Genomic DNA, 71,647 nt, shown 5'->3' on the forward strand with positions numbered 1-71,647 from the left:
TGACAACATACGGCATGTGGGTAGTAGCGTGTCTTAAGCTATTCAAAGTTATTGTGTTCAAGGAAAAATTTAGTGCAAGGTGTTAGGTGGCCAACTTTGCCTCTGCCTAGCACCTAGCTTGCCTAAATTTTGCCTCTGCCTAGGGCATTCTGTACGGACATGGTAGAATGGACTTGCCTAAATTTTCCTTGATTGTGTCGGTAAAGTCTACTTATTCTTTTGCCGAATAAAGTACCCTTGATCGTTATATTCTGATTTATTTTTCATGTAGAATTGCCTACCATTTTAGCTTACAGAAATTCTTTAGCTGCCATGTTCTAGGTTCTACCTTCAAACTAATAACAAGTTTACATTTGGCCGCACTAATTCAATTGTCTTTCATTTTGTGTTTACTGTATTGCATGTTCTTACATGCTGGATTGTTGATCTTCAAAGTCGCCCAGAACTTCCACATGTTGAAAGAAATAACTCAGCACTTGGGGGAAGAATCCCAATAGCATTTTTTTAGGTAGATAAAACACCCTGAACACCGGCTTCACCGGCTACGGCAGCGCAATGAGCGACCTGGCACGCATGGAAACACACAACGAGAGTAACTTTTATTTGTGAGAACCAGGGTTAGAGCCCTGGATGGTAGCCACCTTCCTAGGCTACGGCAGCGCAATGGGCGACCTGGTACGCACGGAGACACAAAATGAGAGTAATTTTTTTATTTGTGAGAACCAGGGCTCGAGCCCTGGATGGTAGCCGCCCTCCTAGTGGTTTTACCGTTGTGCTAGATGCACATTCTCTACTTCCGTATGTTGAAGGAACAATACGAATGCATGAGAACATTTGCTTGGTTTGATCAGTACATTTGTGCCTTGGATGCATAGTTAGGTGCTCATGATTCTGTCTTCCTTTGTATGGTCTCAACTCTCAACAAGTTGCATGAAAGCTGTTTTCAGTACCCTTGCACGTATCATGATCATTCATCTCTGCAACTTTGCTATTGGTTCCACCCTTATTTTATTTCATTACATCCAAAAGAATATCAAGCTTATTGCGTGAGATCCATGGTAGTTAGAACAAGTTTTGTCCATTATGATTTTATGATAATCTATTGACGATTCATATTCTTCCTGCAGTGCCCAAATGGCCACACAATTTGCTCCAGCTGTAAGCATAGGGTAGACAACCATTGCCCCACTTGCCGCCAGGAATTGGGAAATATCAGATGCTTGGCTCTCGAGAAGGTGGCCGAATCGATCCAGCTTCCATGCAAGTACCAAAGCCTGGGCTGCACCGAGATCCATCCTTACCAGAACAAACTTAAGCATGAGGAGATCTGCAGGTTCAGGCCATACAGCTGTCCATACGCAGGTTCAGAGTGCCTGATCGCAGGCGATGTTCCGATGCTCGTGTCTCATCTCATCAACGACCACAAGGTGGACTTGCACGAAGGCTGCACCTTTAACCACCGCTACGTGAAGTCCAACCCTTACGAAGTGGAAAACGCGACATGGATGCTCACTGTAAGTAATGATACATCTATGCATCTTAAATAAAATACAGAGATACATATGGTGTCATGTTAAACAAAATACAGAGATACATATGGTATCTGGCTGTGCCTATCTCCTGTCGTCTTCTTTGTAGCCTTCCGATCGATGTTTGGCTACGTTCAGTCTACTGTAGTGATATGCTCCCTGCCATTTTGCAGGTTTTCAAGTGTTTTGGGCAGCACTTCTGCCTCCACTTTGAGGCGTTCCTGCTGGGCATGTCCCCGGTGTACATGGCGTTCCTGCGGTTCATGGGGGAGGAGAGCGAGGCTCGGGGCTTCTGCTACAGCCTGGAGGTGGGCGGGAACGGGCGGAAGCTGACGTGGCAGGGCACGCCGCGGAGCATCCGGGACGGGCACAAGAAGGTGCGGGACAGCTTTGATGGGCTCATCATCCACCGCAACATGGCCCTCTTCTTCTCCAGCGGCACCCGGCAGGAGCTCAAGCTGCGGGTGACCGGCCGCATCTGGAAGGAGCAGTGACCGACGACGAGCCATGGCTCCTTCTCCTCCGGAGCGCGCCGCTGCAGCGAAGTGTACTAGAGATCGGCGGTTGTGGCTCCAGCATGTCTTGTCGGTGCGCCTGCCTCTGCGGTCGTTTTGTCCTCTCCGTGATTCCATTGTTTCGTTGTCGTGCTGGGAGACTGTCTGCTACTTGTGCTGCTACTTGGTGTACAAATGCTTGGTGCTGAAACAAGGACCACGGAAGGGAAAGGGTTCCCGAGAACGTACTACTACGTATGTTGTGAAATTTCTTGCAATTTGTCATACACAAATCCAGTGCATCTTGGCCTGGCATGGTGTTCCCGGTAGGCATGGCCCTGGTTCCCCTAAGAAAGGAGGGTGGTGGTCCACATTCTTTCGGTTGGACATTCCCATCGATAGTGAGGTAGGTGTCTATGATGACTTTGTTAATCTTAAGACCTGCTTTGCCGGTCCATCAGCATGCATCTATTCATATAGGTGGGTGTGTATGCCAATATGGTGCCGGGGACATGGCGTGACGGTGATGCCGCTACGGAGCTCTTGTCGCCTCAAGTGGTTCGTCGTTTTGTCCCCAACTCTCTTCCACCTTGATTCTGAGAGATGGAAACACAATCGGGTCCCAACCCGTTCGAAAATGGCAGCTTGATAGAATTAACTGATGACAATCAGTTAATAAGAAAGCCTCCGAAGCATGTCATTCAACAACCGACGCTTTGGCCGAGTGGTTAAGGCGTGTGCCTGCTAAGTACATGGGCTCTGCCCGCGAGAGTTCGAATCTCTCAGGCGTCGTATCCATTTTTTTGCTCCTTCTTTTATCTCTATCCCTCTCAAATGGCAGGCCCGTGGTTAATAAACTCAATCAATTACTTATTATTCTTCTCATTTTTGCTCTCTTCGAACAATATTTTGGGCTCCTGTCAAATGCAGTTTTATCAATTTGATGTTTTTATGAATTCGAATCACTCAGGCGTCATACTCATTTTCGTTCACATTTTTCTTCTTCTCCTTATACCTCTCCCTCCCGGATGGCACAATTTCAGGCTCGTGGTTAATAGCTCAATCAATTTATTTTATTTTTTTTCATTTTCACATTTTTGCTCTTCTAGAAAAATATTTCAGGCTCCTGATAAATGCAATAATATCGATTTGGTGCTTTTCCCTATAGATGATCAATCTTAGAAATCTATTACAGAAGCTGCGAGCTATCATGCAGACAAAGCATGCATTCAGCAAAGTCATAACTCATAACCAAACTGTTTCCTCTTTCTTTCATCATCAGTATGCAATCCAGAAAAGCACTCGTGTGCCCCCAACCGGCCCCCTTCTCAGGTATACACAAATACAAGATTACAACAATCCCATGCCAGGTGCTATTTATCGTTCACCCATCCGTTATACACCGCAAGTTCCTGCCAGACGAGCGCCATATGAACGGCCGCCACACACAGGTAGAACAGGCACACCGTGGGGCGTGTTCTTGCGAGATGAACAGATCAACGGATAGATGGATGGATGGCCGCTGCGTCAGGTGAGGATCGTCGGGCGGTCGAGGCAAGGTCACTGCACAAACAGAACATCAGTTTCAGACCTGAGGCAGTAATAATTTAGGCATGATCGACGGTAACACCAGACGACCAAGATTGTTGTTACTGTTATATGAAGGTAGAAAGTAAATGAGTCGATGCGGGCTGAGAATCAGGCAGGACCTTTTCCCTGTCTGTGAAGCTAGATAGAAGGTCCAGCAATTGAAGTAGCATGGCCGGTCTCCTGCAGCTGCTTCAGGGTGGACGCGAGCCAATCGAGCCCGTCGTAGAGGCCCTCTCCGCGGAGCGCACACGTCCCCTGTATGTGCCATATCCTGTTCTTGAGATCATGCAGGCCCAGCCCTTCAATGACCTCCTCCGGGCTCATTGAACCTTTCTATATGAATTGTGAACAAGGGAAACGTAGTCAGTCCAGGCGATCTCTAACCCCAATTTGTGTGCCGAAAGTAAGCATCCACACTTGTTCTCTAATAAGTACAAGATGAAAGGTTTTATTTTATTCTGTAGGCAATCAGCGCTAAATTTGGTACCAAACAAGGCATGCTGGTGGGACTTTTTTTTGTTTCCATACTTCCAGTCGGAAGGCAATTTCAGAAGAAAAAACATGTATGGCAACCCAATCAAATGATGTCATGAAACAGCTAGGCAATTACGCAGGAACAGTCAATTTAACTTACCAAGTCCTGTTTGTTTGCTAGTACCAAGATTATGCTGTTTGCCATCAAAGGGTCCTTGATAATGGTCTGAAAGTGTCCAAGGATTACAAGTTAGCATGATCTCACACTCTCAGCCAACATAATTTAAGGCGACCGGAAGTCTATAGTGACAGAGATAGTATAAAATATGTGACCTGGAATTCTTGTCTGGCATCTTCAATCCTTTCTCTGTCCAAAGAGTCCACAACATAGATCTACACCAAATCAACAGAAGAAACACATCATTAACATTGGCAGCAAAACATATGCATCTGATCCAAGGAAAAGTTCTAACTATCATGGAACTCCTGATTGAATCAGCTAAAGAGCTATCCTTCACAAGAAGACTAAAATGTTCTCTGTGTATGTTCTACACATCAATCTACTCATTTCACCCACCACAGCTACTCCCTCTGTTCCATAATGTAAGATACATTATGGGACAGAGGGAGTAATAAACAAGGAAAACAACCACCGCTTGCAGATTTTTCAAGAGATGCCACAACTATTTTTTTTGAAAGGCTGCACTTATAATAACCATATTGGGAACAACACGCGGAAGACAGCGAAAGCGAGGATTGAAAAAAATACATCGGTACTAAAGTAGGGCTAAAATGGCAAGATGACATGCTATATTTTAGTATGTCTCTAATTATTACCAGTGCATCAGAATTGCTGAGGTACATCCTCCATAATTGTCTGAGTTTTTCTTGTCCACCAACATCCCACACGGTAAATGCCACATTCTTGTACTGAACCTTCTCGACATTAAAACCTGGAGAGGAGAAATGGTATACCAGAGATAGACATAAGACCAATGAATGGAAGATATGAGGGCAGCAGTGAGGTCCAAATGTCAAGATGGTGCAGTTTATTGTCACAATCTATGGTGATAAGCTCCCAATTTTTTTCCTGCTTCCTAAAATTCAATTAAGTTATGTTGTTCCAAGTAACAAAATCTGGAAGACGAATATGTTAGCCACACCTATAACTAGGAAACTCGATTTCAACAACACTACACGATTCATTTTCCCTGTATAAAGTAAAATAAAAACAGAAAAACACTGAAGACTGGACATCTTGATGGCATGTAGTACAATAAAGTAGCACAACACTGAAGACTGGACAAGTGGACACTTAAAAACAGAAATTAAAATATGCTATATTAGTCTCCTACCTACTGTAGGCACAGTCTGAAGAACCTCCCCCAGGTGCAGCCTATACAAGATTGTTGTTTTGCCAGCTGAATCCAAACCAAGCATCACAACCTTCAAAAGTTTATTCACCATTAGCAGAGGAAAAAAAAAAGAGACAGTAATCAAAGGATGCACTTTACAAACTGATTTGCAGTGAGCAGGTGGAAGATTTGGTGGAATGCTTCGTAGTTCGGCTTAAATTGGAAGAATGGAAAAGCAATGTGGTAGATGTTTTACGTTTTAACTAGGCCACTAGCTAAGTTCACCAATACCGCGATCCTTCCTTTGCAGAATAAACTGGATCGGGAGTCAGCACACCCCTCCAACCCACTGCAACAAGCGCGCACTGCTAGAGTGCCATCCGAAACCATTTCGCGGCAGATGGGTCGGTGCAGGGAGAATCCAATCAGAGGAAGCACTCGATTCGTCAGACCCTGCGCCGTGCAGTTGAGAGCTCCACCCACCCTCGAGAAAGAAACCCCTAAATCCAGAATCCCAGGCCGCCCCACAGTCCGAAGGGCACGCCCAAGAACTCGGATCGGCGGTTTCACGGCCCTCGCCATGGGCCATCACAAAAGCTAGCACGCAGATTGGCGCACCGACTGGAACGCCTGTCGGGATGGGTTCCCGACTCAAGGGCGTGCGTGGCTGATTCGATTAAAGCGGGAACATACATCCGGAAGGTGATTGATTCCAAGAACTCCGCCGCAAAGAGGACGCCCCAAGAACCTACGAGATCGAGCGCCCTATGTGGCCCCCGAGCGCGGAGCAGATGGGGAGGGAGGGTGGGAGGGAGGGGGGATCGTGGTTTGGTTTCTTACCCTCATCTCCTTGGTGGAGAAGAAGGAGTCGAAGAGCCTGCGCAGCGCCTGCCCCATCTTCTTGCTTCCGCTTCCTGGTTCTCTCTCTCTCTCTCTCTCTCTCTCTCTCTCTCTCTGCAGTGGGTGGAGCGGATTCTTGGACAGCTGTTGCTCCGCGCGGGGGGAGGTCGGGTTGGTGTGGGAGCTTCGGGAGGAGGAGGAAGAGGAAGAAAGTAGATTAGGAACGGGATGGATGCTTGTCTTTGCTTTGCGCGGTGGTTCTGCTGCTGTTGCGGTGGAACATTCAAGCCCCGACTCCTCCTTCACGGCGAGGTTTTTTACTTGCGTGATGCCACCTCCAATCTTGGTACTAACTAACTGATGCCAAAACTAATCTTTCTTCGCCAGAAGGCCAAAGCGTGTGTTAAAGTTGTCCAAATGGCACCACGCGAGCAAAATTCGATGCCGTCTCTGGATCTCCGAAACAGCCTTTCGAGTACAATAAGATACAGTCAGCAGGCTGTAAGAATTAAAACTGTAATATTTTTACTGAGTTGGATGAGAGAGAAGGGAAGCGGGCTCTTCGTGAAGAGTCGGCTCTAGCACGTTCCTAGGTGCTTTGTGAGAATGAAAGGTGAGCCATATATGATAAAATTAGTACTCTTTTATAGCTAACTATTGCACAAGCTAGCTATAAGATGGGTTATAGCCAGCAGTTAGCTATATTATTAACCATGCTTTGAGTCAGGGAAACTTTGTTGACATGACGGCCGTGACCGTAAACTACAAGTGGCATTAGACAGGGGATCATACATGATGTCTTTGGTTATTTGCATCAGGTCCAATCAAATCCGTTAGGATAAAACAAAGGGGTGTTTGGCGAAATTACTAGTTAGAGTACATCTTTTAACGATTACTCTCACCTTCTTAGATCCCATGTTGATAGATTTTGACAAACTTTTTTTCACGAAAAAATGGGCGTTTTTTTCCTTTCTGAGGTGTGCTACTGCAACAAAAGACCTTCCAATGGCGTCAGAAATAAGCGTGTCGACGGCACCAGGAATCCTTCTGCTACGGCTACGCTTTAAGGGACTTCCTAGGCAAATATGCAAAGGATTTCCCCCGTGGCCTTGGAGCCTTGCGTTGGTGTTCCCTCGTAGCGGAAAGGGTGATGTAGCGCGGCGGTGGTAAGTATTTCCCTCGGTTTTGAGAACCAAGGTATCGATCCAGTGAAGGAGTATCACAAGTGCGTGCACAAACACAAAGAACCTGCTCCCAACGCTATGAAGGGGTTGTCAATCCTTATAGATTGTTCGCCAAGTGAGAACTGAAAGCAACAAAGTAACAAAGCAAAGTAAAAGCGAAAGTGAAAACGATAGATGTGAATAGACCCGGGGGCCGTAGTGTTTTCTAGTGGCTTCTCTCATGAAAGCAAGTAGACGGTGGGTGAACAAATTACTGTCGAGCAATTGATAGAACCGCGCAAAGTCGTGACATCATCTATGGCAATGATTATATCTATAGGCATCACGTCCAAAACAAGTAGACCGATACTTTCTACATCTACTACTATTACTCCACACGTCGACCGCTATCCAGCATGCATCTAGTGTATTAAGTCCAAAAGAATAGAGTAACGCCTTAAGCAAGATGACATGATGTAGATGAACAATCTCATATCTATGACAGAGCCCACCTTGTTACCCTTGATGGCAACTACACGATGTGTGCCTTGCTGCCCCTACTGTTAATGGGAAAGGTCACCACACGGTAAGAACCCAAAACCAAGCACTTCTCCCATTGCAAGAATCATAGATCTAGTTGGCCAGAAAAAACCCAAGACTCAGGGAGACTTACAAGGATATCAAATCATGCATATAAGAAATCAGCAAAGACTCAAATATATATCATAGATAATCTGATCACAAATCCACAATTCATCGGATCTCAACAAACACACCGCCAAAGAAGATTACATCGGATAGATCTTCATGAAGATCATGGAGAACTTTGTATTGAAGATCCAAGAGAGAGAAGAAGCCATCTAGCTACTAACTACGGACCCGTAGGTCTGAAGTGAACTACTCACGAGTCATTGGAGGGGCGATGATGTTGATGTACAAGCCCTCCAACTCCAAAGTCCCCTCCGGCAGGGCACCGGGAAGGGTCTCGAGATGAGATCTCGCGGAAACGGAAGCTTGCGGCGGCGGAAAAGTATTTTCTGGATCCCTTGATTTTTTTTCTGATTTTTAGGGAATATATAGGCGCAAGATCTAGGTCAGGGGGCGCCAGGGAGGCCACAAGCCTGCCCACCGCCGCCCCTGGTGGCGGAATGGGGGCTTGTGGGCTCCCTGTAGCCCTCCTGGCTTGGCCCACAAGCCCCCTGATCTTCTTTCGTTCGGGAAAAAATCATTTTGGGGATTTTATTCCGTTTGGACTCCGTTCCAAAATCAGATCTGAAAAGAGCCAAAAACACAGAAAAAACAGGAACTGACACTTGGCACCGGATTAATAAGTTAGTCCCGAAAAAGATATAAAAGGTACATAAAACATCCAAAGATGACAAGATAATAGCATGAAACCATCAGAAATTATAGATACGTTTGAGACGTATCAAGCATCCCCAAGCTTAACTCCTGCTCGTCTTCGAGTAGGGAAGTGATAAAGAATGAATTTTTTATGCTTTCATGCTACCTAGCATAGATGTCCTTTGTAACTCCTCTTATGTGACGTGAATGTTCAGATCCATTAGATTCAAAACAATAGTTTGCTATTGACGTGAAAACAATAATAATTCAAGCAAACTAGCAAGGTAATCATGAACTTTCAAAATAACAAGGCCAAAATAAAGTTATCCCTACAAAAACATATAGTCTGGCTATGCTCTATCATCATTGCACAACGAATTTAAATCATGCACAACCCCGATATTTGTCAAGTACTTGTTTCACACCTTTACTTTCTCAAACCTTTTCAACTCTCACGCAATACATAAGTGTGAGCCATGGTTTTAGCACTATAGATGATGTGGAGTGTGGTGGAGGTTGCAAGACAAAAAAGGAGAAGATAATCACATTAACTAGGCATATCAATGAGCTGTGGAGATGCTCATCAATAGATATCAATGTGAATGAGTAGGGATTGCCATATAAATGATGCACTAGAGCTAAGAGTATGTGAAAGCTCTTAAAGAAAACTAGTGGGTGTGCATCCAACTTGCTTGCTCACGAAGACCTAAGGCAATTTTGAGGAAGCCTATCATTGGAATATACAAGCCAAGTTATATAATGAAAATTTCCCACTAGCTATATGGTGGTGACAAAACGAGAGACTCTCAATCATGAACATCGTGGTGCTTAATATGAACAAGTGTGGAAAATTGGTAACATTGTCCCTTCTCTCTTTTTCTCTCATATTTTTTTATTATTTTTTTGGTGGGATCTTTGGCCTCTTTTATTTCCTCACATGGGACGATGCTCCATCAATGATGATCATCACACTTTCAACTCAAAACTTAGAGCAACGATGACTCTATATGGAATGCCTTCGGTAGTGTACCGTGGCAATGATCTAGCATGGCATAGACATTAATGGAAACATCATGCTAGCTATCTTACGGTCATGCAATGACAATGTAGACGTGGTAGTACATGTCATGGTGGTAGTTGCACGGCAATATATCTCGGAATGACTTTGAAAAGGCCATAGCAGGTAGGTATGGTGGTTATTTTGAGGGAGGCTAATGGTGGGTTTTGTGCACCGGCGAAAGTTGCACGGCACGAAAGAAGATAGTGATGGTGGAAGGTGAAAGTGCATCTAAACCATGGACTCAACATTAGTCATGAAGAACTTATATACTTGTTGCAAAAGTTTTATTAGTAATCGAAACAAAGCATTCAACGCATACTCCTAGGGGAAGAGTTGGTAGGTTTAAACCATCGCGTGATCCCGACCGCCACGCAAAGGATCACAATCAATAGACTAATCATGCTTAGATTTCATCACATAGCGGTTCACCATACGTGCATGCTACGGGAATCGCTAACTTCAACACAAGTATTTCTAGATCCACAACACCTTACTAGCATAACTTCAATATTACCACAACCATATCTCAAAACTAATTGAGAGGAATCAAACTTCTCTTACTATTCAATGCACATGAAGGTGGAAGTTTTCGTATCCCTTTGGATAACTACCCCTTTTGCGACTACTTTCAAAGCATAGATCAACCACCAAGCCACGCACCGCTGCGCTCTAAAAGATATAAGTGAAGCACACAGAGAAAAAGTATCTAGCTCAAAAGGTATAAGTGAAGCACATGTGAGCTGAATTGTCTACCAAAAGATATAAGTGAAGCTCGACAAAATCACGGTGAGTGCATGTCTCTCTCTCTAGGTGTGCATCAAGGATGATTGTGACACAACAAAAATAAAAGACTCCTACGATACAAGACGCTCCAAGCAAAAACACATAACATGTGGTGAATAAAAATATAGCCCCAAGTAACGTTACTGATGGATTGAAGACGAGAGAGGGGATGCCTTCCCGGGGCATCCCCAAGCTTAGGCTTTTACGACATCCTTGAATCTCTTGGGGTGCCTTGGGCATCCCCAAGCTTGAGCTCTTTCCACTCTTTATCTCTTTGTCCATAAGAACTTCACCCAAAACTTGAAAACTTCACAACACGAAACTTAAACAGAAACTCGTGATAACATTAGTATGAGAAAGCAAACCACCACTTCCTTAGGTACTGTAGCAAACTTGAGTTCTACTTATGCTGATGTTGGGTTACTGTATTTTCAATCTTCATGGCTAATACCCCCCGATACTATCCATAGTTTCATTAAAATAAGCAAGCAACACAACAAAAACAGAATCTGTTAACAACAGACCAGTCTGTAGCAATCTGTATATTTCGTATGCTTATGGTACTTCACAAATTCTGACAAATTACGACCTTCTGAATAATTTGCGTAGCAATCAGTAGCAAAAAGAATCAACTCAAAATCTCTTACAGAAAAAAAATGAAAATTCTTTTCGTGAGCAGAAAGTTTCTGTCTTTTCCAGCATGACCAAACGATCATCCCCAAGACTAATCATAACGGTTTTGCTTGGCACAAACGCAAAAATAAACACAAAAAACACAATCATAACAGAATTATGAAAGTGTGAAAAACACAAAACAGAAAGAAAAAGGATAGATTCGTTGGGTTGCCTCCCAACAAGCGCTATTGTTTAACGCCCTTAGCTAGGCATAAGGTAAACACATCTAAGTCTAACATACTTCCTATGCATAGGCATTTTATAGGAAAACAAATTGGCAAGACAACCAATAGTTGCCATATGCAAGGAATGAGAAAGAGACAAGAGCAATCTCAACATAACGAGAGGTAATTTGGTAACATGAAAGTTTCTACCATAATATTTTCCTCTCTCATAGCAATTACATGTGGGATCATATTCGAATTCAACAATGTAACTATCACATAGGATATTCTTTTCATGATCCACATGCATGCAAAGTTGACGCTCTTCAAAAATAGTGGGATTATCATCAACTGAAGTAATGACTTCTCCAAACCCACTTTCAATAATATTGCAAATATCATATTCATCATGAGCCTTAAACAAATTTTCAAGATCATAAGAAAAATTATCGCCCCACTCATGATCATTGCAACAAGTAGTGGACATAGCAAAACTAGCATCCCCAAGCTTAGGGTTTTGCATATTTTTAGCATGATTGTCACTAATAGGATTTTGTAGTGAAACCATTGCAATCATGCTTTTCATTCAAGGAGCCCTCGTGAATCACTTCATAAGTTTCTTCATCACGATTTTTAGTTTTACGCATCTCAAGCAAAACTCCATAAAGAAAGTCTAGTGCACTCAATTCACTAGCAATTCGTTCCACATACGTGGGTCTCTTAAACATATTAGCAAGTGGATGAGGATCCATATCACTAGATTTTCAGCAAGCGAAGATGCAAGCATATTGAAGGCACATAGCACACAAGCGAACAAAGAGCAAGCGAGAAAAAAAGGGCGAACGAAAAAGGCAAATGAAAATGGCAAATGTGAAGTGGGGAAGAGGAAAACGAGAGGCAACTGGCAAAAAAGTAAATGCAAGAGATGAGTTTGAGAGACCTACTTGATAGATCTCTCCTTCCCCGGCAAGGGCGCCAGAAATACTTCTGCTACTGCAACAAAAGACCTTCCAATGGCGCCAGAAATAAGCATGTCGACGGCACCAAGAATCCTTCTGCTACGGCTACGCCTTAAGGGACTTCCTAGGCAAATATGCAAAGGATTTCCCCCGTGGCCTTGGAGCCTTGCGTTGGTGTTCCCTCAAAGCAGAAAGGGTGATGTAGCGCAGCAGTGGTAAGTATTTCCCTCAGTTTTGAGAACCAAGGTATCGATCCAGTGAAGGAGTATCACAAGTGCATGCACAAACACAAGGAACCTACTCCCAACGCTATGAAGGGGTTGTCAATCCCTTATAGATTGTTCGCCAAGTGGGGACTGAAAGCAACAAAGTAACAAAGCAAAGTAAAAGCGAAAGTGGAAACGATAGATGTGAATAGACCCGGGGGCCGTAGTGTTTACTAGTGGCTTCTCTCATGAAAGCAAGTAGACGGTGGGTGAACAAATTACTGTCGAGCAATTGATAGAACCGCGCAAAGTCGTGACGTCATCTATGGCAATGATTGTATCTATAGGCATCACGTCCAAAACAAGTAGACCGATACTTTCTACATCTACTACTATTACTCCACACGTCGACCGCTATCCAGCATGCATCTAGTGTATTAAGTCCAAAAGAATAGAGTAACGCCTTAAGCAAGATGACATGATGTAGATGAACAATCTCATATCTATGACAGAGCCCACCTTGTTACCCTTGATGGCAACTACACGATGTGTGCCTTGCTGCCCCTACTGTTAATGGGAAAGGTCACCACACGGTAAGAACCCAAAACCAAGCACTTCTACCATTGCAAGAATCATAGATCTAGTTGGCCAGAAAAAACCCAAGACTCAGGGAGACTTACAAGGATATCAAATCATGCATATAAGAAATCAGCAAAGACTCAAATATATATCATAGATAATCTGATCACAAATCCACAATTCATCGGATCTCGACAAATACACCGTCAAAGAAGATTACATCGGATAGATCTCCATGAATATCATGGAGAACTTTGTATTGAAGATCCAAGAGAGAGAAGAAGCCATCTAGCTACTAACTACGGACCCGTAGGTCTGAAGTGAACTACTCATGAGTCATTGGAGGGGCGATGATGTTGATGTAGAAGCTCTCCAACTCCAAAGTCCCCTTCGGCAGGGCACCGGGAAGGGTCTCCAGATGAGATCTCGCGAAAACGGAAGCTTGCGGCGGCGAAAAAGTATTTTCGTGGATCCCTTGATTTTTTTTTCTGATTTTTAGGGAATATATAGGTGCAAGATCTAGGTCAGGGGCACCAGGGAGGCCACAAGCATGCCCACCGCCGCCCCCCTAGTGGCGGAATGGGGGCTTGTTGGCTCCCTGTAGCCCTCCTGACTTGGCCCACAAGCCCCCTGATCTTCTTTCATTCGGGAAAAAAATCATTTCGGGGATTTTATTCCGTTTGGACTCCGTTCCTAAATCAAATCTGAAAAGAGCCAAAACACAGAAAAAACAGGAACTGGCACTTGGCACTGAATTAATAAGTTAGTCCCAAAAAAGTTATAAAAGGTACATAAAACATCCAAAGATGACAAGATAACAACATGAAACCATCAAAAATTATAGATACGTTTGAGACGTATCAAGGTGCACGGTCGTGCCTCTTGCGGTAGCAAAATCATGCCTCTTGCGGAAGCAAAACCATGCCTCTTGCAAAAAAAAGAGAGTGTAAAAAATGAGTTTTTTCCTTTCGGAGAGACACGTCTATGACTCTCGCGATAGCAAAACCATGCCTCTCGCGAAAGCAAAACCGTGCCTCTCGCGAAAAAAAGCAGAAAAGCATTTTTTTTACTTTTCGAGAGGCACAAACGTGCCTCTCGCGAAAAAAGAGAGAGCAGAAAACGTGTTTTTTTCCTTTCCCGAGAGGCACGGCCGTGCCTCTCGCGATAGCAAAACAGTGCCTCTCGCGGAAGCAAAAACGTGCCTCTCGGAAAAGAGAGATGAGAAAATACATTTTTTCTCTTTCTGAGAGGCACGACCATGCGAGAAAACCCCAAAAAACCACTCTAAAAGCCAAAAACACGTGCGAAAAAAAAAACGAAGGGAACGCACAGAGCCCGACACGTGGCGGCGGCTGAAAACTCGTCAAGTGGCGGCGCGCGGAAGGGATCGCTGGGAGGCTCCCGAAGGAGCGCTCGCTAACTAGTTGCTCCCGGTGTTTGGTTGTGTGGGCCGCATCAGAATCTTGACCTGCAGAAACCTTAAATCACTCCTCATCTAGGCCCGTTAAGAACATCTAAATCGGCCGTTTCCAGCGAGGTAGGCTCGAGCGATGCAGGGGAGGGGAGCGCTTTGCTGACCTCCTGCGAGAAAGGAGGGTGGCGGGATCTCGCGCACGCCTTCGAAAAATTGGCGGGACAATTTCGCGTCACCGCCTGCCAAATCGGTCGCCCTATATAGCCAAGGTCACTGCAACGATAAAACTCCCGACACCATCCCCCCTCTTGAGCTTTACCTCCGACGCAGTTCCACATCGACGACGAGGCAAGCAGCGCAACTGCTCCGGCGACCGGGTGACGGCGGCGGCGAATCGACATCCTCTCTTCTCCGACGTGTCCAATGCCTCCTTCACTCCTCCTCCGATGTTGTCACTGAGTTCAGTCACCCCCTCTCTACTAGTTCTAGCTAAATCTAAGCATGTGGTAGGATTAGATCTTCCGATCTGTGTGACTGTGATGTTCTAGTAACTAGTTGTGATGGATTTAAAGCATGATATGAGTTGTTTCTCGGCAAGGATTGATAGCTAATCGTCATGGAAGGATTGTTACTATGCTTTGATGTGTGGTATGCTAGTGTACAAGTCTTGAAATTCATCCATGTGTCCATGTTTACTATCTCTCCTTCCTTTGTGAGTCGCCTCCGCGAGATCTAGCATGGCCTGAGCCCGGATCTTCACCTCCGGCTTCGCCGACCGGAGAAGAGATGGGAAGGTGCTTTGTGCGCTGTTATATATAGTAGATGTAGTAGAGTTGGTCGGAGTTTTCAGTCTCGCGTTATGCCGATGAGGAGCATCCTGTCGGCAAGTGCGAGCATCGGTTGGCGACTAGCGGCGACGGTCTCGTGGGTGGCGGTGGTTGTTGGGGAATGTTGCATGCAAGGTTCTCAGAATCATGATACTGTTGTACGATTCTACGACTTTACGACCCAAACTAACCCCTTTGATTCTACGATTTTGATTCATAGGATCTATGTTTTTACGATTCTGATAGTGAAGATTCTACGATTTGCGATCCTATCATTGGATCTCCGATCCGATTCAGAATCACGATTCTGACAACCTTGGTTGCATGGGAAACAAAAAATTTCCTACGCACACGTAATACCTATCCATGGTGATGATCATCTACAAGAGGGGAGAGTGAATCTACATACCCTTGTAGGTCGCTAAGAGGAAGCGTATATAATGCGGTTGATATAGTGGAACATCTTCGTGATCCAAATCGTATCCCGTCCCGTGATCTCACCACGATCCATCCTGATCTAGTGTCGAACACACGCCACCTCGGCGTTCAACACACGTACAGCTCGATGACGATCACCGCCTTCCTAATCTAGCAAGAGGGGCGGAGAGGGAGATGAGTTCTCCAGCACGGCAACGTGGTGGTGGTGGTGGCGAACTAATCCAACAGGGCTTCGCCTAAGCACCGCCGAACTATACTAGAGGAGGAACTAAGATCTAGAGGAAGAGGGAACATGTGGCTGATTTCTGTGTGTCTAAAAACCCTCAATACCTCTAGTATATACAGGAGGAGGGAGGGAGGAGGCTGCTCCCTAGGGATGGCCCTTTGCTTTGGCCGCAAGGAGGAGAGGTGGAGTCCTTCTCCAATCCTAGTAGGATTAGGAATCATCCTTCCCACTTGGAAACTCTTTCCACCTTTTGGCTTTTTGCCTTATTCCTCCACTCAAATCGCATGGGAATTTAGAGGAGGCCTTGGCCATCCCACCAGGGGATGATCTGCCTCCTTTCACAGCCCATGAATCCCTTGGGTCGTCACACCCCTTCCGGTGGTCCCCCGGTACCCTCCCGGCACTCCCAGTACACTACCAATGAACTCAAAACTTTTTCGGAGACCAAAATAGGACTTCATATATATCAATCTTTACCTCCGGACCATTCCGGAGCTTCTCGTGACGTCCAGGATCTCATCCGGGACTCTGAACAACCTTCGCTCACCAACACCTATAACTCAACTATATCGAAACGTTACTGAATCTTAAGTGTGCAGACCCTGCAGGTTCGAGAACTATATAGACATGACCAAGACACCTCTACGGTCAATAACCAATAGCGGGACCTCGATGCCCATATTGGTTCCTACATATTCTACGAAGATCTTTATCGGTTGAACCTCTATGTCAAGGATTCAAATAATCTCGTATGATGTTCCCTTTGTCCTTCGGTATGTGATACGTCTCCAACGTATGTATAATTTTTGATTGTTCCATGCCGTCATTTTATATCATTTTTTGGTACTAACCTATTGACATAGTCCCAGTGACAGTTGTTGTTTTCTGCATGTTTTTTACATCGCACGAAATCAATACCAAACGGAGTCCAAACGAAGCGAAACTTTTATGATTTTTTTGGGCCAGAAGACATCCAGTGGGCCAGGAACGCACCTGAGGGAGCTCCGATGGGAGCACAACGCACCAGGGCGCGCCTGGCGGCCTAGGCGCGCCCCGGTGGGTTGTGCCCTCCTCGTTGGCCTCACGCACCGCCTCTTTGCTCTATAAATACCCCCAATATTCCAGAAACCCTAAAGAGGGGGACGGAAATCAATTCCAGACGCCGCAGAGTCCAGAAACACCAGATCCAATCTAGACACCATCACGGAGGGGTTCATCATGTCCATTGGTGCCTCTCGGATGATGCATGAGTAGTTCTTTGTAGACCTACGGGGCCGTAGTTAGTAGCTAGATTGCTTCCTCTCTCTCTCTCTCTCTCTCTCTCTCTCTCTCTCTTGGTTATCAATACAATGGTCTCTTCGAGATCCATATGATGTAAGCCTTTTTGCATGTGTTTGTTGGGATCCAATGAACTTTGAGTTTATGATCAGATCTATGTTTTTATCCATGAAAGTTATTTGAGTCTTCTTTGATCTCTTATATGCGTGATTGATTATAGCCTCATATTTCCTTCCGATATTTGGGTTTTGTTTGACCAATTTGATCTATTTATCTTGCAATGGGAAGAGGTGCTTTGTGATGGGTTAGATCTTACGTTGCTTGATCCCAGTGAGAGAAAGGGAAACGACACGTCTGTATCGTTGCTATTAAGGATAACAAGATGAGGTCTATTTATACATAAATAGATACTGTCTACATAATGTCGTTCTTATTGCATTACTCCGTTTTTCCATGTACTTAATACACTAGTGCTTCTTATGGTCAAAGGGTGACCGTTCAATTCCTCCCACTCTAAGTGCTTCAGGGGAGGCAGTTCAATTTTAATATCAAAGTTCATGGTGTGGTTGTGCTGTTGGAAGGCTTTGGCACCCCAAGTGGTTTGTCCCTGATGATGACAAGGTTTCATCCCGGAAGAAGCTGCAGAGGACCTGATTGCAATTTTGCTTTCCAGTCTGGGTTAATACTTGTTAAAAAATGATAGGTATTCAAGGAGTATATAATAAAAAGTTTCATCTAGCGCATAAAAGACAAATTGTGGGTTAATGATATTGATGTAGTAATTTGAAAGGGCGTGAGTACATGGTTGTTGGTTAGTAGAAATATCGATAGTGAAAGGATGTTAACTCGATCTTCATCTAAATATTGGTTATGGCATGGTGATGATGTGTGAGCATTTGTATTCCGTGTTGAAATCCTTGTGTTGTTTAGGTCGGGGGCGTGCGATGGTTAAGTCCTACCAACCTCCTCCCTAAGGGCGTGCAAGTAGTACTTTGCTTTGAGGGAGCTAATAAGGCTTTGCAATAAGTATATGCGTCTTTTATGACTAATGTGAATCCATGGATGTATGCACACTCACCTTTCCATACTTGCTAGCTTCTTCGATACCGTGTGATGTCTACTACACAACTTTATTCTTGTAGACTATGTTGGGCCTCCAATCGTAGAGTTTTGTAGGACACTAGCAATTTTTCCTCAAGTGGATGATCTAAGATTATGCCCCAACTTCATCGCATAACTAGAGACTATACATGCATGCTTCGGGAATCACAAACCTTAACATCAATATTCTTACTAATCCACAATCATCCACTAGTGCACCCACATATTACTATTTTAATATCGCAAAAACTATTGTAGGGAATCAAACATACCATATTCAGTGATCTACGTGTTTTATGTAGGATTTTGTGACCAACCATGTAAATGACCAATTCATGTTGACTTTCTAAATAGGTACAAAATACCATGCTCTAATACATATAAGTGAAGCGAAAGAGCAAAATACCAAACTCTAATACATATAAGTGAAACAAAACACACACAAAAAACAGGAACTGACACTGGGCGCTAAATAAGTAGGTTAGTCCCAAAAATAATATAAAATGTTGCCAAAAGTATATGAAAGTTGTAGAACATTGGCATCAAACAATCAAAAATTATAGATACGACAAAGACGTACCATGGTGCTATCGTACGTCCATGTTGATGGAGACTTCAACCCACAACGACGGGTAACAACTACGCGAGTCCAGGGAAGGCTCCACCCATGAAATGTCTGTTGGGGAACGTCGCATGGGAAACAAAAATTTTCCTACGCGCACGAAGACCTATCATGGTGATGTCCATCTACGAGAGGGGATGAGTGATCTACGTACCCTTGTAGATCGTACAGCAGAAGCGTTAGAGAACGCGGTTGATGTAGTGGAACGTCCTCACGTCCCTCGATCCATCCTGCGAACAATCCCGCGATCAGTCCCACGATCTACTACCGAACGGACGGCACCTCCGCGTTCAGCACACGTACAGCTCGACGATGATCTCGGCCTTCTTGATCCAGCAAGAGAGACGGAGAGGTAGAAGAGTTCTCCGGCAGCGTGATGGCGCTCCGGAGGTTGGTGATGACCTTGTCTCGGCAGGGCTCCGCCCGAGCTCCGCAGAAACACGATCTAGAGGAAAAACCGTGGAGGTACGTGGTCGGGCTGCCGTGGAAAAGTCGTCTCAAATCAGCCCTAAAACCTCCGTATATATAGGTGGGAGGGAGGGGGCCTTGCCTTGGGGTCCAAGGACCCTCAAGGGGTCGGCCGAGCCAAGGGGGAGGACTCTCCCCCCCCAAACCGAGTTGGACTAGGTTTGGTGGGAGGGAGTCCCCCTCCCTTCCCACCTCCTCACTTTTTTTTCTTTTTCCTTTGATTTCTTATCCTTGGCGCATAGGCCCCTTTTGGGCTGTCCCACCAGCCCACTAAGGGCTGGTGCGCCACCCTTATGGCCTATGGGCTTCCCCGGGGTGGGTTGCCCCCCCCCCCCCGGTGAACTCCCCGAACCCATTCGTCATTCCCGGTACATTCCCGGTAACTCCGAAAACCTTCCGGTAATCAAATGAGGTCATCCTATATATCAATCTTCGTTTCCGGACCATTACGGAAACCCTCGTGACGTCCGTGATCTCATCCGGGACTCCGAACAACATTCGGTAACCAACCATATAACTCAAATACGCATAAAACAACGTCGAACCTTAAGTGTGCAGACCCTGCGGGTTCGAGAACTATGTAGACATGACCCGAGATACTCCTCGGTCAATATCCAATAGCGGGACCTGGATGCCCATATTGGATCCTACATATTCTACGAAGATCTTATCGTTTGAACCTCAGTGCCAAGGATTCGTATAATCCCGTATGTCATTCCTTTTGTCCTTCGGTATGTTATTTGCCCGAGATTCGATCGTCAGTATCCGCATACCTATTTCAATCTCGTTTACCGGAAAGTCTCTTTACTCGTTCCGTAATACAAGATCCCGCAACTTACACTAAGTTACATTGCTTGCAAGGCTTGTGTGTGATGTTGTATTACCGAGTGGGCCCCGAGATACCTCTCCGTCACACGGAGTGACAAATCCCAGTCTTGATCCATACTAACTCAACTAACACCTTCGGAGATACCTGTAGAGCATCTTTATAGTCACCCAGTTACGTTGCGACGTTTGATACACAGAAAGCATTCCTCCGGTGTCAGTGAGTTATATGATCTCATGGTCATAGGAATAAATACTTGACACGCAGAAAAACAGTAGCAACAAAATGACACGATCAACATGCTACGTCTATTAGTTTGGGTCTAGTCCATCACGTGATTCTCCCAATGACGTGATCCAGTTATCAAGCAACAACACCTTGTTCATAATCAGAAGACACTGACTGTCATCGATCAACTGGCTAGCCAACTAGAGGCATGCTAGGGACGGTGTTTTGTCTATGTATCCACACATGTAAATGAGTCTTCATTCAATACAATTATAGCATGGATAATAAACTATTATCTTGATACAGGAATTATAATAATAACTATACATTTATTATTGCCTCTAGGGCATAATTCCAACAGTCTCCCACTTGCACTAGAGTCAATAATCTAGCCCTCACATCACCATGTGAATTACATTGTAATAAATCTAACACCCATACAGTTCTGGTGTCGATCATGTTTTGGCCGTGGAAGAGGTTTAGTCAGCGGGTCTGCTACATTCAGATCCGTGTGCACTTTGCATATATTTACGTCCTCTTCCTCGACGTAGTCGCGGATGAGGTTGAAGCGTCGTTTGATGTGTCTGGTCTTCTTGTGAAACCGTGGTTCCTTTGCTAAGGCAATGGCACCAGTGTTGTCACAGAACAAGGTTATTGGATTCAGTACGCTTGGCACCACTCCAAGATCCGTCATGAACTGCTTCATCCAGACACTCTCCTTAGCCGCCTCCAAGGCAGCCATGTACTCCGCTTCACATGTAGAATCTGCTACGACGCTTTGCTTGGAACTGCACCAGCTTACTGCACCCCCATTAAGAATAAATACGTATCCGGTTTGCGACTTAGAGTCGTCCGGATCTGTGTCAAAGCTTGCATCGACGTAACCTTTTACGGCGAGCTCTTCGTCACCTCCATACACGAGAAACATCTCCTTAGTCCTTTTCAGGTACTTCAGGATATTCTTGACCGCTGTCCAGTGATTCACTCCTGGATTACTCTGGAACCTACCTGCCATACTTATGGCCAGGCTAACATCCGGTCTAGTGCACATCATCGCATACATGATAGAACCTATGGCTGAAGCATAGGGGACGGAGCGCATATGCTCTCTATCTTCATCAGTTGCTGGGCACTGAGTCTTACTCAATCTCGTACCTTGTAAAACTGGCAAGAACCCTTTCTTGGACTGTTCCATTTTGAACCTCTTCAAAACTTTATCAAGGTATGTGCTTTGTGAAAGTCCTATCAGGCGTTTTGATCTATCCCTATAGATCTTAATGCCTAGAATGTAAGCAGCTTCTCCTAGGTCCTTCATAGAGAAACTTTTATTCAAGTAACCTTTTATGCTCTCCAAAAGCTCTACGTTGTTTCCAATCAGTAATATGTCATCCACATATAATATTAGAAACGCCACAGAGCTCCCACTCACTTTCTTGTAAATACAAGATTCTCCAACCACTTGTATAAACCCAAATGCTTTGATCACCTCATCAAAGCGTTTGTTCCAACTCTGAGATGCTTGCACCAGTCCATAAATGGATCGCTGGAGCTTGCACACCTTGTCAGCATTTTTAGGATCGACAAAACCTTCGGGTTGCATCATATACAACTCTTCCTTAAGGAACGCCGTTTTGACATCCATCTGCCAGATTTCATAATCGAAAAATGCAACTATTGCTAACATGATTCTAACGGACTTAAGCATCGCTACGGGTGAGAAAGTCTCATCGTAGTCAACTCCTGGAATTTGTGAAAAACCCTTTGCCACAAGTCGAGCTTTATAAACGGTCACATTACCGTCAGCGTCCGTCTTCTTCTTAAAGATCCATTTGTTCTGAATAGCCTTGCGGCCCTCAGGTAGTATCTCCAAAGTCCACACTTTGTTCTCATACATGGATCCTATCTCGGATTTCATGGCTTCTAGCCATTTGTTGGAATTTGGGCCCACCATTGCTTCTTCATAATTTGCAGGTTCATTGTTGTCTAACAACATGATTGATAAGACAGGATTACCGTACCACTCTGGAGCAGCGCGTGATATCGTCGACCTGCGTGGTTCAACAGAAACTTGAACTGGAGTTTCATGATCATCATCATTAACTTCCTCCTCAACCGGCGTCGCAACGACAGAGGTTTCCCCTTGCCCTGCGCCACCATCCAGAGGGATGAGAGGTTCGACAACCTCGTCAAGTTCTATCTTCCTCCCACTCAATTCTCTCGAGAGAAACTCCTTCTCGAGAAAATCTCCGTTTTTAGCAACAAACACTTTGCCCTCGGATTTGAGATAGAAGGTGTACCCAACTGTCTCTTTTGGGTAACGTATGAAGACGCACTTTTCCGCTTTGGGTTCCAGCTTTTCAGGCTGAAGCTTTTTGACATAAGCATCACATCCCCAAACTTTAAGAAACGACAACTTTGGCCTTTTGCCATACCACAGTTCGTATGGTGTCGTCTCAAAGGATTTTGATGGTGCCCTATTTAAAGTGAATGCAGCTGTTTCTAATGCATAACCCCAAAATGATAACGGCAAATCAGTAAGAGACATCATAGATCGCACCATCTCTAACAAAATACGATTACGACGTTCGGACACACCATTACGCTGTGGTGTTCCAGGCGGTGTTAACTGCGAAACAATTCCACATTGTCTTAAGTGAGCACCAAACTCGAAACTCAGATATTCACCCCCACGATCAGACCGTAGGAACTTGATCTTCTTGTTACGATGATTTTCCACTTCACTCTGAAATTGCTTGAACTTTTCAAATATTTCAGACTTGTGCTTCATCAAGTAGACATAACCATATCTACTTAAATCGTCAGTGAAGGTGAGAAAATAACGATATCCGCCGCGTGCCTCTACGCTCATTGGACCACACACATCGGTATGTATGATTTCCAACAAGTCACTTGCACGCTCCATTGTTCCGGAGAACGGAGTCTTAGTCATCTTTCACATGAGGCATGGTTCGCACGTGTCAAGTGAATCAAAGTCAAGTGACTTCAAAAGTCCATCAGCATGGAGTTTCTTCATGCGCTTTACACCAATATGACCCAAGCGGCAGTGCCACAAAAATATGGCGCTATCATTGTTTACTCTAACTCTTTTGGTCTCAATGTTATGTATATGCGTATCGCTATCAAGATTCAATATGAACAATCTTCTCACATTCGGTGCATGACCATAAAAGATGTTACTCATAGAAATAGAACAACCATTATTCTCAGACTTAAAAGAGTAACCGTCTCGCAATAAACAAGATCCAGATATAATGTTCATGCTCAACGCAGGCACTAAATAACAATGATTTAAGTTCATCACTAATCCTGATGGTAGCTGAAGTGACACTGTGCCGACGGCGATTGCATCAACCTTGGAACCATTTCCTACGCGCATCGTCACTTCGTCTTTCGCCAGCCTTCGTCTATTCCGCAGTTCCTGCTTCGAGTTGCAAATGTGAGCAACAGAACCGGTATCGAATACCCAGGCACTACTACGAGAGCCGGTTAAGTACACATCAATAACATGTATATCAAATATACCTGATTTTTCTTTGCCCGCCTTCTTATCTGCCAGATACTTGGGGCAATTGCGCTTCTAGTGACCCATACCCTTGCAATAGAAGCACTGTGTTTCAGGCTTAGGTCCAGCCTTGGGTTTCTTCAGCGGATTGGCAACAGGCTTGCCGCTCTTCTTCGAATTGCCCTTGTTGCCTTTGCCGTTTCTCTTGAAACTAGTGGTCTTGCTCACCATCAACACTTGATGCTCTTTACGGAGTTCAGACTCTGCGACTTTCAGCATCGCAAACAACTCGCCGGGAGACTTGTTCATCCCTTGCATGTTGTAGTTCAACACAAAGCCTTTATAGCTTGGCGGCAGTGATTGAAGGATTCTGTCAGTGATAGCTTCTTGCGGGAGTTCAATCCCCAGCTCAGCTAGACGGTTTGAGTACCCAGACATTTTGAGCACATGTTCACTGACAGACGAGTTTTCCTCCATCTTGCAAGCATAGAATTTATCGGAGGTCTCATACCTCTCGATCCGGGCGTTCTTCTGAAAGATAAACTCCAACTACTGGAACATCTCAAATGCTCCATGACGCTCAAAGCGACGTTGAAGTCCCGGTTCTAAGCCATACAAGACTGCACATTGAACTATTGAGTAGTCCTCCTTACGTGCTAACCAAGCGTTCTTAACATCCTGATCAGCCGTAGCGGGTGGTTCATCTCCTAGCGCAGCATTAAGGACATAATCCTTCTTCCCAGCTTGTAAGATTAGCTTAAGATTACGAGCCCAGTCTACAAAGTTGCTTCCATCATCTTTCAACTTAGCTTTCTCTAGGAACGTATTAAAATTCAGGATGACTGTCGCGTGAGCCATGATCTACAACACAAATATATTCAAAGTGGACTTAGACTATGTTCAAGATAATTAGAGTTCAACTTAATCAAATTATATGCTAAACTCCCACTCAAAAAGTACATCTCTCTAGTCATTTGAGTGGTTCATGATCCACTTACACTATCCCAAGTCCGATCATCACGTGAGTCGAGTATAGTTTCAGTGGTAAGCATCCCTATGCTAATCATATCAACTATATGATTCATGATCGACCTTTCGGTATCATGTGTTCCGAGGCCATGTCTGCACATGCTAGGCTCGTCAAGCTTAACCCGAGTGTTCCGCGTGCGCAACTGTTTTGCACCCGTTGTATGTGAACGTTGAGTCTATCACACCCGATCATCACGTGGTGTCTCGAAACGACGAACTGTAGCAACGGTGCACAGTCGGGGAGAACACAATTTCGTCTTGAAATTTTAGTGAGAGATCACCTCATAATGCTACCGTCGTTCTAAGCAAAATAAGGTGCAAAAAAAGGATTAACATCACATGCAATTCATAAGTGACATGATATGGCCATCATCACGTGCTTCTTGATCTCCATCACCAAAGCACCGGCACGATCTTCTTGTCACCGGCGCCACACCATGATCATCCATCAACGTGTTGCCATCAGGGTTGTCGTGCTACTTATGCTATTACTACTAAAGCTACATCCTAGCAAAATAGTAAACGCATCTGCAAGCACAAACGTTAGTATAAAGACAACCCTATGGCTCCTGCCGGTTGCCGTACCATCGACGTGCAAGTCGATATTTCTATTACAACATGATCATCTCATACATCCAATATATCACATCACATTGTTGGCCATATCACATCACAATAATACCCTGCAAAAACAAGTTAGACGTCCTCTAATTTTGTTGTTGCATGTTTTACGTGGTGACCAAGGGTATCTAGTAGGATCGCATCTTACTTACGCAAACACCACAACGGAGATATATGAGTTGCTATTTAACCTCATCCAAGGACCTCCTCGGTCAAATCCGATTCAACTAAAGTTGGAGAAACCGTCACTTGCCAGTCATCTTTGAGCAAAGGGGGTTACTCGTAACGATGAAACCAGTCTCTCGTAAGCGTACGAGTAATGTCGGTCCAAGCCACTTCAATCCAACAATACCGCGGAATCAAGAAAAGACTAAGGAGGGCAGCAAAGCGCACATCACTGCCCACAAAACCTTTTGTGTTCTACTCGAGAAGACATCTACGCATGAACCTAGCTCATGATGCCACTGCTGGGGAACGTCGCATGGGAAACAAAAAATTTCCTACGTGCACGAAGACCTATCATGGTGATGTCCATCTACGAGAGGGGATGAGTGATCTACGTACCCTTGTAGATCGTACAGAAGAAGCGTTAGAAAACGCGGTTGATGTAGTGGAACGTCCTCACGTCCCTCGATCCGCCCCGCGAACAATCTCGCGATCAGTCCCACGATCTAGTACCGAACGGACGGCACCTCCGCGTTCAGCACACGTACAGCTCGACGATGATCTCGGCCTTCTTGATCCAGCAAGAGAGACGGAGAGGTAGAAGAGTTCTCCGGCAGCGTGACGGTGCTCCGGAGGTTGGTGATGACCTTGTCTCAGCAGGGCTCCGCCCGAGCTCCGCAGAAACGCGATCTAGAGGAAAAACCATGGAGGTATGTGGTCGGGCTGCCGTGGAAAAGTCGTCTCAAATCAGCCCTAAAACCTCCGTATATATAGGTGGGAGGGAGGGGGGCCTTGCCTTGGGGTCCAAGGACCCTCAAGGGGTCGGCCGAGCCAAGGGGGAGGACTCTCCCCCCCCCCCCCCAAACCGAGTTGGACTAGGTTTGGTGGGAGGGAGTCCCCCTCCCTTCCCACCTCCTCCCTTTTTTTTTCTTTTTCCTTTGATTTCTTATCCTTGGCGCATAGGCCCCTTTTGGGCTGTCCCACCAGCCCACTAAGGGCTGGTGCGCCACCCTTATGGCCTATGGGCTTCCCCGGGGTGGGTTGCCCCCCTCGGTGAACTCCCGGAACCCATTCGTCATTCCCGGTACATTCCCGGTAACTCCGAAAACCTTCCGGTAATCAAATGAGGTCATCCTATATATCAATCTTCGTTTCCGGACCATTCCGGAAACCCTCGTGACGTCCGTGATCTCATCCGGGACTCCGAACAACATTCGGTAACCAACCATATAACTCAAATACGCATAAAACAACATCGAACCTTAAGTGTGCAGACCATGCGGGTTCGAGAACTATGTAGACATGACCCGAGAGACTCCTCGGTCAATATCCAATAGAGGGACCTGGATGCCCATATTGGATCCTACATATTCTACGAAGATCTTATCGTTTGAACCTCAGTGCCGAGGATTCGTATAATCCCGTATGTCATTCCCTTTGTCCTTCGGTATGTTACTTGCCCGAGATTCGATCGTCAGTATCCGCATACCTATTTCAATCTCGTTTACCGGCAAGTCTCTTTACTCGTTCCGTAATACAAGATCCCGCAACTTACACTAAGTTACATTGCTTGCAAGGCTTGTGTGTGATGTTGTATTACCGAGTGGGCCCCAAGATACCTCTCCGTCACACGGAGTGACAAATCCCAGTCTTGATCCATACTAACTCAACTAACACCTTCGGAGATACCTGTAGAGCATCTTTATAGTCACCCAGTTACGTTGCGACGTTTGATACACACAAAGCATTCCTCCGGTGTCAGTGAGTTATATGATCTCATGGTCATAGGAATAAATACTTGACACGCAGAAAAACAGTAGCAACAAAATGACACGATCAACATGATACGTCTATTAGTTTGGGTCTAGTCCATCACGTGATTCTCCCAATGACGTGATCCAGTTATCAAGCAACAACACCTTGTTCATAATCAGAAGACACTGACTATCATCGATCAACTGGCTAGCCAACTAGAGGCATGCTAGGGACGGTGTTTTGTCTATGTATCCACACATGTAAATGAGTCTTCATTCAATACAATTATAGCATGGATAATAAACTACTATCTTGATACAGGAATTATAATAATAACTATACATTTATTATTGCCTCTATTATCTTGATCCGTCATGAACTGCTTCATCCAGACACTCTCCTTAGCCGCCTCCGAGGCAGCCATGTACTCCGCTTCACATGTATAATCTGCTACGACGCTTTGCTTGGAACTGCACCAGCTTACTGCACCCCCATTAAGAATAAATACGTATCCGGTTTGCGACTTAGAGTCGTCCGGATCTGTGTCAAAGCTTGCATCGACGTAACCTTTTACGGTGAGCTCTTCGTCACCTCCATACACGAGAAACATCTCCTTAGTCCTTTTCAGGTACTTCAGGATACTCTTGACCGCTGTCTAGTGATTCACTCTTGGATTACTCTGGAACCTACGTGCCATACCTATGGCCAAGCTAACATCCGGTCTAGTGCACATCATCGCATACATGATAGAACCTATGGCTGAAGCATAGGGGACGGAGCGCATATGCTCTCTATCTTCATCAGTTGCTGGGCACTGAGTCTTACTCAATCTCGTACCTTGTAAAACTGGCAAGAACCCTTTCTTGGACTGTTCCATTTTGAACCTCTTCAAAACTTTATCAAGGTATGTGCTTTGTGAAAGTCCTATCAGGCGTTTTGATCTATCCCTATAGATCTTAATGCCTAGAATGTAAGCAGCTTCTCCTAGGTCCTTCATAGAGAAACTTTATTCAAGTAACCTTTTATGCTCTCCAAAAGCTCTACGTTGTTTCCAATCAGTAATATGTCATCCACATATAATATTAGAAACGCCACAGAGCTCCCACTCACTTTCTTGTAAATACAAGATTCTCCAACCACTTGTATAAACCCAAATGCTTTGATCACCTCATCAAAGCGTTTGTTCCAACTCTGAGATGCTTGCACCAGTCCATAAATGGATCGCTGGAGCTTGCACACCTTGTCAGCATTTTTAGGATCGACAAAACCTTCGGGTTGCATCATATACAACTCTTCCTTAAGGAAACCGTTAAGGAACGCCGTTTTGACATCCATCTGCCAGATTTCATAATCGAAAAATGCAGCTATTGCTAACATGATTCTGACGGACTTAAGCATCGCTACGGGTGAGAAAGTCTCATCGTAGTCAACTCCTGGAATTTGTGAAAAACCCTTTGCCACAAGTCGAGCTTTATAAACGGTCACATTACCGTCAGCGTCCGTCTTCTTCTTAAAGATCCATTTGTTCTGAATAGCCTTGCGGCCCTCAGGTAGTATCTCCAAAGTCCACACTTTGTTCTCATACATGGATCCTATCTCGGATTTCATGGCTTTTAGCCATTTGTTGGAATTTGGGCCCACCATTGCTTCTTCATAATTTGCAGGTTCATTGTTGTCTAACAACATGATTGATAAGACGGGATTACCGTACCACTCTGGAGCAGCGCGTGATCTCGTCGACCTGCGTGGTTCAACAGAAACTTGAAGTAGAGTTTCATGATCATCATCATTAACTTCCTCCTCAACCGGCGTCGCAACGACAGAGGTTTCCCCTTGCCCTGCGCCACCATCCAGAGGGATGAGAGGTTCGACAACCTCGTCAAGTTCTATCTTCCTCCCACTCAATTCTCTCGAGAGAAACTCCTTCTCGAGAAAATCTCCGTTTTTAGCAACAAACACTTTGCCCTCGGATTTGAGATAGAAGGTGTACCCAACTGTCTCTTTTGGGTAACCTATGAAGACGCACTTTTCCGCTTTGGGTTCCAGCTTTTCAGGCTGAAGCTTTTTGACATAAGCATCACATCCCCAAACTTTAAGAAACGACAACTTTGGCCTTTTGCCATACCACAGTTCGTATGGTGTCGTCTCAAAGGATTTTGATGGTGCCCTATTTAAAGTGAATGTAGCTGTTTCTAATGCATAACCCCAAAATGATAACGGCAAATCAGTAAGAGGCTTGTGTGTGATGTTGTATTACCGAGTGGGCCCCGAGATACCTCTCCGTCACACGGAGTGACAAATCCCAGTCTTGATCCATACTAACTCAACTAACACCTTCGGAGATACCTGTAGAGCATCTTTATAGTCATCCAGTTACGTTGCGACGTTTGATACACACAAAGCATTCCTCCGGTGTCAGTGAGTTATATGATCTCATGGTCATAGGAATAAATACTTGACACGCAGAAAAACAGTAGCAACAAAATGACACGATCAACATGCTACGTCTATTAGTTTGGGTCTAGTCCATCACGTGATTCTCCCAATGACGTGATCCAGTTATCAAGCAACAACACCTTGTTCATAATCAGAAGACACTGACTATCATCGATCAACTGGCTAGCCAACTAGAGGCATGCTAGGGACGGTGTTTTGTCTATGTATCCACACATGTAAATGAGTCTTCATTCAATACAATTATAGCATGAATAATAAACTATTATCTTGATACAGGAATTATAATAATAACTATACATTTATTATTGCCTCTAGGGCATAATTCCAACAATGTCCACGAAGAAGCAACCTTGTATTTTCCACTATGGCTTATGTACACGAAGGACTATCCTCACTCAAGGTAGATCTTCATGAATTAGGCGATATCCTTGCCCTTACAAACTTCTTGATTCAATTCCACACGATTTGGAGGCTTCCAAGCGACAACTAACCAATCTAGGAGACACCACTGTCCAAAAGGTAATAGATGGTGTATGGATGATGAACTCCTTGCTCTTGTACTTCAAAAGCTAGTATCCTCAACACTCAATCACTCTCTTACGGAATTTGGCTTGGCATAAGAGGATAATAGGGTGGAAAACAACTTTCGGAGGCTAGAAATCGAGATTCATATGGCTGGAATGGAATATCTTCATCTCAACACATGATTAGGCGGTTCTCTCTCAGAAAATGAATGGTGGAAGTGTGAAAATGTTCTGAGGGCTCTCTCTATGAAAGATAGGGGGTGGGTGGTATTTATAGCCATCTCCAAAAATCCAACCGTTACAACATCATTGCCCAACTCAGTAAAACCGAAGTAAAAACTCGGTTGTACCGACTAGTGCAGGATGTCCTAACTTTTGGCTTCTCGGTGAGACCAAACGAAACATATCGGTGATACCGATTTAGGTTTGCCTAAGAAGCTCCAGTACTTCGGTGGCTCCGAAAAGTAAAACTCAGAAATTCTGAATTTTAACAATTCGATACCAATAACTGTTGGAATTATGCCCTAGAGGCAATAATAAATATAGTTGTTATTATAATTCCTGTATCAAGATAATTGTTTATTATCCATGCTATAATTGTATTGAATGAAGACTTATATACATGTGTGGATACATAGACAAAACACTGTCCCTAGCAAGCCTCTAGTTGGCTAGCCAGTTGATCAAAGATAGTCAGTGTCTTCTGATTATGAACAAGGTGTTGTTGCTTGATAACTGGATCACGTCATTAGGAGAATCACGTGATGGACTAGACCCAAACTAATAGACGTAGCATGTTGATCGTGTCATTTTGTTGCTACTGTTTTCTACGTGTCAAGTATTTGTTCCTATGACCATGAGATCATATAACTCACTGACACCGGAGGAATACTTTGTGTGTATCAAACGTCGCAACGTAACTGGGTGACTATAAAGATGCTCTACAGGTATCTCCGAAGGTGTTCGTCGAGTTAGTATGGATCGAGACCGGGATTTGTCACTCCGTGTGACGGGGAGGTATCTCGGGGCCCACTCGGTAATACAACATCACACACAAGCCTTGCAAGCAATGTGACTTAGTGTAAGTTGCGGGATCTTGTATTACGGAACGAGTAAAGAGACTTGCCGATAAACGAGATTGAAATAGGTATGCGGATACTGACGATCGAATCTCGGGCAAGTAACATACCGAAGGACAAAGGGAATGACATACGGGATTATATGAATCCTTGGCACTGAGGTTCAAACGATAAGATCTTCGTAGAATATGTAGGATCCAATATGGGCATCCAGGTCCCGCTATTGGATATTTACCGAGGAGTCTCTCGGGTCATGTCTACATAGTTCTCTCACCCGCAGGGTCTGCACACTTAAGGTTCGACGTTGTTTTATGCGTATTTGAGTTATATGGTTGGTTACCGAATGTTGTTCGGAGTCCTGGATGAGATCACGGACGTCACGAGGGTTTCCGGAATGGTCCGGAAATGAAGATTGATATATAGGATGACCTCATTTGATTACTGGAAGGTTTTAAGAGTTACCCGAAATGTACCGGGAATGACGAATGGGTTCCGGGAGTTCACCGGGGGGGCAACCCACCCCGGGGAAGCCCATAGGCCTTGGGGGTGGTGCACCAGCCCTTAGTGGGCTGGTGGGACAGCCCAAGAAGGCCCTATGCGCCATAGGAAGAAAATCAAAGAGAAAAGAAAAAAAAGAGGAGGTGGGAAAAGGGGGAAGGACTCCTCCTTCCAAACCTAGTTGGACTCGGTTTGGAAGGGGAGGGCTGCCCCCCTTGGCTCGGCCGTAGCCCTTAGGGGACCTTGGACCCCAAGGCAAGGCTCCCCCTCTTCCCCCTATATATACGGAGGTTTTAGGGCTGATTTGAGACGACTTTTCCACGGCAGCCCGACCACATACCTCCACGGTTTTTCCTCTAGATCGCGTTTCTGCGGAGCTCGGGCGGAGCCCTGCTGAGATAAGATCACCACCAACCTCCGGAGCGCCGTCACGCTGCCGGAGAACTCTTCTACCTCTCCGTCTCTCTTGCTGGATCAAGAAGGCCGAGATCATCGTCGAGCTGTACGTGTGCTGAACGCGGAGGTGCCGTCCTTTCGGCACTAGATCGTGGGACTGATCGCGGGACGGTTCGTGGGGCGGATCGAGGGACGTGAGGACGTTCCACTACATTAACCGCGTTCACTAACGCTTCTGTTGTACGGTCTACAAGGGTACGTAGATCACACATCCCCTCTCGTAGATGGACATCACCATGATAGGTCTTCGTGCGCGTAGGAAAATTTTTGTTTCCCACGCGACGTTCCCCAACAGTGGCATCATGAGCTAGGTTCATGCGTAGATGTCTTCTCGAGTAGAACACAAAAGTTTTTGTGGGCGGTGATGTGCATTTTGCTGCCCTCCTTAGTCTTTTCTTCATTTCACGGTATTGTTGGATCGAAGCGGCTCGTACCGACATTACTCGTACGCTTACGAGAGACTGGTTTCATCGCTACGAGTAACTCCGTTGCTCAAAGATGACTGGCGGGTGTCAGTTTCTCCAACTTTAGTTGAATCGGATTTGACCGAGGAGGTCCTTGGATGAGGTTAAATAGCAACTCATATATCTTCGTTGTGGTGTTTGCGTAAGTAAGATGCGATCCTACTAGATACCTATGGTCACCACGTAAAACATGCAACAACAAAATTAGAGGACGTCTAACTTGTTTTTGCAGGGTATGCTTGTGATGTGATATGGCCAACGATGTGATGTGATATATTGGATGTATGAGATGATCATGTTGTAATAGATAATATCGACTTGCACGTGGATGGTACGGCAACCGGCAGGAGCCATAGGGTTGTCTTTATACTAATGTTTGTGCTTGCAGATGCGTTTACTATTTTGCTAGGATGTAGCTTTAGTAGTAATAGCATGAGTAGCACGGCAACCCCGATGGCGACACGTTGATGGAGATCATGGTGTGGCGCCGGTGACAAGAAGATCGTGCCGGTGCTTTGGTGATGGAGATCAAGGAGCACGTGATGATGGCCATATCATGTCACTTATGAATTGCATGTGATGTTAATCCTTTTGTGCACCTTATTTTGCTTAGAACGACGGTAGCATTATGAGGTGATCTCTCACTAAAATTTCAAGACGAAATTGTGTTCTCCCCGACTGTGCACCGTTGCTACAGTTCGTCGTTTCGAGACACCACGTGATGATCGGGTGTGATAGACTCAACGTTCACATACAACGGGTGCAAAACAGTTGCGCACGCGGAACACTCGGGTTAAGCTTGACGAGCCTAGCATGTGCAAACATGGCCTCGGGACACATGAGACCGAAAGGTCGATCATGAATCATATAGATGATATGATTAGCATAGGGATGCTTGCCACTGAAACTATGCTCAACTCACATGATGATCGGACTTGAGCTAGTGTAAGTGGATCATGAACCACTCAAATGACTAGAGAGATGTACTTTTTGAGTGGGAGTTTAGCGAGTAATTTGATTAAGTTAAACTCTAATTATCTTGAACATAGTCTAAGTCCACTTTGAATATATTTGTGTTGTAGATCATGGCTCACGCGACAGTCACCCTGAATTTTAATACATTCCTAGAAGAAAGCTAAGTTGAAAGATGATGGAAGCAACTTTGTAGACTGGGCTCGTAATCTTAAGCTAATCTTACAAGCTAGGAAGAAGGATTATGTTATTAATGTTGCGCTAGGAGATGAACCACCCGCTACTGCTGATCAGGATGTTAAGAACGATTGGTTAGCACGTAAGGAGGACTACTCAGTAGTTCAATGTGCAGTCTTGTATGGCTTAGAGCCGGGAATTCAACGTCGCTTTGAGCGTCATGGAGCATTTGACATGTTCCAGGAGTTGAAGTTTATCTTTCAGAACAACGCCCGGATCGAGAGGTATGAGACCTCCAATAAATTCTATGCTTGGAAGATGGAGGAGAACTCGTGTGTCAGTGAACATGTGCTCAAAATGTCTGGGTACTCAAACCGTCTAGCTGAGCTGGGGATTGAACTCCCGCAAGAAGCTATCACTGACAAAATCCTTCAATCACTGCCGCTAAGCTATAAAGGCTTTGTGTTGAACTACAACATGCAAGGGATGAACAAGTCTCCCGGCGAGTTGTTTGCGATGCTGAAAGTCGCAGAGTGTGAACTCCGTAAAGAGCATCAAGTGTTGATGGTGAATAAGACCACTAGTTTCAAGAGAAACGACAAAGGCAAGAAGGGTAATTCGAAGAAGAGCGGCAAGCCTGTTGCCAATCCGACGAAGAAACCCAAAGCTGGACCTAAGCCTGAAACAGAGTGTTACTATTGCAAGGGTATGGGTCACTCGAAGCGCAATTGCCCCAAGTATCTGGCTGATAAGAAGGCGGCCAAAGAAAAATCAGGTATATTTGATATACATGTTATTGATGTGTACTTAACCGGCTCTCGTAGTAGTGCCTGGGTATTCGATACCGGTTCTGTTGCTCATATTTGCAACTCGAAACAGGAACTGCGGAATAAACGAAGGCTGGTGAAAGATGAAGTGACGATGCGCGTGGGAAATGGTTCCAAGGTTGATGCAATCGCCATCGGCACAGTTTCAGTTCAGTTACCATCAGGATTAGTTATGAACTTGAATCATTGTTATTTAGTGCCTGCGTTGAGCATGAACATTATATCTGGATCTTGTTTATTGCGAGACGGTTACTCTTTTAAGTCAGAGAATGATGGTTGTTCTATTTCTATGAGTAACATCTTTTATGGTCATGCACCCAATGTGAGAGGATTGTTCACATTGAATCTTGATAGTGATACACACATACATAACATTGAGACCAAAAGAGTTAGAGTTAACAATGATAGCGCCATATTTTTGTGGCACTGCCGCTTATGTCATATTGGTGTAAAGCGCATGAAGAAACTCCATGCCGATGGACTTTTGGAGTCACTTGACTTTGATTCACTTGACACGTGCGAACCATGCCTCATGGGCAAGATGACTAAAACTCCGTTCTCCGGAACAATGGAGCGTGCAAGTGACTTGTTGGAAATCATACATACCGATGTGTGTGGTCCGATGAGCGTAGAGGCACGCGGCGGATATCGTTATTTTCTCACCTTCACTGACGATTTGAGTAGATATGGTTATGTCTACTTAATGAAGCACAAGTCTGAAACATTTGAAAAGTTCAAGCAATTTCAGAGTGAAGTTGAAAATCATCGTAACAAGAAGATCAAGTTCCTACGGTCTGATCGTCGGGGTGAATATCTGAGTTTCGAGTTTGGTGCTCACTTAAGACAATGTGGAATTGTTTCACAGTTGACACCGCCTGGAACACCACAGCGTAATGGTGTGTCCGAACGTCGTAATCGTACTTTATTAGAGATGGTGCGATCTATGATGTCTCTTACCGATTTGCCGTTATCGTTTTCGGATTATGCATTAGAAACAGCTGCATTCACTTTAAATAGGGCACCATCAAAATCCGTTGAGATGACACCATGCGAACTGTGGTATGGCAAAAGGCCAAAGTTGTCGTTTCTTAAAGTTTGGGGATGTGATGCTTATGTCAAAAAGCTTCAGCCTGAAAAGCTGGAACCCAAAGCGGAAAAGTGCATCTTCATAGGTTACCCAAAAGAGACAGTTGGGTACACCTTCTATCTCAAATCCGAGGGCAAAGTGTTTGTTGCTAAAAACGGAGCTTTTCTCGAGAAAGAGTTTCTCTTGAGAGAATTGAGTGGGAGGAAAATAGAACTTGATGAGGTTGTCGAACCTCTCATCCCTCTGGATGGTGGCGCAGGGCAAGGGGAAACCTCTGTCGTTGCGACGCCGGTTGAGGAGGAAGTTAATTATGATGATCATGAAACTCCGGTTCAAGTTTCTGTCGAACCACGCAGGTCGACGAGACCACGTGCTGCTCCAGAGTGGTACGGTAATCCCGTCTTGTCAATCATGTTGTTAGACAACAATGAACCTGTAAATTATGAAGAAGCAATGGTGGGCCCAGATTCCAACAAATGGCTAGAAGCCATGAAGTCCGAGATAGGATCCATGTATGAGAACAAAGTGTGGACTTTGGAAGTACTACCTGAGGGCCGCAAGGCTATTCAGAACAAATGGATCTTTAAGAGGAAGACGGACGCTGACGGCAATGTGACCGTTTATAAAGCTCGACTTGTGGCAAAGGGTTTTTCACAAGTTCAAGGAGTTGACTACGATGAGACATTCTCACCCGTAGCGATGCTTAAGTCCGTTAGAATCATCTTAGAAATAGCTACATTTTTTGATTATGAAATCTGGCAGATGGACGTCAAAACGGTGTTCCTTAACGGTTTCCTTAAGGAAGAGTTGTATATGATGCAACCCGAAGGTTTTGTCGATCTTAAGAATGCTAACAAGGTGTGCAAGCTCCAGCGATCCATTTATGGACTGGTGCAAGCATCTCGGAGTTGGAACAAACGCTCTGATGAGGTGATCAAAGCATTTGGCTTTATACAAGTGGTTGGAGAATCTTGTATTTACAAGAAAGTGAGTGGGAGCTCTGTGGCGTTTCTAATATTATATGTGGATGGCATATTGCTGATTGGAAACAATGTAGAGTTTTTGGAGAGCATAAAGGATTTCTTGAATAAAAGTTTCTCTATGAAGGACCTAGGAGAAGCTGCTTACATTCTAGGCATTAAGATCTACAGGATAGATCGAAACGCCTGATAGGACTTTCACAAAGCACATACCTTGATAAAGTTTTGAAGAGGTTCAAAATGGAACAGTCCAAGAAAGGGTTCTTGCCAGTTTTACAAGGTACGAGATTGAGTAAGACTCAGTGCCCAGCAACTGATGAGGATAGAGAGCATATGAGCACCGTCCCCTATGCTTCAGCCATAGGTTCTATCATGTATGCAATGCTGTGCACTAGACCGGACGTTAGCCTGGCCATAAGTATGGCAGGCAGGTTCCAGAGTAATCCAGGAGTGGATCACTGGACGGCGGTCAAGAATATCCTGAAGTACCTGAAAAGGACTAAGGAGATGTTTCTCGTGTATGGAGGTGACGAAGAGCTCACCGTAAAGGGTTACGTCGATGCAAGCTTTGACACAGATCCGGACGACTCTAAGTCGCAGACCGGATACGTATTTATTCTTAATGGGGGTGCGGTAAGCTGCTGCAGTTCCAAGCAAAGCGTCATAGCAGATTCTACATGTGAAGCGGAGTACATGGCTGCCTCGGAGGCGGCTAAGGAGGGTGTCTGGATGAAGCAGTTCATGACGGATCTTGGAGTGGTGCCAAGTGCACTGAATCCAATAACCTTGTTCTGTGACAACACGGGTGCCATTGCCTTAGCAAAGGAACCACGGTTTCACAAGAAGTCCAGACACATCAAACGACGCTTCAACCTCATTCGCGACTACGTCGAAGGGGAGGACGTGAATATATGCAAAGTGCACACGGATCTGAATGTAGCAGACCCGCTGACTAAACCGCTTCCACGGGCAAAGCATGATCAACACCAGAACTGTATGGGTGTTAGATTTATTACAATGTAATTCACAACTGGGAGACTCTTGGAATTATGAACTAGAGGCAATAATAAATATAGTTGTTATTATAATTCCTGTATCAAGACAATCGTTTATTATCCATGCTATAATTGTATTGAATGAAGACTTATATACATGTGTGGATACATAGACAAAACACTGTCCCTAGCAAGCCTCTAGTTGGCTAGACAGTTGATCAAAGATAGTCAGTGTCTTCTGATTATGAACAAGGTGTTGTTGCTTGATAACTAGATCACGTCATTAGGAGAATCACGTGATGGACTAGACCCAAACTAATAGACGTAGCATGTTGATCGTGTCATTTTGTTACTACTGTTTTCTACGTGTCAAGTATTTGTTCCTATGACCATGAGATCATATAACTCACTGACACCGGAGGAATACTTTGTGTGTATCAAACGTCGCAACGTAACTGGGTGACTATAAAGGTGCTCTACAGGTATCTCCGAAGGTGTTCGTTGACTTAGTATGGATCGAGACTGGGATTTGTCACTCCGTGTGACGGAGAGGTATCTCGGGGCCCACTCGGTAATACAACATCACACACAAGCCTTGCAAGCAATGTGACTTAGTGTAAGTTGCGGGATCTTGTATTACGGAACGAGTATAGAGACTTGCCGGTAAACGAGATTGAAATAGGTATGCGGATACCGACGATCGAATCTCGGGCAAGTAACATACCGAAGGACAAAGGGAATGACATACGGGATTATATGAATCCTTGGCACTGAGGTTCAAACGATAAGATCTTCGTAGAATATGTAGGATCTAATATGGGCATCCAGGTCCCGCTATTGGATATTGACCGAGGAGTCTCTCGGGTCATGTCTACATAGTTCTCGAACCCGCAGGGTCTGCACACTTAAGGTTCGACGTTGTTTTATGCGTATTTGAGTTATATGGTTGGTTACCGAATGTTGTTCGGAGTCCCGGATGAGATCACGGACGTCACGAGGGTTTCCGGAATGGTCCAGAAACGAAGATTGATATATAGGATGACCTCATTTGATTACCGGAAGGTTTTCGGAGTTACCGGGAATGTACCGGGAATGACGAATGGGTTCCGGGAGTTCACCGGGGGGGGGGGCAACCCACCCCGGGGAAGCCCATAGGACTTGGGGGGCGCACCAGCCCTTAGTGGGCTGGTGGGACAGCCCAAGAAGGCCCTATGCGCCATAGGAAGGAAATCAGAGAGAAAAGAAAAAAAAAGAGGAGGTGGGAAAAGGGGGAAGGTCTCCTCCTTCCAAACCTAGTTGGACTCGGTTTGGAAGGGGAGGGCTGCCCCCCTTGGCTCGGCCGAAGCCCTTAGGGGTCCTTGGACACCAAGGCAAGGCTCCCCCTCTTCCCCCTATATATACGGAGGTTTTAGGGCTGATTTGAGACGACTTTTCCACGGCAGCCAGACCACATACCTCCACGGTTTTTCCTCTAGATCGCGTTTCTGCGGAGCTCGTGCGGAGCCCTGCTGAGATAAGATCACCACCAACCTCCGGAGCGCCGTCACGCTGCCGGAGAACTCTTCTACCTCTCCGTCTCTCTTGCTGGATCAAGAAGGCCGAGATCATCGTCGAGCTGTAGTGTGCTGAACGCGGAGGTGCCGTCCGTTCGGCACTAGATCGTGGGACTGATCGCAGGACGGTTCGCGGGGCGGATCGAGGGACATGAGGACGTTCCACTACATCAACCGCGTTCGCTAACGCTTCTGCTGTACGGTCTACAAGGGTACGTAGATCACACATCCCCTCTCGTAGATGGACATCACCATGATAGGTCTTCGTGCGCGTAGGAAATTTTTTGTTTCCCATCCGACGTTCCCCAACAATAACTTGGTCACTGCATTTTGGCTTCGCCAAAGCAAATCTCGGTGGTACTGATGTGCTAGGATTTGGTTTGGACTTTGTCTAAGGCTAACTCGATGGGACCGATATGGAAATGTTGGTGTGAGTATGTCACCAAATTTGGTAGTTTAGGTTTTGGACAGAATATTTTTGTGAGAAGTTGGCTGAGGTTTTTGGTGGCATATCTCTAAGTACTTTAGCAACCAGATCATCATCAGTACCTCGTCCCCTTTTAACAGACTGGCTTTCCTATAGACTCAACTGTGGTTGCTCACATAAAACAAAAGGTAGCGTCTTGAATCTTTTGCCAATAGGTGTTCTTTGCATCTTGGGGTCCTTCTCACAATTCATAGACAATCGACTCATTGAACTTTCCTAAAGTATAGTTGATAGGCTCATTATTTCAATGAACTATATGTTGTGGCCAATTACCAAAACCACCTAGGGAGGAGTTGTGCTTTCAGGCTTCCACAAGTTCTTCTTTATGAATGGGAGAAGCTTTGAGAGATTTATCATGACATTGATCGCCTTGCTCCCCCAAAAAGCCGGCGTGGAGTCACTCTTTAACTTCCATCCATTAGTCTCATCTATCTCCTCGTGTAGGTCTTTGTGAAGCCTTCTCTCCATAGTTGACACCTCGATTGGTTTCTCTTGTCTCCACCAACCAAAGTACCTTCATCGATGAATGTAGCATCCATGACAACTTCCTTCGTGTTCAACATACTGCATGTCTACTCCATAATATCAAGGTGCCTTGCATGCTTCTCAAGTTGGATATCACCCGCACATTTGACTGTGATGTTGCCATTCCTACTTGAGACCCTCCGACATCTTGATTTTGGTCACTGGTGGAGGTAGTGGATCTCCATCCTTGTTTCTACAGCCTGCACATAGGTATTGATTAATGGGAACCATGTGATGTCTACGCACACTTCTATTCTTGTAGACTATGTTGGGCCTCCAAGCGCAGAAGTTTGTAGGACAACAACAATTTCCCTCAAGTGGATGACCTAAGGTTTATCGAACTCAGGGAAGTAGAGGTTGAAGATGGTCTCTCTCAAGCAACCCTGCAATTAAGATACAAGAAGTCTCTTGTGTCCCCAACACACCTAATACAATTGTCAGTTGTATAGGTGCACTAGATCGGCGAAGAGATGTTAAAAGGCAAGTGATATCGATGGTAAAACAAGGTATTATAAATCTGAAATAAAAATGGCAGCAAGCAAACATAAAACAAAACTGAAAGCAAACCGTGTTCAACGGTGGAAAACAAGGCCTAGGCTTTATACTTTCACTAGTGTCAACTCCCAACAACATTAACATAGTCTAATCACATGATATTTCCACTAAAACATGCAATGGAGACGTACTCGGAGGTCATTCCTTTGTGATCAAGAGAGGACGAGAATTATGTAGGGCTACAAAAGCACACCTCAAAGTTCGTAGTTCTCATCTATGGATTTTCCAATGTCACCGCGGCCATCCAAAGAGAGTACCACAATCACCACGACATATCTCAATGATAGTCAAAGACAAGCACCAAGAGACTCTCAATCTTCAATCAATTCACAAAAGAGGAAATCACTCATGAAAATATTCTTCTAATCCATGTCCAATAGACCGTTGTCACCATGGTCTCGGAGATTATACTAGATAAGATCAAGTGAGTACATCAATCCAATACATAGAGGAAGGGGAAACATCATGGGATCACCCTAGATTAACATAACCTATGATCACATCATGGGAGAGAGAGATAACCACATAGCTAAACGTAGAGCCCTCAGCTCTGAGGGAGACTACTCACACATGGCCATGGTGAGCAAGAGGTTGATGGAGAGGTGCAGCCCGAAGAGGAGACGGCGGCTGACGGCGGCCACGACCCTTGGGGGCGGCGGCCCTTGGCCCCCCTTCTTCCTTGGAGATGGTGCTAGTATGGAGGCGGTTCTCCACCCAAGGCGTCTGCCTCGGAGGAGGAAATTTCGTGGCTCTTGGTGGCTGCCCAGAAATCAGGGTTTTCCTCTCCTTATATGAGCTGAGACGATCATCCTTGGCCCTTCGATGGATTCCCCTTTGATTCAAGGGCTCTTGGGCACCTCTAGAACCTTCCTAGGGACACCTCTCAGCCCTAATGACGTCTCAAAGTCGTGGCTTGGTCGAATCCATCAAATATGGTAAGAGTTGGACTCAATCACGTCACCGATTCCCGTAATCCCGTAATCAGATAGTTGTCCTTCAGTAAAACGGGCTTTCCTCAAGCATACGAACTCCAAATGGGCCGAATTTTATGTCTAAAATTATCAGCATAAAATTCTCCACCACGTTTGTCTTCTGTGAGATTTTCGTTTGAGGTCATCTTCGATCTGTAACGTGGCAATCTCTAAAAAGAGTTTTCAGACAGATTTCAGAAAAGTCCCAATTCGACTCCAATAAGGTTTCCTCTTCTAATTTTGATAGTTCCTACACATAAAAGTGTAAAACAAGAACATTGTGCTTTTGCAACTATTAATAGGTTAGTCCAAATAAATCATAAACTTAATATAAAAACAATTATCAAAAGCATTAAAGTAGCATGAAACCATAAAAAATTATAGATACGTTTTGGATGTATCACCATGTTGTCTTCCCATCGTCCACAACCTTGGCCTCCGACGGGGTTCCGTCGCCTATGCTCTTCACACTCGTCATCGATGCTTTGAAATCCTTGATCTAACGTGCGTTCACCTTTGGGTTCCTTGTGGCTCATGAACTGTCATGTGGCATCTGGAATGTCCCTATAAGCTGAGGTGTAGTCCACTTTTGCCACCCGTGGCAGTTAAGATATAATGGTAATCCGAGAGCTTATTCGCGTTGAGGCTGCCTCACGTCTCCGTACAAACTTCTCCAAGTGCTCTCCATGCACATTCAATGTTCGGACAAGCACCTCATTTTCATTACTGAGGAAATGAAGTGCCCTATCACCACATTCTCAGTGCAATATATCGGCCTTCTCATGCCCATTTGTAAGGCTCTAACCTTCGTGTTGTTGCCGCTTATTCACAAGTTGGAGAACAAGCTAACACCTCATGGGGTTTTATGCTCTCCCGTGGGGACATGCTTTCCCTTGCCATGCATATCCTTGGTGCCATCCCATTTCACTACCTCATCATCATTGTCTTCAACAAATCGGTCCTCGAGCAAGTGAACTACATCATCTATGGCTTCCTCTGGGTCGACCGCAAGCACGTGTGTGGCGTATAGTGCCTTCTCAACTGGCAACATATTTGTTTCCTGACTTCTCAGGGTTGGACCAGGATCCGCGATCTCCAGCGCTCCGACATCACCCCGCGAGCTCGTTGGTTGTGGCTCCATAAGACAGACCATCTCGTCTTTGGCGACATCTGCATATACCCTCCAACCCCGAAGTCCAGTCTGCCTTTTAGGCCTCTATTTTTTGGACTATCGGTGATGTTGGCTCCTGCCTTTTCTGCATAGATCATTGGATCGACAAGGTGTCCATCTTGGAGCTAGCTCCCTTTGTCTTTGCACTGGTCCCACACGGATACCGAAAGACTCATTTGGCCTGGGACGTTTTGCACCTCCGCTCTTGGGTTTGAGACATCCAACGTGCGCTTGATCCACACACTTCGGCCTAGTACGCCGAGTTATGGTGGAGGATTCAACCCCCCTCTCAATCACCCCTCACATGCTCCGTTGGCGATGGACTACCTCCGGGATGTACTTGGCTACTTCCTTCTACGACACACTCTTCCTGGGTGCCACGTAGGCTCCACAAACATGCCGCATCTCGAGCCGCTTTTCTTGGACATGTGGCCAATCTCTTCCAACCGCATCCCTCATGCCTTGCGTAAGGGCATATCCTCACTTATTATGCTCACAATTTGGTGCATGTGGAAGCATCGAAATGGGTGCGTCTTCGACAAGTTGGCACCCTCTGTCGTAAAATAGGAGGCTAGGCTTTGGGCTAGGGGTGGAGCCAAGGGGCTCAACCTGATATTGCACAAGATGAAGACCTTTAGTCTTAGGGCCGAGTATCCCCTTTTCATGGTTCGTTCTTGCGCTTGCAATTACGCCAGCTTGTGCATGCAGGGCTATGAGGGTGTTTGGTTAGGCTGTGGGCTGTGGAGAAGCAGCTGTGAGCTGTGGGCTGTGGAAAAGCTGTTGTGTCAGGAAAGCTGCTGTGAGCAGTGTTGTCGTTTGGTAAACTGGCTGTCTGAACTGTGGGTTTCGAGTAAATGTCTGGAATACCCCTGAGATGCTGAGACGATGTATATGTACTGATATTATGATAATAATCTATTTTTTGACATGTTTCACTAATTTTTAGTTGATGCATGTATTTTGGAGGTAATTAAAATTTGATAATTGCTAATATTGTTCATATATAACATTAGTTGTTCATACATCATCATGAACATTGTTCATATATCACTGTCCACATATTTATACCAAAATATACTTCCTATTTCCTACATCTACACCAAAAGACATTACTTGTTCATACATCATCGGTCAAATATCTATACCAAAAGACATCATTTGGCTCTCCCATAAGATAGTTATCCTCCTCTCGCGGCAAACAAAGAGTCAGCAATGTTCTCACGAAGATCATTCATGTTTACCGCATCAAGTAAAGATGAGGTACTATCGCCTTGTAGTGGTACAGTTTGTCGCAAAACATGTGGCATGTAGTCCTCATCCGCGTCACACTTATCGAACTCTTTGTCACGTAACTTGGTGTCCCGAATATAATTGTGAAGTGCCATACAAGCAACAATAATCTTCTTTTGTCTTCTAGGCTTGAATTTTGGCACCTTTTTCAAGATGCGCCACTTTTCCTTAAGCACACCAAATGTGCGTTCTACCACATTGCGAAGTGAAGAGTGAGCATGATTGTATACCTCATACTTCCCCGTCGGTTCTCTTCGCCTATTGCGAAACTCCGGTATATGATAGGTTTGGCCTTTGTATGGAGCAAGGTATCCACTTCGGTTTGGATAGCCTGAATCGACAAGGTAGTATTTGCCTAAAAATTACAACAAAGTTAGCATTACAAAAAGAAAACTTGAAACTAAATTGCTTTGAATATGAGTATTGTTTTGTAGTACCATGTGGAGGAAGAGGGAACTTATGTGCATACTTCTCCACGGTATGATTCAAAATCCTTGTGTCATGTGCCGAGCCCGGCCACCCAACAACGACGAAAGTAAACCTCATGTCAAAGTCACAAACAGCCATCACATTTTGAGAAGTAAATCCATGTCGCCCGGTGTGGGTAATGACATCTAATGCTGGAACTGAAACTGGTATGTGACATCCATCTATTGCTCCAATAGCACCCTCAAAATGTGGCCAAAATCGATCATCTTTAATTCTTTCATGAGGAGTTGAGAAAGAATAATCAGTGGGTTTTATGTTGTTGGATGATAACTTGCACAGACAATCCAACACTTCTTTGAACTTTCGATGAATTGTTTCAGTTGATCTTGCAAAACGATTTTCAACTTGAGAGAAAGATTGTGGGGCTCCAACCATCCATAAGAACATAGCTAATGATTCCAACGATGTCATGCCTCTACTTGATTGCAATCCATAATCATCAACTAGAAGATCATGCAATGAAATAAAAACATCTGGGTACATCCTAAACATTTTGTAGCACATCTTTCTATTATCAAGATTCTCCATGACCCATTCATAACCAGTTTGTTGAGGAATTCGATATGGTGCTTTGTTCAAATAAGTCTGACTATACTTGTTACCTATTTCACCCAGCATAGCAACTTCATATGAAATGTGTGTCATTTGAAGAAGAAAAGTCCTCTCAGCCTCGTCATCAACCATCTCAACACTTTCATCCATCTACAAAATAGAGCAGCAAACGTATAAGTAAATGGCAGCCCAAAAAATGGCAGCAAATGTATACGTACATTGCAGCCCAAAAAATGGCAGCAAACATCACATATGATATATAAAACATATGAGATGCACATCAGCCCAAAAAATGGCAGCAAAGATCACATATGAGATGCACATCAGCCCAAAAATGGCAGCAAACAAATGAGTCAACATTTTTCATTACACGATAGCAACAGATCTCATAAATAGTTCACTACATCAACACACATTCAAACTGAAACAGGTCCCATAAACAACATTTGGGAACATGGTTTTAATACAACTTGCTACTTGCTCATTGCTTCGTGCTCCCTCGTAAGCCAGTCAAACCTGCCCTCCTTGGTTTTAATCAACATAAACAACTCACGATACTCTGGCTTCATCACAATCTTGGTCGCGGTGTGGAACAAAGAAGTCCCTTCCTCGGCCCCACACTCCACCATCAAATTAAGTACTTCTCCCATGGTTGGAGCAGTAATTTTGGGAACATGGTTAGCTGATCCTTCACTCACTCTTGAATTTATTTTTCCCAAGGTTTGCTTATACGCACGAAGAAATGGGTTCTTGTCCTCTTCATCTTCTACATGAGACTTAGATTTGCGTTTACCTAATGTTTTACCTTGCCCTCCTTTCTTCTTGAAATATTTCAAAGGAGTTCCCAAATCTTCACTCTCTTTTACCTCCGCAATGGCATCATCATCCGAGCTACTGGATATCTCTCCTGGAATGGAGGCTGTTTCCCCGGTGACATGAGCATTCTCAAACATAACATCCATCTCCTTCAAGTTGGGAGGGCCCATGTACCGCCACTTTGCATGTCCTGGGTATTTCTGAAAATAGCATACACATTAACACAATGACATAAACAATTGGAAATCTTAATCATAAATATATGACCATCCTCACCTTAAGATGAATGTCCCACCAACTATCATCAGCTTCAATTGTTCCCATCTTATCATTCCAACCAAGTCCAGTTGCAGAATTCTTTAACTCCATAAACCGAGCATATTCTTTCTTCAATTGGTCCCATTTGTTTTTGAATTGCCTTCTTGTGCGTCTTTTCTTAGTTAGTTCAAAAAATTTCTCCTCGAGATTGTTGTAACCTTTGGGACTCAAATAACCACCCGGCCTATTGTGCTTCTCCGTCTCTTCTTTGCATATCTCACAAAATATTTTAGTATGATATGCATCCCAATTTGCTTTGTCCATCTATTCATTCAAAGTTAAACATTCTCCTCAAAACATGTATATATATGGCCTATTGGCATCCATACATATGAAAGCATCTATTTTATTCTGCTCATATATTCAAACATATATACATGTATTTTTTGCTAATAGAATAAAAAACGAAGGCATGTAATTTTCTGCCAATAGAATCACACACAAACATATATGTACACAGGGAAATAAAAAAGAAGAACAGAGAGCTACCTTGGAAAATCCTGCAGATCTTGAGAACGAGGGGGAGGTGCATTGGGAGGAGGTCGGCGAGGCGCTGGAAGGCGGTCTCCGGCGCAGACGAACACGGGCGAGGGCGCCGGAGGGCGGGCGCCGGCCGGCGCCGGCGGCGCAGTCCCCGGCGAGGGCGGGCGAGGGCGGGCGCCGGAGGGCGGGCGAGGGCGGGCGCCGGAGGGCGGACGAGGGCGGGCGACCGAGGGCGGGCGCCGGAGGGCGGGCTCTGGTGTACAGCGAGGCGAGGGCGGGCGCCGGCCGGCGCCGGCGGCGCAGTCCCGGCCGGCGGACGAGGCTGGCCACGGGAAAACCTAGCGCCGCCCTTGCTCCATCCCGTGTGGCTGTGTGCTGCGGGGAAAAATGGCTAAGGAAAAAAACTGAATGGGGGATTTGCACGTTTATATGGGAGGGGCATTTTTGCTGTAATTCTAACGAAGTGGCAGGGGTAGGATGGGCGTGGGAGTGATTCACCGGGGGAGGAAGCTGTGGAAGCTGCTCGGGACCAGCTTCTCCTTTTGCATGTAAAAAAGCTGCAGCTGCAGTCAAACTTCTCCCAGAAGCTGGCTGTTTGGTTGGGCTGCTGGCTTCAAAGCTGGGGAAGCTGCTAAAAATCTCAACCAAACACCCTCTATGAGTTACATCTTCTACTTGTTTCATTCTTCACCTATCAGTGAAATGATACACAACCTTGCGTATTCGAGAAAAGAAAAAATGAAGAAGTCGGTCGAACATAACCTAACCGCCGGCGAGAAATGTCAAGGTTGAAAAGGGGCCCCAATGAAAAGTCGGCGGAAAATAATACAAGCATTCATCTATGGTGTGTTTTACACAAATGTGCAGCTTTCTCTCTTTTTCTTAAAAGAGGATAAGGAGAAGGAAATGTGCAATGCCAAAAACGCCGTGAATAGCCGCCGCACCAATTTCAAAATCAGGCCATGCCAAAAACGCCATACGGAGTATCCCACTCCCCCCCTTCCTTAAAAGCCCCGAAAACTAATATAAATAAATCCATATCCTCCCTATAGACAAAAGATAAATGGAAAAATAGCAAGAGGAAGAGGGAGGAAAAAAAAAACATCTCCGCTGCAAAAATTTATTTCGCGAGATCAGGGCGGCTCCGCCCCCTTGCCGCAGATTCGCGGCGAGAGGGGGAAGGCGGAGGTTTCCGAGGCGGCGGAGCCCGTTTTCCGGTGAGATTTTCGGCGGCGTTCCGACGCCGCAGGTGGCGGTTTTGTGTTCCTTATCTTCCTTCTCCCCCCCTCTGTGGCTCATCTGTATCTCAGTATCCTGCGCATTTCTGGCGTGTTGATTCGGCGTTGTTTGGTTGTAGATAGACGGAAGGCACGATCTTGCGGCTGTCCCCCGGCGAATTCTTGCCGGGCTATATCTGAGGATTGACGGTCGCGCCAGGCTGGGCATTTCCACCGCGTTTCTTGCGCGGATTTCGTCGATTCCTTGGCGCTGCGGCCGAGAATCCGGTGTTGAACTGGTCGCCGGAGACAAAAGGTTGGGCGTATGCCGTTTAAGTTCCCAAAAATCTATCTGAATCTGGTGTGCTTCCTGCTGATTTGGGAGGCTGGAGGCATGGTGATCTAGGGTTAGGGTTTTGATTGCTCATCTGTGGTTTGCTTGTGTTTGTGAAAGGCAAAGAGGCGATGGACTACTACAACATCCTCAAGGTGAACCGGAATGCCTCATTGGAGGACCTCAAGAAGTCGTACCGGCGGCTCGCTAGGACGTGGCACCCCGACAAGAACCCGACTGGTGGCGCCGAGGCTGAGGCTAGGTTCAAGCAGATAACCGAGGCCTACGAGGCAAGTGAATTATGTGCATTTATTTTCCATGCAATGTCGGTTGCGTGGCGCACGTGTGATCCGTTGCCAGTATGAAATGGAATGATAGATGTTCCCGTGGGGAGCTTCTAGTGTTAATAAATGTTACAATATATCTTCTTTTGTTTTACGCATATGAAAAACGGTTGCTCGATTAGCGTGTTCAGTTGTACATCATGATTATGGAGATTGACCATTTAGCTAAAGAAGCTTTTTAAGCTGTGGTGCAACACACCACCAGCATCTCCATTTCATGCCGAGTCATGCTAAAGAAGCTTTTTACCTCAAATTTATAGTTTTACCTGGATCTCCAAGTTGTGCTATAGGTTCCCTGTTGCAAATTAGAATGTTCAATCTACTTGAATTTACAAGCAGCAACATATGGTTCATGTTTTTCTTCTTTGCAATTTAGTACTTGTTGGGCATGTACTGCTTCTGTATATCATTTCATTGTGCAAAATGAGATCATTGTTTCATCATCCCTTCTAGCAGTTTAAAATTGGATGAAAAAAGTCTATTTGACAATGTGAACCCTTGGTCAGGTTATATTGTGAAAGGAGCTCTGCAATTTTGTATCCTGTTCCATAAGTAGCCATACTCTTCTCCATTTCAGAAGTCAAAAGTCATGACTATTAACTAGTTTTACTTAAATTTAACCATTCACTGCTTAAATCTCTGAAAATACATTTGCAGCATGTTGAAAATTATTTTTTGCTTAGGCTACCTGCAACTTCCACATTTAGTATGGTGATGCCCAATTGCCCATATAGTAATACACTATTTATTTTCTCGAGAAGACACAGAGCTTCCATATCGGTGCATTGATAGGAAGAGAAAGTTACAACTGTACAAGCCTAAGATTAGGCGCATCCACACACTCAAGACAAGATTACGACCAACAACTGCTAGATAAATTTACAACGGACACCACCAAACAAACGTAAGCCTAGATGCCATCCACACGAACACACATGACGCAATCCCGTCACAAGAAGCGAGAATCCAACTCTGAAAAGGGCGTAAAGTTCGGCCGCTCTGCCAGTCTCCCGCCATCACTGGTGCCGAGGCCTTGGAACTACCAGACACTACCCGTGTCCTGAACGTTGCGCCACCACAGCCTACACTAGATTTGTGCAAGAATAGGTCAAATGCAATTGCAAACAAAAGCTACTAAACTGAAGCTGTTTTCCTTCTCTGGTAACCATCACTTGCATATGACTTCATTGCCTCACAAGACTTACAGAGTTGTACTGCACTGCACGCACTTAGTTTTGCTCTGGCACTCCACAACATACATGGTTGCAGGGCTTGCGGTCTGTGATGTATTGTACTTTCTTCCAGGATAGCATCAGTTATAAAATGCACATTCTTCCAGGAAAGCATCAGTTATGCAAAATTTGTTTCCTGTTTTCCCCCAAGCGCCTCTATGACTTAAACATGTAGGTTAGGAGTTGTTTTACTTATTTGCTCTTCACTCAGCAACTTTGTCTGAATTTTGCCAGGTACTAAGTGATCCAGAAAAGCGTGCAATTTATGACCAATACGGTGAAGAAGGTTTAAAGGGGATGCCTCCGCCTGGTTCCCAAAGCCGGACCTCCACAGCTTCTGGCTCAACTGGTCCAAATAATTTCCGTTACAATCCTAGTGATCCAGATGAATTCTTTAATGAGTTCATGGCGAGCAACAAGCCATACACCTTTGGTCAAGACCGGAGGCGTTTTCAGCCAGCACACCGGACCTCAGCAACAAACGGTCGAAGTGAAGCTTCTTCCAGTTCACAGAAGGAGCCTGGTACCAGTACAAGCCATCTGGAAAAGCCACCGCCAGTGGAGAAGACATTACTTTGCACTCTTGAAGAGCTGTATAATGGGACAAAAAGGAAGATGAAGATCACTAGGAATGTCGCAAAATCAGATGGGTATGTGTCTATATTTCTCATATATACATGCATGTTTCCTTAGAATTCTGTTTAATGTGGGAACATTAAACTTGAATATGAGCCTGTACTGACATGATGTTTGCAATTAAAGTTTCAAAATGTTGGTCTGTATTCTCTACTGCATTATCATTGCGTATTGCCAAGTCCATTTTTTTTCAAGTAATTTTTTATAGTGTGGGTTTGAACTACTCATAACAAGCTTAACTTGAATTCATGTGTGCATTGTTTGAATTTACTATATTTGCTCAAAATCTTCTTTTGCTTATTTTAGCATGTTTTACCCGGAATTGTGAATACAGAAACTTTTTCATATTTTACTGTTTCTTGTTGCATGTGTTCTTCTCTGTTTAGCAACCCTTACAATTTAGAATCCTTTTATATCCAGTTAAATCCTCCGATAATTCCAAAGTGGAATTGTTGGGAGTTAAATGAAGGAGTTTGGTAGCAAGAGCATATCTACTGTTTGCCTGAATTTTGAATGTTGTTTACATTGATAAGTCAGGTGGTTGATAAATGCATGGCGTGCTTTGCATAACTGATGTGAAAATCATACTGCAAGCATGTATGTGAAAATCATTCTGAATATGAGCCTGGTGGTTGATAACCAGTTTGTTACCTTTTATTTATCTACCCTTGTAGTGAATACCATTTGAGTGAAATTCTTCCTCTTAGTTTTGTTGGCTTCAGATGTTTAGGTCAGTATTTTGCGTATCTGATCGTCCATCTTCATGTCATCTTCTGCAGAAAGGTAGAAGTTGAGACAGAGATCCTACAGGTTGAGGTGTTGCCGGGCTGGAAAAAGGGAACAAAGATGACATTTCCCAACAAAGGCGATACACTTCCCGGCTATTTACCGCAGGACCTGACCTTTGTCATCGACATGAAGCCCCATGACACCTACACTCTGGAAGGGAACAACCTCCTGGTAAGCCAGGAGATCCCCCTGGTGGACGCTCTTGCCGGGACGACCATAAACCTCAGGACCCTTGACGGCAGGAGCCTTCCCGTGAGGGTGGAGGAAGTGGTGCGCCCTGGGCAAGAGATTGTGATCGAGAATGAAGGGTGGCCGATCCGGAAGGAGCCAGGGAAGAAGGGGAGCCTGAGGATCAGGTTCGACGTGGCCTTCCCGGTGAGGCTATCCTCGTCGCAGCGAGCTGCCATCAGGCGGATCATGGGGAGCTAACCAGAGAAAAGAAGGGCGCAACAATGGATCGGTCCATCATACAGAAACAAGAAAAAAAAAACTAGCTAGTCTTGTCACAGTTGGGATTGGTTTGGGTTAGTTCGTGTTCATTTGTTGTTCATAGATCAGTAGCGGTGCAGCACTAATTCCGTGTGTTTAGTCCTGTTCTTCGCAAGTGACGTTGTTTTCTTTTTGGTGACTTTTGTTGATGATTAGCAGTTGGATGCTTTTAGTTCTGATCATATCAAACGGATGTTTACCGCCCCTTTACTTTTGTCCATCATTAGCGTTTTCCTTAAGATGGATCATCATGCGATGGCTTAGCATTTAGGACGCAGATTTAGCAGCTATAACCTGCTTCCTAAAGGTGACTCTTCAACAGTTATTCTTCGTCTTCGTTTTTCTCCAGAGAGGAATAGATGCATACAGCTTATTCACTTCGTTCAGATGATGCAGTGCCTTCTAGCATCTCCAACACGTCCTTGTAAAAAAAAAACTAAAAATGGTTATATGAGATATTCATATAATTTAGGAGAGGCTTGCATTTGAGCATCTTGAACAAGTCCCCTTAAAACCCCCTCTATCAATGGATTTTATGTGGCGGCGGACGGGCCTGTGGCGTGGTGGGTATGACAGTGGCGTGCTGGCGTGATACTTACGGCCAATTCTTTTGGTGGCTGTTTTTTGGCTTCTAGAATAAGTTGTTTCCTACTCAGTTTATTCTAGAAGACCAACCAAAAATATGTTTTTAAAAGACTGCTAATCAAGTTTTAATTAATAATCTTTTAAAAATAAAATTAGTTGGACTTTTAAAATAAACTAGACAGGAACAACTTATTTTAAAAGTCAGTAAAAGAACTAGTTCGTAAATAGTTTACGGGAAGAGCTATCTTTCCCAATAGAGGGGGATTTGGACTGATTGTACAGGTCCCCTAAGATGTTCATGTTTACGGGCCTGTTGCGGTGTTTCTTTTTTGGCCGAACTCCACCAGAGTTAGTTTTTTATACTGGAAACGGGACTTGGTGAAGATGATCTTAAATGATTCAAGAAATAGCGTGTATAATATGTAGACTAAGAGCATCTATATCAATCTAACATTTTTGAGCCCCACGAGCTTCCTGTCTAATCAGGACCATTTTGGGTTCGTGAATGCGAGCTTTCGCTCTTGCTTGTTGTGCAAACTTCACTCCCTAATGGCAGCCTTTGCGCTCCGCCATGGCCACCCCGCCCGCACTCCTCGGCGCCAATCCAGCTCTCCTCCATTTCCATGAGCTAATTCCTTATCGTGGTCTTTTATTTTTTTCCTCGGTGTCCAACATGTCAACAAGTGTCTTGTTGTATGCATCATCTGCTCCTTTATTCAACATCCCGTTCTCTGCTTTAACATCGTCATTAGAACACACTATCTATTTGCCCATGCCTTGCAACGGGGGCATAAATATTCTGGTGGCTCAACGCCAATCGTGTCCGGCGTATACCTTACACTCAATGTATTCTAGATTTTGATAAGACTTAATTTAATTTGATAGGGGAGGTAAGGAAGGTTTTGATTTAGTTGAGGTTTTGGTAAGATTTTTTTGATTTCGGTATGGAGGGGAAGGCAAGGAAAGTTTAATTTGAGTTGAGATTTTGGTAATAGTTGATTTATTTGATTTCACATAGTAAATGCATGACATGGTTTTGGAAAGTGTTAATTTTGTTTTGATTATTTCAGGTACTCTATTGTTATTGATTATTATTTTGTTCGTCTTACATTGAATTACGCAAAAGCCCAAAAGAAAACCAAAGTGAAAGGATATACAAGGGAGAAAGAAATCAAGGAAGGAGGTGGAGGCGATGCTACCAACTTCCCTTCAATGGTAGAGGAATAAACAAAGATCTACGTGAAAAGAGAGTACACATAGGATCAAGAGTTGAGTTCCCTCCATATTCTGGCGCCTAGATGATAGCCGGAGACGGAGCAAAACGATGACCATGTCGTATAAGTGAGAGAATCCAAGCTGTCATGCCTATGGGCGAGGAGAAGAGTAAGCACTACAAGAAATATGCTCATATGTGATGTTTTTTAAAATGTCGTTGATGAATTCGTCATAAATCTATGACGGTTTCATCCGAGATCGTCGTAAACCGTTTGAGGGGATCAAATCTACATATAAATTACGACGATGTGAGCCAAAACGTCGTAACCGCATAAGATGAGATCGTCATAACTTTTACGACGATTGTAAAAATGTCGTAACATGTTCTAACTATGTTGACATGTCACTCGTGGGTCCATTATATCCCACCTCATCCTAGTTTGTGAAGCAACCTACTATTCTATCATTCCAAAAATTCTCGAAAAATTCTCATAAATACTTTGGATCATATATTTCTCAAATATGTGAAAACCATTCCTTCCATAGTTCAAAAATAATTCAGCAATATTCATTTGCCTATTCTGTTTAGAATAGCACTTCGTGAAGGAAGTGCTATTTCTATTTCTTTGATTACCCTCATATTTTTGGGCACTCTTTCCTGTCCAAATCATTGCCTCATGAAAACTTTTGTAACGATTTGCCTAGTAAATCTTTCTCAGCAAATATCCAAAGTTTGTGTTCAGCTAATAGCTTTGTGAAGGAAGTACTATATAGGAATATCCTGATGAGTTGAATTTTTTCCACATCATCAATGTGCCCAAAACATAGCTCTCCATAAAATTGTAGCCACATCTCACAATCCATGTGAGCTCATGATCCAATCTTTGTTTATGGTAATATTTTCATTTTGTGAAGCAACTACAATTTATATTGCTTTATAGTTGATGAAAATTTACCATGGGATGACACTGACCATATAACCTTACTCCACCAAATTTTAGCACATTTAATTCAGCCAGTTTCTCTCAATATTTTTCCCAATATTCTGTTCAATAGAGAGCATTGTGAAGGAAGTACAATTTTTGTTTATCCAAATTTTATGAAATTTTTACAGTACCTTAATGTGCCCAAATTATCCTCCTCCTCCAAATTTCAGCTCAATCCAATCATCTATGTGAGCCCAGTTTCAATTACCATTTTTTGTCCAGATTGGCACATTGTGAAGGAAGTGTCACTTTGGCATGTCCAAATGATATAATTTTTATACAGTGCCTTCATATGCCCAAATTAACACCATACACCAAATTTCAGCTCAATCCATTCATTAATTTGATCCTAGCTTCAACATTCATATTTCTGTACAGTGTGTTACTTTACAAAGCAAGTGCCACCTAGGTTCATCCATTTGAGCTAAAAATTTGCCAATAGAGTGTCCTTAGTAGATGATCATCCTCAACCAAAATTTAGGCCCATTGTCTATGTGAATTACTCACACCGCTAATCAAACACTTGGGTGCTAATTCATGTTTGAGCTTAGTTCAGTCTTCTCGTGAGATTCTTATATTGTATTGTTCTTGCTAACACCTACCGAGGGATTGTCCAACCCACCAGACATGCATATTCCACCTAGAACGCGTCGCAACGCAGCGGTCAGGCGGTGACCATGCGGCTGGCATGCAAGTTCATGCACTCTGGAGTTGGGCCCTCGACCACCATCCAAACCTCAACGTCAAGGCACCACACCATGTATTTCTGATCAAATAGATACTTATATACCTATAAATGATTTTTGGGAAAAATAAAGAGCAAACTATAATGCAGTTGTAGTTTAAATTTAACCCGCTTCCAACTGAATCGACATAAATTTGTCTTTTTCACGAGAGGTGGATAAAAGTTTTTAACATCCAACCATTTTGTCAATTGTAAATTAAATATGGACTAGTATTTTATAAAAATTATTTGGTCCAATTTTGAAACAAATATATGGTGCGTCCTTCATAAAAAAACTCATTTTGGTCACTTAAAAAATGAAAAATGAATTTTTCATAGAACGAAAATGCAAACTTCCTTAATCAACATTGTTTGCCATTCCAATATGCACCCTTGTGCATAATATTATATCATTTCAACAAAATATGTCATTAATGTGACCATACGATTGATCATTTGCTTGAAAGCCATCAATCTTCACACATGATAGTTCATTTCTAAGAACACTTATTTAAAATAATTATCGTATTACTAGTTTATTATTTTTATTGGTAACTTTGTCACATATAATGACACAATGCAATGGTTTTATATTTTTTTGAATTTGTTTCAATTTTTTCATGGCCATTTCAAAACGCGGTCAAAACAGCGGGTATGACCGTTCCTACCTAGTGATTGAATCTTGGAAATATTTTGGTGCTTCTATGATTAAATAGATACTTGTGTACCTAGAAATGATTTTTATAAAAAATAAACATCAAACTATAATGTAGCTGCAGTTCAAATTTGACCCGCTTTCAGCTGATTCAACGAAAATTTGTCTTTTTCACGAGAGGTCGATAAAAGTCTTTAACACCCAACCATTTGATCAATTGTACATTAAATATGTCCTAGTATGTTATAAAAATGATTTGGTCTAATTTTGCTACAAATATACGGTAGGTCCTTCACAAAAAAACTCATTTTGGGCACTTGAAAAATGAAAAATGAATTTTTCATACGAGGAAAATAAAAACTTCCTTAAGGAACATTGTTTTCCATTCCAATACACACCCTTGTGCATAATATTAGATCATTTGAACAAACTATGCCATGAATATGGCCATAAGATTGATCATTTGGCTTGAAAGCCATGAATCTTCACACACGATAGCCCATTCATGAGAACACTTTTTTTAAATAATTGCCATATTATAACTTTATTATTTTTCCTGGTAAGTTGGTCATATATAATGACACAATGCGAATGTTTTTCAATTTTTTGATTTTTTTAAGAATTTTTCATGCGTGTTTCAAAATGCGGTTCAAACGGTGGGTATGACCGTTCGTAGCTAGGGCTTGATTATTTGTCCATTTATTTTTTTAAAATCTTTAAAGCATTGTTTTAATGTATTCTAAAACAGTATATTTTTTCTTTCAGGGACGACCGATACAAGTTGTAGACATAATTAATGTCGAATATTTGACCTGCACCATTAGTAAATATCTTAGTATTGGATTTTAGTTGACAATGATTAAGATATTTTGATGTTTATTTATAAAAACATTTAGACAACCAGATCAGCATAAGTTAGGTCAAGTAGGCCAAGACCACTATCTTCTATATTGTTTCACGTGCATTTAAATAGATACTGCAACTTCTCATTAAACTTTTTGTTGCTCCTAAGTGTATTCTCTTCGAAAAACTCATCTGGTGACCTTTAGTGGATATAGTAACAATGTTGGCTAATATTAATGATAAATAAAGATGTTTTGTAACACAATTTTCTCCTTTTTCTTTTTGTACTAATTTGGTGTGTTGGGGTTCCTTAATACTCGAACTCATTTTTTCCCCAAGCAGTATATCCACTAAAGGATATAATCATTTGGTCAACTAATATTTTTATGTATGTACTTTCAACCAACATCTCATTGGATTGAGAAATGGTTTTATTTTCCTTTTAGTTACTAATTTTTGCAATTATTTCCATTTAATATCACACTCCCTCTGTTCCTAAATATAAGTCTTGTAACTATGCCCGTGCAAATGCACGGGTCTACGACTAGTAGATTATAATTATAAATCGGACATTCTAAAATTGGTTAAAATCCTATATATTTAAAACAGAAATAATAATAATGATAACTAATAAAAGAATAATAGAAAAAAAGTATTTAAAAAAATAAAAAGAAAAGACCCCCTGGCCCAACTAGGCCAAGTGGCCCAGCTGACCATCTACCGCCCCGGCCCATAACCACCCTCGGGTATAAAGCCCCCGAGGGGGCTAACCCTAGCGGAACCGTTCACCCTCCCCACTCCCCTGGCCGCCGCCACCCATCCCACACAGCGCACCTACCTCTCCCTCCCCCAGATTGACGGAACCCCCCTCGTTCCCTCTCTCCCACCGAACCCAGCCCCACGCGCTCCCTCCTCTCGCCTCTCACCCACCCACCCAACGCCCCGCCTCCCTCCGATCCGATCTGCGCAACGGACCCGCTGCGGCTGGGCTCCATGATGGACTTCCCGCGCTTCGAGGCGCACCCGGTGGACCTCCCGGACGCGACGGAGATGCCCCCGCACGCGGACGCGGGCGAGCGGCTGCGCGGCGCGGAGATCCGGTTCTGCGGCGAGGTGCGGGGCCCCGAGAGCGTTGCCTTCGACTCGCGCGGCCGCGGGCCGTACACGGGTGTCGTCGACGGCCGGGTCCTCATCTTCTTCCCCAGCACAACACAGGGGGAGTTCGGAAGGCACCAGATCATGGAGATGACGGGGTTGCCGGCCCGCGACCTCCGCGTGCTCGACCCGCTGCTCTCCTACCCGTCCACCATCCTCGGCCGCGACCGCACCGTCGTCGTCAACCTCGAGCACGTCAAGGCCATCGTCACCGCCGCCGAGGTGTTCGTCCGCGACCCCAGCAACACGCGCCTCCGCCCCAAGCAGTATTTTTTATCCTCTGCCACCGGCGACTGTCGGGTTACTGATGCGCTTATCCTGTTCTGCAGATCATTGACCTGTACATGATTTTTGCCGTGGCACTACCCTGGTTCAGGTAAATTTCGACACCTTGCCCAGGATACATGAGCCCTGATTTGATTTGGGATGCAGAAGTGTAGAATACTGAGTTTGAGAAATCAACTGTGCGCACCATACCTGGTGATCTGCTAGAGCTATGCGCTGATTCCATGGATGAGATATGTCTTGTATGTTTATTGTGCAATAGTTCTCAACTTTAAAATTGGCAGTAGGCTATCGGCTTGCAAGGATCTGATGCACCTAGTAGTGCATAACAATGTTTGATATGTGTTCTGTGGCCAGTTTATTAGTTTGGTCAATTATGCCACCATCCTCTTAATTTGCACATCTGGATCACTAAACTTAATTAAATGTGTGGCTGCATGTGATAACCTTTGATGGGTGTGTCAGCAACTTAGGGTAGTTATGTATGGAGCAGTGGCGGAGCTCAGATGAGAATGTTGAGGGGGCTAAGCTGACAAGACATGCTTAAAATTTGAGAACTTCTCAACATTTTATTTGATATCTAAGTTGTGTGGCTTAATTATGAATGCAACTTATCATGGTTTCATGTTGCTTTCCGAGAGAAGAGCTTGAGGGAAAGATGCACACTGTATCTTGTTTGACCATTTCAGTTGGTGTTTCCTGTGCAGAAATTTCCCACCACTAATCACTACGGGAATCAGTAGGCCACTGCCTCATCCGCCGCCATCGTGCCACGTATGTTTCTGGATTCCATCCCTCCTTTTTCTCTCTCAGTGTATTTTTGTTTCTTTTGGATTTATGGGTGTTGTGCCCTGTGCATGTTCTTGCCTGGATACTTGCAAGGAAGTCCCTTGCCTGCTTGATGAAATGCTGCGACTGAATCAGGCATGCGTGTTGGTTTATTTCACTCCAATATACCAATGTCTGTAGGGAATGGGTGGGTAATGAAACATATCAGGAACATAGGACCATGCACTCTTCTTTTGTTTTGTTGGTACTAATGATATACCTTTTGTAGTTAAGATGATGGTGGATTTGGGGAGAAATTGTGTCCCAGTGAAAAAAATGATGTGAGGGGCAGGAATCATGGCAATAGATGAGTCAGCCTCTGTGCTTAAATTAAAGAGCAAATTACACACTAGGCTACTTAGCATATTAAAGTGTGTCAGATCTGTCACCATCCTTTTAATTTGCACATCTAGATGTGAGCCTCTTCCTTATCTGAATGTGACCTGGTAGCCGATTGGATCTCAAGTGTGAGCTGCTGGTGACCCGCCCTAGATTTACATTGTTACTTTTTTCTTTGTGTTCTGCTACGTAAGTCCGATCGAGCTAGATCGTTCAGCTAGGGCGACTGTACTCTCGACAGCTCCCGCGCAGGAACTGCCTAGCTAGACGGTCGCATGCAACGCGCGCATGCAAATTCCATCGCCAGGGGCACACCGTTGTGCGGCGCATGTGTGTGCGTGCATGTTCGTGGCCGTGGCAAGTGTACTGGCCAAGCTAGATACATGCATGCATGTGTGGACATCCATTAGATTGCATGCATGTACGAGGGTGCCGCTGCTTGACCAAGCTACATAGCTAGCTGTTGGTTTGACTCAAGTGTAGATCGAGTAATCAGCTAGGAGAGAATGCTGAATAGAATGGCCTGGCCGAAGGTTGTTAGTTGCATAGCTGGATGGATCATGGAGAGATTCCAGCAGTTTGTTAGCAAGTGTTGCAGTGCGAGTTACAGCCGGCCGGCTGGCTAGGCAACGCAGCCGGCTAGTCAACTAAGTGCACGCGTTTCAGTCGGCCTCGCTGAGGCCTTGGAGGTCGAGTCGGCTACGGTGTCGCCGAGCAGGTGCCAATTGGCGTAGCTGCGCCGACAGGGGCCTATCGGCCTCGATGCAGCCGAGGGTGTATTATTTTGGTAAATAATTCAAATGGCATATTATTTGCGAATTTAAACAAAAAAATGTATTATTTAATTTTTTTTAGCCTAGCAGAGTATATACGAAATAATTATGAAGATGATAGTCTTAATTAGCTGTCTCCAGCTGCGACCTTAAAACATTGATGCCCGGGGCTAGTTTGAAGTGCTGTTTAATAAACAACAATAGACATTTACATCAGAGAGGATCACAATGGTTACAGTATCTATCTTCACAATTGGCCTCTTTTCCCGTATAATATGCGCACACGTACCCAGTAATTTATTCATCCACTTACCATTATACCAATACTTCATTGAGTTTACATGCCCCCAATAAAAATTCAGTCTCAGTTCTGATAAGCCTGTTGTGGTGGCATTCCTTCTATTTTACCGAATATAACATCCTGATTGTTCTTATATGTTTTAGGACTGACAAGGCTGGTGTGGAGTTTCTGGACTGATGACAAGGCTGGTGTCTCGGCCTGATCCTTTGTTGTAGAATAGTTTTGCTTGGCACTTGCTGGTTTTTGCAATGTAAACATATGCACTCTTGGAATGAATGGTTGTAATGTTATATTTTGGGCTCTTGTAAATTTTCATGTTGCTTTGGAAATGTATCGAAGCCGGGAAATGTATTCAAGAGATGACTAATTGTGTTAGGTAAACCTGGGCGATGTATTATGTGATGTTATATGATGGATGGTTTTAATTCAACTTGAGTTTTCTTGATTTGAATATGAAATAGTGTTGGATTTAATACTGGACAAATAATTGGGTTGAAAAGGCCCAACAAATAAAAATGAAACCAAGTTCTCCAACAAAAAGTTGCTGAATTCAAAAATAAAAAAGGCCAAAACTGAAACTGGACCAAATGTATGTGGCCACTAAAAGTCCACGGCCCAAAAAGAAGCCCAATAAGAAAAGCCCAAAAAAAATAAAACGAGCCCATGTGATCAATTGAAATGGGTTGGGTTGATTTCAGCCATGACGTTTTGATTTCGTCGTAATTTTGCCACGTAAGACTGCCACGTAGGACTGGTTTGATTGTCAGCGATGATTTAGGATCGTCGTAAAGGTTACGACAATCGAGGAATCGTCGTAAAGTTACGACGATTTTGACCAAAACGTCGTTGCTGTTCATTTGTGACGCTCCATTTTCGACGCTTGGTTTTTCGTCGTGCGATCGTCGTAAATGAAAAACCGTGACGATGTAGCGACGAAAAAATAGCGTCGTGTACTAGCATATTCCTTATAGTGAAGAACATGTCAATAAAATAAGGACCCTAATAGTCAGCAATCATTGTCATGGAGAAGGGGTCCCGGTGAACGAATTGATAGCCCTTTGAGGATTGACCGAGCGAACGAAAATGTTCGTTCGTAGGACCCCTCCAACGTGAATCAACATGCCATTTGTTGGCCTCCTCCCAGATTCAAAGCCATATAAATTTGTGTATTCATGGAAAAAATGGGTATTAATTTTAAAAAAGACATACGGAAATTTGCAAAACATTCTAATTCATGTGACAAGATTTCTTTGGCAAGTTCATCAATTTTCCATAAATATATAAATTCATAGATTTGCCACGAAGACAAGTTTAACTTTTTTCCGCATGAGTTTTTAAATTCATAAATTTTCCATGTGACAAGTTTAAAAATTCATATAGTTGGAAAATTTATATATTATTGGGAAATATTGCAAATTCTTGTGGAAAATAATTCTTTGCAAAAATTCATAGATCTGCCATTTATATACATACAAAAATTTCTTTGGCAGATTTTTTATATGCTTAAAAAATCCTAGACTTGGCATGATTTAATGAAGACATGCCAAGCAGAGCTAGTTAAAAATTGCCATTGTACAACAATGCAATTTGCCATCCTTTTAGAATTAAATTTGCAATGAAGAAAAGTTTAAATTTTTGCCATGTGACAAGTTTGAAAATTAATAGAATTTCCATGTGACAAGTTTAAACATTCATACATTTGCAAATTTATATTCTTAGGCAAATCTAGACTTTGGGCATGATTTAATATTTGCCAAGCAAGGCAAACTAAAATTGCTATTGTACAAGCGAAGCAATTTTTCATATTTTTGGAACTAAATTTGCCATGGATGTAAGACTTGCCATGAAGTCAATTTGTTGTTGTGAGAAGGCAGAAATTTGCCATGTCGATAAATATGATACTCCCTCCGTCCCACAATATAAGAGGTTTTTGCAAGCTATGTTAGCTTGTAAAACATGTTATATTATGGGACGGAGGGAGTAGTATATAAAAAATAATTTAGCATGGTAAGTTAAAATGAATTTTTCATGGTAATTTCAATAAATTTGCCATGTTTCAGGAACAAACAAAAAGATAGTTGTAAGACAAGAAAATTTCCACGCTCTAATTTACAAAATTACCATGATCTAAATAAAAAACTCCATGCTACCCATGATATATTTCCCATGGAAAGTCTACTGAACCTTCCATGGTAAACTTTATATTTGCGATGTGTCTAATAAACTTGCCATGATCCCCAAAAAAACACAATTGTGTAGATTCTCCATGACCTATACATACTACTTGCCATGATGTTCCAAGAAACAAATCATGACCTGCCATGCATGAGAAACTAATTTGTAAATTTTATAAAAATTGCCTATTTTGGTATTTTATTTTAAAAATTGCCATGTTACCATAAGAAACAATTTCAAAATTTACAAGGTGTGGTTAACAAAATCCAGATATGTCGTGTCAGCATTAAATATTTTCTAAAAATTGCCATGTGACACTTGGCAACAATTCCAAAATTGACATGCCTTATATACCAAAAAATAAAAAAAATTCCATATAAAACATTATTTTGTTACCATGTGGAAAATATGAAACAATTTAAGAAATTTCCATGTCCAAGTTTTAAATTTGATAAATTTGCCATGTAAACATTTGGAGAGGTGGTTTCTAATAGTCTTGGCAACTAAATAAAAACACAACTAAAATTACTATTATGCCATGGCACCTGGATAAAAAAACATCTAAATTTACTATTACATCATGGAAACTAGACACAGAACACATCTAAAATAACTATTGTGCCATAGATAAATAAAGTAACTACCATGGAAATTTTAACTTTGCCAGCACAGAAAAAATACCATCTACAAAACTAACCATGGACCAAAAACATCTTAATTTGCGATCATAGTGACACAAAATAAAATTTGCCATGGCAAATTTTTGAGTAACACAAAAGTTGCCATCCGCGAATTTAACCATGAACCAAAACATCTTAATGTGCAATCCTAGTGATGCAAAACAAAATTTCATGTGTTAATTTTTCGGTTATATAAAAGACGTCCTCCAAAAAATTAACAATGGACCAATGCATTTTTTTTTGCTAATATAGCAACACAAAATTTATTTATTTTGCCATATCAACTTTCCGCGTGACACAAAAGTGGCCATTCACGATATTAACCATGGACGAACCATCTTAATTTATATCCTAATGATAGAAAAATAACCATGCACATAAATCTTAAATTGCTAGGACAATAAAAAAAGAAAACATGAACAAGCATCAAGCGAGGTGGATGGTGATTGGAGGCATGAGAGTGACTAGCGCGGTGGTGGATATGGCGCAAGAGCTCCTTGCATCAGCCAAAGTGGGCCATGGCGAGCGGTTGGGCGCAGGGGCAAAAAGGTCCAGGAGCCCCACAATCGCTGTCACTGCTCTGACGAGGCCAACGCCGTCGATGTGAGTGGAAACTCCATGGCACAGAGCCGCCGTCGGCCGTCGCTCCACTGCCTCGCCGACTTCTGTCACATCCCTTTCCTCCATCGTTTCCTCTCTTCCTCCTAAACTACCGTTCTCCTCACATTCCTCCCTTACTTCTACTTCGTCGTGAGACCAGCATGGCGCTGCCTTCGTGCCCGGCATCCGACGCATCCCGTCAGCCCCGCCTCCATCCTGACGACCACCACCGCATCAGCCGCCATCCTTCTCGCTGAAACTGGGCGGTGCCAGATCTCCTCTACGCATGCGATAGTCGCCGGCTTCGCATCCGCTGCACCAATGAGAGAGAGTGGGGAGTGAAAGGAGTGGCACTAGAGAGGTGGAGAGGATAAGTCCATGTGACAGTTCGCGCGAGGACGCACGCAACACGGTGATGCCATTGCTTACGACTGACATGGCAAATCCTCCTGCGTCAAGATCCGTGCATGCATCCGACAATAGGCATAGCGTTCGTGAAACTTGCTAGAAATCTGGCGTTCATACAATAACATTTTCCATAAAATAAAATGGTTTTTTTAACCAGCTACTGTAGGGAATCACACCACAGCCTTTTCGTTTATTCCAATATAAAAAGAGTATATGTACATGAGAGGATTAGAATATACAATAGGGATGGGTGCAAAGATACAAACCTCAAGGAGGTAGGAAGGAGATCCACTTAAGGATATCTTCCTTAAATCTAGCCTTAATCCTATAGGCTAAAAGAGAGATATCATGAGTGAAGCTAGACTTCCATTTACTGAACCTGGGACACTCATTGTTGAAAATCCTTGCATTTCTGACTGTCCAAATATTCCAGCAAGTAGTGAACACTACTTGAGAGAAGAAAGGATGTTGAAAGTCTTTCCTAGCTGCCAATGAAGTGGCCCACATGGAAGTACCTTGCCAGGTGATCTGAAGGTAGTTCCAAACCCTGTTGCTGACTAGGCAGTTAAAAAGAGATGATCCCTATCCTATTTGACCCTGGCATGACAAAGAACACATAGGTTTGAATCAGAAACTTTCCAGTGGCGTCGTTCAAGCATATCCTGGGTATTCAGCCTGTCTATAATGAGCATCCAGACAAACATTTTGATCTTCATGGTGCAGCAACTCTTCCAAATCCAACTGAGCAGAGGGTTGGGAATAATGGGCTCATGGACATGAAGGTAGTATTTCTTAGCAGAGTAAACCTTACTGTCACTACTCCAAAGCCAAACATCTTTGCTAGACTGATCTCTATGAAGGTTTTGGAGTAGGGAGGTGACTGATTCCAACTCCTGGAAGGCCCTGTCAGAAAGAGGCAAGTGAAACATGCTGGTCATGTTATTTGTCTGAAAAGCTTGGAAAACCTCCTCAGTAGTGCAGAATGTATCAAGAACAAAGGAGAACCGTCGTTGGAACCGAAGAGCTAGGGGCATGGTTGAGCCGCCTAGTGCCCAGGAATCAGACCAAAAGAGGAAAGTATCTCCTCTGTTTGGCTGGACATAGGTGACAACTCTGAAGTTGTCCATTCTCTTGCAGATATCCTTCCACCAGAATGATCCACAAAGGGAGGTACCCTGGGGAACTGTGTTGTGATAGTAAGTGTTCCATATTAAATCAACCCAGGGCACATCTGCTTTATTCAAGAACTTATCCACATGCTTAAGAAGCAGTGCCTCATTCTGGACAAACAGATTCATAATCCCCAAACCACCCTTCATTTTTGGTTTGCACACTAAGTCCCAGGCCGCAAGAGAAGGTGCATGATCTTGGCCATTCTTTCGCCAGAGACATTGTCTTTGTATCATTTCCAACTGCTTAAGGATCCCTGGTGGTATATCCAAACTACAGAGGGAAAAAATGGGAACAAAGGACAAAGCTGAGTTGAGATATTGCAAACAACCACCCTGAGCAAGGAAGGAGGAGCTACCAGAGAGCCTCCTTTCCATACTATCCAGCAATGGCATTAGATCAATAATCCTTGGTCTGGTTGTCCCAACAGACATACCAAGATAGGTGAAAGGCAGTGATCCTACCTTACACCCAATAGAGGCAGCTAGCCTTTGAAGTTCTCCATGATCAATGTTGATAGGCAACAGAGAAGACTTGCGATAGTTCACTTGAAGACCAGTGGATTAGGAGAAGAGCATAAGCATCTTTCTGAATTCCAGTAGCTGGGACTCCATAGCAGGCAAAATGATAAGAGTGTCATCTGCATATTGGACTATTGGAAAGTCTTTATCATGACAAGGTATTGGGAGCCGAATGAGTCCATTCTCCAACAACTGATTTACCAAGGTTTGGAGAAAATTAGTAGCAATGGCAAAAAGGAGAGGGGACATGGGATCTCCCTGCCTGACACCCTTCTTGCACATGAGTTTTCTACCAGGAACTCCATTCAGAAGAACAGAGGATGAGCCAGAAGTGAGTAGCTGCTGTACCCATAATATCCACTTATCATTAAAACCCTTGTGCCTAAGAATCTGAAATATGAATTCATGTTCCACAGAGTCAAAGGCCTTTTCAAAATCAAGTTTGAGGATGACAATGGTTTTTTTGAGTGGTGACATTGGTGTAGGTATTCCAGTGTCCATCCAACACAATCTTGTATGGTTGCTGGAGGGGTAAAACAAAATCAAAAGTAAGTAGTTCATCTAGTCCCCTAAGGCTCCGACCTAGGGTTTTCTAGTACCCTCGGAGCGTCGTCGCCGTGGGTTCCCTTCTTGCAACCATCGATCTTCGTCTCGCGGTGCTGCTCATCCATCCCCGGCGATCGTGCATGCATGCTGGCCCGGGTTTCCAACTTCTTTGACTACTGCCGACCGGAACTCATCCAGGGTTTTGGAAAAACCGCGGAAGACTACCAGTGGATTCGATTGCGGGTACAACTGCTGATGGGGGGAAGGAACCAGCGGATCTAAGTATCCTTCTGGAGAGGCTGGATCTAGAAGAAGACGAACATGACAACCTAGTCTGGGAAGATGAGGCTAATGAGCCAGATGAAAAACCAAAGTAGCTTGCGCTTGCTAGGGTTTTGACAGAGAAAACTTATGGTCAAGGAGCCCTGATCGCGGACATGAAGGCTGCTTGGAATCCAGCACGAGAAGTTATCTGGCGGAGAATCAACTCCAACTTGTCCTCGGTGCAATTTCAATGCTTGGCGGATTGGAACAAGGAAATCCATCAAGGACCTTGGGATTTCAAAGGTATGGCGCTTGTGATTGCTGAGTACGATGGCTTCACAAAACCTGAGATGGTGAAACTGGGTAGAACTGAAACTTGGTGCCAAATCCATACCCTGCCTGATATGGTGTTAAAGCGTGATAAATTCATTAAAGCAATGGCAGCACAGATTGGGGAAGTGCTAGAGCTTCAAATTGTTTTACCCAATGGTTTTGTTGGAGAGTTTGTTCGAGCTAGAGTGCGGCTCGATGTTAATAAGAAGTTGACGCTATTTGTGAGCTTTACTAAAGCAGGGCAAACTGATTTTTATCAGGTTAAATTTGAAAAGATACCAGTTTTCTGCTACAACTGTGGTTTACTTGGGCACTCGCATGAGGAATACGGAACTGGTGAACATGATACAAACAATCTGGAGTGGGGGCTGTTTATTCTATCACCCAGGAGGGGACAGGGAGGACGTGGCAGAGGTCAGGAGCACGGTCCTGGTCGTGCTTCAGACAGAGATCGTAACCCGAGTGATGAACCTACAAATACCTTTGGGAGAGGACGAGGTGCTGGAAGGACTGCTTCAAGGCACAATAACTGGAGGGACAACAACTTATACCACAGTGAAGAAGAAGACCCTGATATTAGGGAGCAAAACCACCATCTTATGACGCAAAGTTAGCGTTTAATGCTAAGAATCCCTCCAGTAATGCCATTGGTGAGGCAGATGATTATATATCTGGCCATGAAGGAAACAAAGAGGACATGCTATCCCTTGGGAAAAGACCGGCGGTGGACTCAGCTACCTTGGCCTTGGCAAAGGCCTCTTCATCCAGCCGTAGTGGTGCCATAGTTCCTATAGGGAACACGGCTGTCATGGTGGACCAGTTCGAAACATCACACGATCTGGCAACGACACTTTGACAGCCTGAGACCGACTCTCCAGAAGATTCCCATTTTATTCGTTGTTGTCGTGTGATTAGATTGTTTGTCACATTCATCATTTCACCATGCGCATCATCCGCATTGCATGGACACTCCATTGCCGCCAGTTTTCAAAACCTGCATCCGTTATTAGTTGCAGGTTCTTTCTGTTTTCGTCGTTGACCGTCTGAGATCAACCACACATGTACGCGCCCGCGGCATCATTAAAATATTATTTGTAAATATGTGTATAAAACTTTCTCAGATTGGGTTGAAACTTCGCGTGCTCTCTTAATATAGTGTAGGTAGGCTGCATGCCAAATTTCATCGCAATCTGAGTTCATTTGATACCCGAACCGTTAAATATATAGCGGCGCTATAGCCGGTTTAATTGTCGGACGTTTTCGGTGTTTTAAAATGCATGTCATGGGTTGCCATCTTCCCTCTCATCTCAGCCCAAGCCACCCTACACAGCCCAACGAAGCCGAGCAACCTCCCCCCGCGATCGGAGTCGTCCGATTGTGAGCGGAGGGTCTGAAAACGGGCTAAATCCCCCCTAAACCTAACCCTGCCTATTTATAGATGGCGTGGCCCTCCTAATCTGGAAAACCTAGACATTTTCCTCATTATCCGTGTCTCAAAATCCTAGCCCTAGCCGCCTCTCCTCCCACCACCAGCGAGCCGCCACGCGGGCTGCCCGAGCCCATTGCAGGCCCGCCTGCGGCGTGAACCAGAGCAACCGCCCGAGGCCGTTCCCGCTTCCCCGAGCCAGTTGCGTTGCCAGCCCCATGCCCCACTTGTTTCCGCCGCCGATGGTGAGCCGCGCGCAGCACGAGCCGATCCCCGCCTCGAGTAGCCACCGTACCACGCGATAGCCGGAGCAGATCACGGCAGCCCCGCCGGATTTCCTCCTCCTCTCGGACAGAAGCTGCAGCCTGCAACCGCCGCTGCCGGATGCCTGCAGTTGCCGGATCCCGCTGCCTCGGGCGGCCCTCGGCTAGATCCGGGCCGGTGGTCGTTCCCCGCATCGCCTCGCCCCGCCGGTGCCCCAACCGCCACCTCCTCCCGGCAAGCCACCGCCACGGTGCCGTCCCCTGTCTCGGGCAGGAGGATAGGGACGAGCGTCCGCTCGCCGATCCGCAGCATGGGCACTGCCTCACCAGGCCGAGCGCGGCCTAGCCGCTCGCCTCCCCGACGAGGCCGCCAGCCAGCCTCTCCCGCTTGGGCCTAGCCCGCCAAGGTGAGCCACCCCCGAGCCATGTATCCCTCGCCCCCGGCGCGATTTTTCTATATTGCACCCATGCCTAGTTCGGCCGAGCAACACATTCGGCTCGTTTAGTATTTTTTAGGTTTTCGAATTTAGTATTTTCATGAAAAATGCATATTTCCAAACGCCCGTAGTTCTTAAACCGTGTGTCGGATCACGACAAATTATATATGTAAAACGTGTAGAATTTCGCGTGGAATAATATTTTCTAACTCTCATTCATATTTAAAACTGTTTAACGTGCTGTTTGCTTTGGTTTACGTGACAACATGCTAAAACGGTTTAGCTCGTAGTTAATTAATCGTAGCTCCATTGGAGATGAGCCATATATGTAAATGGACTAGAACGACGAGTAGAACCACATGAACTACTTTGTTTTGCCTTTTAACAAACATAAAATGTGGTTAGGACAAGTCTGGACAGATTACAAAGTTCGTGCATGGGGTCATTTCGGAGATGCTATATGTCGTTTCCGACCTCATTTAAAATGCCTAGATAGGTAGTTTAATTTGTGCTTCACCCCTTATCATGTTTAACAACATTTAATATTGCCATGGAAATAAATGGGAGTGAACTAAATAATTAAACGTGGAGTTGCATATTGAGCTTCACTTAACATGTAGCGTTTGATTATTATGAATTGCCAGGCCATGCCTTGCATAATTGAAATGGACATGCATCATATTATGGTATACATCATGTCGTGTATGTGTTGTGCTAAATATCGTGTGTTGATTCTTGTTTTCGGTTTGCTTCGTCTTGATAGAGTTCCGTAAGCGTGTCAGATTGTGAGGATCCGATCGAGTACGTCGGTTCGTCTGCTTCACGGTTTCGTTCTTCTTCCAAGCTAGATCACAAGCAAGATGGTCATTTCCCTAGATACCATTACTATCATTGCCATGCTAGTTGTTTCGTTTCTATCGCTATGTCTTGTTGCCTACCACCTGTTAAATGTCAGCCTCTCAATATTACCATGAAACCTTCAACCTTTCTACAACCTAGCAAACCACTGATTGGCTATGTTATCGCTTGCTTAACCATGTGTTAGCGTTGCTAGTTGCACGTGCAGTTGCTTCCATGTGGTAACATGGGTCCCTTGTTATATCACCATATTAATGCTATTTAATTTAATGCACCTATATACTTGGTAAAAGGTGGAAGGCTCGGCCTTTCTATCCTCGTGTTTTGTTCCACCTTTGTCGCCTTAGTTTCAGGTACCGATGTTATATTCCATAATTGAGCGCTCCTAACACGATCGGGGTTGTTATGGCAGCCCTCTTGGTTATTCTTTTAGTCTAAAACTGGTCTGGCAAGGCCCAACTTTGGTACTAAATTTGCCTAATAACTAATGAACCAGATAGGGAGTAATTAACCCGAGGAAATTTAATCAACCCTCGGGCCAGTGCTCCGCATGAGTGTTGGTCCAAACTGGTAGACTATGGGGCCACCGCGGGGCAACCCCGAGGTTTGGTTTTACTCCTAGTGTGACCCATCCATCGTGTCCTAAGAATGAGATACGCGTCTCCTATCGGGTTCGTCGACACGTCGGGTGGCCTTTCTGGATTAGTTTTACCTTTGATGAAATATCTTGTGCGTCGGGATTCCGGTGATGCTTTGGGCTATCTCAGAGTTGAG

General features: G+C 44.2%; 4 protein-coding genes and 1 non-coding gene across 6 annotated transcripts in view; 3 read left to right on the plus strand and 2 right to left on the minus strand.

Annotated features, from left to right (window-relative positions):
- LOC123404423 (E3 ubiquitin-protein ligase SINAT2-like) overlaps nucleotides 1-2,291 on the plus strand; it is a 4,155-nt gene extending 1,864 nt beyond the window's left edge. The window contains exons 3-4 of the mRNA XM_045098345.1: nucleotides 1,128-1,514; nucleotides 1,703-2,291. Coding sequence (XP_044954280.1) covers nucleotides 1,128-1,514; nucleotides 1,703-2,023 — 708 coding nt within the window. The 3' untranslated portion in view covers nucleotides 2,024-2,291. The remainder of the gene's footprint in view (nucleotides 1-1,127; nucleotides 1,515-1,702) is intronic.
- A 442-nt stretch (nucleotides 2,292-2,733) lies between these two features.
- Nucleotides 2,734-2,815, plus strand: TRNAS-GCU. The gene has a single exon. It is a non-coding gene; the product is annotated as a tRNA-Ser (tRNA).
- A 449-nt stretch (nucleotides 2,816-3,264) lies between these two features.
- Nucleotides 3,265-6,587, minus strand: LOC123404424 (ADP-ribosylation factor-like). The gene is made up of 7 exons (XM_045098346.1): nucleotides 6,283-6,587; nucleotides 5,443-5,533; nucleotides 4,925-5,040; nucleotides 4,421-4,480; nucleotides 4,248-4,313; nucleotides 3,733-3,946; nucleotides 3,265-3,586 (listed from the first exon to the last, which is right to left on the minus strand). Exons 1-6 carry the CDS (start codon nucleotides 6,337-6,339, stop codon nucleotides 3,752-3,754), a joined length of 585 nt encoding a protein of 194 aa, XP_044954281.1. The 5' UTR covers nucleotides 6,340-6,587; the 3' UTR covers nucleotides 3,265-3,586; nucleotides 3,733-3,751.
- A 39,607-nt stretch (nucleotides 6,588-46,194) lies between these two features.
- On the minus strand, nucleotides 46,195-48,146 carry LOC123405013 (L10-interacting MYB domain-containing protein-like). The gene is made up of 3 exons (XM_045098887.1): nucleotides 47,469-48,146; nucleotides 46,938-47,243; nucleotides 46,195-46,861 (listed from the first exon to the last, which is right to left on the minus strand). The coding sequence occupies exons 1-3, from the start codon at nucleotides 48,144-48,146 to the stop codon at nucleotides 46,319-46,321; spliced, it is 1,527 nt and encodes a 508-aa protein (XP_044954822.1). The 3' UTR covers nucleotides 46,195-46,318.
- Nucleotides 48,147-48,529: 383 nt separating this feature from the next.
- Nucleotides 48,530-52,713, plus strand: LOC123402588 (dnaJ homolog subfamily B member 1-like). 2 transcript variants are annotated; one of them, XM_045096514.1, is made up of 5 exons: nucleotides 48,530-48,711; nucleotides 48,820-48,995; nucleotides 49,134-49,303; nucleotides 50,824-51,239; nucleotides 52,005-52,713. In XM_045096514.1, the coding sequence occupies exons 3-5, from the start codon at nucleotides 49,145-49,147 to the stop codon at nucleotides 52,441-52,443; spliced, it is 1,014 nt and encodes a 337-aa protein (XP_044952449.1). In that variant the 5' UTR covers nucleotides 48,530-48,711; nucleotides 48,820-48,995; nucleotides 49,134-49,144; the 3' UTR covers nucleotides 52,444-52,713. The 2 variants fall into 2 exon arrangements, with proteins under 2 accessions (XP_044952449.1, XP_044952448.1); XM_045096513.1 differs by having other exon boundaries at nucleotides 48,530-48,679.
- The last annotated feature ends 18,934 nt before the right edge of the window (nucleotides 52,714-71,647 follow it).

Source organism: Hordeum vulgare, chromosome 6H (genome assembly GCF_904849725.1).
Source record: "Hordeum vulgare subsp. vulgare chromosome 6H, MorexV3_pseudomolecules_assembly, whole genome shotgun sequence".
Classification (NCBI taxonomy): domain Eukaryota; kingdom Viridiplantae; phylum Streptophyta; class Magnoliopsida; order Poales; family Poaceae; genus Hordeum; species Hordeum vulgare.

What these genes read in the sequence shown, in the direction of transcription:
- LOC123404424 (XM_045098346.1), bottom strand. Translation starts at nt 6,339, where the DNA reads ATGGGGCAGGCGCTGCGCAGGCTCTTCGACTCCTTCTTCTCCACCAAG. An exon ending in TCTCCACCAAGGAGATGAGG is followed by an intron (nt 5,534 to 6,282) that starts GTAAGAAACCAA and finishes AAACTTTTGAAG; the next exon opens with GTTGTGATGCTTGGTTTGGA. An exon ending in TAGCAAACAAACAGGACTTG is followed by an intron (nt 3,947 to 4,247) that starts GTAAGTTAAATT and finishes CAATTCATATAG; the next exon opens with AAAGGTTCAATGAGCCCGGA.
- LOC123405013 (XM_045098887.1), bottom strand. Translation starts at nt 48,146, where the DNA reads ATGAAACAAGTAGAAGATGTAACTCATAGAGGGTGTTTGGTTGAGATT. An exon ending in GATCTGCAGGATTTTCCAAG is followed by an intron (nt 47,244 to 47,468) that starts GTAGCTCTCTGT and finishes TTGAATGAATAG; the next exon opens with ATGGACAAAGCAAATTGGGA. An exon ending in GGTGGGACATTCATCTTAAG is followed by an intron (nt 46,862 to 46,937) that starts GTGAGGATGGTC and finishes TGCTATTTTCAG; the next exon opens with AAATACCCAGGACATGCAAA.
- LOC123402588 (XM_045096514.1), top strand. Translation starts at nt 49,145, where the DNA reads ATGGACTACTACAACATCCTCAAGGTGAACCGGAATGCCTCATTGGAG. An exon ending in AGATAACCGAGGCCTACGAG is followed by an intron (nt 49,304 to 50,823) that starts GCAAGTGAATTA and finishes GAATTTTGCCAG; the next exon opens with GTACTAAGTGATCCAGAAAA. An exon ending in AATGTCGCAAAATCAGATGG is followed by an intron (nt 51,240 to 52,004) that starts GTATGTGTCTAT and finishes CATCTTCTGCAG; the next exon opens with AAAGGTAGAAGTTGAGACAG.